The sequence below is a fragment of the Arvicanthis niloticus genome, chromosome 11 (assembly GCF_011762505.2).
Source record: "Arvicanthis niloticus isolate mArvNil1 chromosome 11, mArvNil1.pat.X, whole genome shotgun sequence".
NCBI lineage: Eukaryota > Metazoa > Chordata > Mammalia > Rodentia > Muridae > Arvicanthis > Arvicanthis niloticus.
Genome location: NC_047668.1, coordinates 59,533,827 through 59,604,976, shown reverse-complemented (window position 1 = coordinate 59,604,976; position 71,150 = coordinate 59,533,827). Strand labels below are relative to the sequence as shown.

General features: G+C 49.6%; 1 protein-coding gene across 1 annotated transcript; it reads left to right on the top strand.

Moving 5' to 3' along the window:
- The first annotated feature begins 32,001 nt into the window (after positions 1 to 32,001).
- On the top strand, positions 32,002 to 54,088 carry Fosl2 (FOS like 2, AP-1 transcription factor subunit). Its single transcript, XM_034514293.2, has 4 exons — positions 32,002 to 32,928; positions 42,787 to 43,038; positions 46,249 to 46,356; positions 48,683 to 54,088. Exons 1-4 carry the CDS (start codon positions 32,827 to 32,829, stop codon positions 49,199 to 49,201), a joined length of 981 nt encoding a protein of 326 aa, XP_034370184.1. The 5' UTR covers positions 32,002 to 32,826; the 3' UTR covers positions 49,202 to 54,088.
- The last annotated feature ends 17,062 nt before the right edge of the window (positions 54,089 to 71,150 follow it).

Sequence of the window (71,150 nt, the reverse complement as noted above, 5' to 3'; positions counted from 1 at the left end):
ACCCAGGTCCTATCCAGAGAGAGCCCTGGCTCTCCTGCATTCCATCCTTTACATATGCAGACATCTTTCTGGAAGATGCATCCTTTTGCATATTCTGAGTCCCTGGTACCTTGTGGTCAGGACCACAGGACCGGATTCCAATCCTAGTTGGGCAGCCTCTGACAGCTGAAGCTTTATTAAAGAGGCGAAATAAAGGCCAATTATTGGAGTGCTTTGAGAATGAGATGTGGGTGACTTGGTGAGTCTGGGACTGGTCACGCTGGGTTAATTCAGTAAGAAGAGCAATCAGGTACCAATGTTGACCATGGCAGTGGTCACTGCTCCTGTCATTTCTCTGAACAGATGCAGTTCTCTGTGGACTGGATACATCTCTCTGTGTGTGTCTCCAGCCCTAGACTCTCCTGGCGCCCTGTGTGAATGGCACCTGAAGAGGCCCATTTAGAAACTGGTTCACATGGAAGGAGGTAGGTACCACTGGGAAGGTGAAAGGACCCTCTCTCTCCCCAGTGGTAGACAGATCCAATGTGAGATGACCCTGTGTTGCTTTGGTTACTTGACAGATAAGAGATGCCCCCAATCTAGTCCCAACTCCAGCCTCTGGTCCCACCCTCAGCTCTGCCTCTGCCTGCTATAGGAAAATGGTAGAAAGGAGACTTAGAAGAGGAAAGCTGAGAGGTACAGTCTCCAGACTCAGGTGTCTTCCAGTCTCTTTCTGTAGGAGGTGACCAGAGGCCCAGGACCTTGCCCCGGAACCCTGAGGTGGCCAACGGTAACTTACATTCCAGGACTTCAGGTTAGGATTCTGGGTGCTGAGGCTGAACTCTCATGTTTAAAGTATCCTATGCTAACTTTCTACAAACTAGGATCTGGGCAGCCTTCCCTTCAGGCATTCCAGATCACTTGCATCTGGGCCGAGTATGAGGATTCTTTTCTGTCTCTCACAGCCTCAGATGTCTTCCCTGAACCTTCCATCCTGGGTTAGAGAAGGCATCATTTCCCCAATGCCAGCTGAAACTTTGAGCTCTTGGTCTCTTCTGGTTCATCTAGAGGAAGGGAAATGACGCCATGAGGTAAACCGCAAGACTGGGTGTCCCCGTGAGCTTTGCTTTTCAGCAAAACTCATTTTGCTGAAATACAGAAGGGACAGGGAGTCTGGGTCATTCTGGTTAGAGACAGGCAGGGATGACAACAAGATTTTTAACATGGAACTCTGAGGAGGAAGACGTTCCCAGACATGCTAGCCATAGCAGCCAGGCAGGGTGGACAAATGGCTGATGTGCAAGCCTTGGTTTTCTGTGTGGCAAGTCACCTGCCAAGCAGGGCGGCCTAATGGGCACAGTGCTTGCAAGGTCTCCGGTGGACCTCTGTAGAATTCAAGACCATGTTTGCCATGGCGTAAGAGGAGTGACAAGAATAACAAACTGGACAACACACACTGTTAATGTCTGTCACCTTCTCTCCATGACCTCCTGAGATGGGACCCATGCACCAGTGAGCAGCGGGAGGCTGGTGGCTCCCTGGTCTAGGCTTTCAACTCTCCATATAAAGCTTATTTGGCACCAGGCTGCCGGTGACAGCTTGAGTCCGGTGTGACTGGCTCTCACTCTGAGTTCCAGCTCCCATCTGCTACCTGTCCCCCTAGAGAAGTCTGCTGCCCTTGGCAAACCTGGCCGTTTTCAACCTTCAAATGCTCTGCCTCGTGGGTGTTGTTTCTTCTTAATTCTTTCCCTTATAAGACAAACAGCCCATGGGAAAAATCCTCCAGTATTAGAACATGAAGGACTGTCTAGACCCCATACCCAAGTCCTGCCCCTTACTGATAGCTTGAGCCACAGAAGGAAAGGGATGCAGCCAGGGCCATAGTTAGCAAGAGAGTGAGAAGACAGGGCTCTTCCCTTGCTGTGGGTCCTCCTTCCCCATCGCTGCAGCTAGTTCCTTGTCCATCTCCTTACTCCGTCTCCTTACTCCGTCTCCTTACTCCATCTTCTTACTCCATTGTACTAACGGCACTGGGTATGTTATAAAGAAGAAGTGAATTCAGGTTCATGCTTCTGGTCTAAGACCACAGGGCCACATCTAAGGATGGCTTTGTTGCTGGAAGAATCTTGAAGTAGCACAGGACAGGACATGGTGAGAGACCTAGGAAAAATGGCTGGTAGAAGCATACTGCAGCAGTGGTTCTCAACCTGTGGGTTGTGACCCCTTTGGAAGTCAAAATACCCTTTCACAGGGGTTGCCTAAGACTGTTGGAAACACAGACATCCACGTTACAATTCATAACTGTACCAAAATTACAATTATGGAGTAGCAATAACAATGATTTTATGGTCGGGGGTCACCACAACATGAGGAACTGTATTAAAGGGTCACAGCATTAGGAAGCCTGAGTGCCACTAATCAAGAGATAACCATTGATCACATGGATGGCTCATGAGTAGAACCCTAGTTTCCCCTTAAAGGTCCTACCTGGACCCATCTTTTACTGTCTTATAAATCAGTTTAAATTTCAACATGAGTTTGAGAAGAACAAACCACATTCAAACAGCAGCATGGAAACCATGAAGTTTCCTAAGTTACAACCAGCTCTGGGCAGAGGGCAAGCCTGGACTGAGGAGCACTGTGAGGGTTGAGATGGAGGTGGGATACCTATTGGAGAATTAGTTATAACTAACTGTGACTCCAAACCCATGGTTCCCTGGGTTAGTGCCCCCATGATGGCTTGTTGATTGTGGTCCAGGGTGGCACAAAGTCCTGAGGGAAAAACCATAGAGCCTACTGGAACAGATAGATACCCAACAACTTCTCTTCCTGAAACTTGGGATCAGGGCACACCCTTTTGCCTGGTTGCTGGGACTTTAGAAATGAACAAGGGGTCAAAGGAAGGGCTGATAGAGAGGCCAAGTTGTTATAAGGACTGGGGTTTTGTGTTCTTCTCCCAGGCTTCTGCATCCTTGGTCATAAAATGAAAAGTCAGCTGGTCTCTGGCACGTTCCCAGCTCTGAGAACCAGGCTGTGCCCCAGCTAAATTTTGGGAAGGTCAGGGCGATTTAAGGCAGGCATAGGGGTGAAGTCTGTAGCCACTCCTCACTCCAAGACCCTCTAGACTAAGCTTGGAACCTGCTTCCCTTGACTTCTGATCTATCCAGGGCTCCCTGAGGTCAGACTGACAGAAACACAGTCTGCTTTCCTTTGCTTCATCTGCAAGGAGAGGCATGGGGTGGCCGAGCTGAAAGGCCTCCCAAATCTGATTTCACTAACCGTTCCTTATATGCAGCGAGCGGGGCCAAGAGAGGACAGAGGGTTTATCTAAGGCCACGGGAGAAGAAGCCAGAGCCCAGGACTCTTCCCACCACATCAGCTGCTTCGTGTTTGTGCCTGAACAAAACACTCAGGGGAGAGTTGGGAGCAGCAGGGCTGGGATGATGTCTTCTTTACCATCTCTATCCACACTAACACCATCGTCACCACCGTCAGCCCCGCCCCTTCAGCACAAACACCGTACCGCAGGTGCGTCATTGTGTCTTCATTCATTCATTTATTCTCAGAGGCTGCTGAGACTGCCAATGAGAAGCAGGCTGCCTGGCTCTCTCGCTAACTGGTTGTATGACCTTGAGTGAGTTCCTTTTCCATCTGCTTCAGCTCCTTGGCTGTGGAAAGGATACAGGCATGTTCCTCAGGGTGCTGTTAGGAGGCTTAAGTCAGTCACTCCTATGAGGTGCTCAGAGCAGAACCTCTCACCTGCTTTGTATCCAGGCAATGCTACTGTTCACTCATCCACTCGGCTCCATCTGTTTTAAGGAAGATGTGAGAGATTTCACATTGACAGCCTATAAAAGAGCACATACCCAGGACAGAAGCAGGGGATGTTGGGCTGGACACACTGTCACGTCTTAGGCCTGAAGGTGAAGGCTGTTGGTATTAAGAGCTTCTTCTCTTGTCACAGGAGGTACGTCAGCCTCTTATGAGAAAGATGTTTCTGGTTCAGATTTTACAAATGGCCTTAGTGCAATGGCAGGAACTCCTGTTCGAATCATCTGCCACCCTTTGCAACTGATCTCTAAAAACCCCAAGGTCTCCTCCCTGCCTTCAGCCTGGGGACCCCAAGTATCACTGGTCACCATGCCATACTTCAGCTGTCCAGGAAGATGCTTGGAGAAGCCTGAGTTGACAGTTTGGGGCACTAGAGGAGAGTGGAGTGACCTGAGATACAGGACCTTCCCTCTGATGCCGAGGGAACCCCGTATCCCAGTAACCAGAGCAGTGAGCACCCAGGAGTGGGTGCTGAGAATTCCCTAAGCTGCCCGCATCCTTCCTCATGTTGGCTCCCCCTTCTCTCAAACACAGCAAATGCTGACAGGGGAATGGGGGTGCTCCATACTGGACCCCTTTAAAGGTGATGGGACCCAGTTTGGAGGGTCTTATTTCATCTACTCCAGGACCCTGGAGAGTGTCAGACCTCTGAGTATGGCCTGAAAACATCTTCGTGGACAGATGTCACCTGAGAATTGAGCCCCACATATAGACATAATATGTGTACATCCACACAAACACACACATTCCCTAAGAGTCGTGCTTCAGGCCTGGCCAAAGGACAAACCCATCCTGTAAAATTCTGTCTCCATTGCAGAAAATGTGTACAGTCCCCAGTTCTCCGGCACCTCCTAGCTCAGGGATTCCATCCTGGGATCTGATGAAGGTTGCCTTCCCACCCCACAACTCTGTCCCAGACCCTAGTTATTATTCTGGGGGTTTCTTCCCTAGAAGTCTATAGCTCTCTTCCATGAGTCTTCAAGAGTTTGAAAGTATTTTCCTGCTTGCGTTCATCAGTGTAGACAGTAGACAAAGGCATGAGGCCCTCTCCTCAGGTCACCTCCCATTGGGGCTCCAAGAACAGCTAAGCCTCTCTGCTCTCTGCTCTGCCTTCCTTATTCCCCGAGTGTGCCACTTGGGAGAGTCGGACCAGCCAGGATATGATGACTTGCCACACCAAGGTTGGCACATACATGAGTCATGAGAACATTTTGCCAAAATGTTTGGTTGGTTTGGTTCTTTTGAGACAGGATTTCTCCGTTCATCCCTGGCTGTTCTGGAACTCTGTAGACCAGGCTGGCCTCAAACTCAGAGATCCACCTCCCTCTGTCTCCCAAGTGCTGGGACTAAAGGTGTGTGCCACCACCGCCTGGTGCCAGAAGGTATTTTTGAGGGACAATATAAGCATTGATTCTCAACCTTCCTAATGCTGTGACCCTTTAAGATGGTTCCTCACATGGTGATTCCCAAACATAAAATTATTTTGTTGCTACTTCATAACTGTAATCTTGCTACTGTTACTTTCAAACTAAAGGGCTTAGGCCTCTAAGGCTCCAGGCCTGGCACTTGCTAGGAAAAGGCTGAGTTTGGGAACCAGGTGGGTAGGTTATATGAAGCTAAAATGGGCAAGGCTCTAAATGAATGCTTGAAATCTTTAGAAGAGAGAATTTTAGACAGAAAGACAAGGGAGACAGCCCTATGAAGACAGAGCAGGGATAGGCTGATACATGTGCCAGCAATTAGAAATTGCTGACCCAAGCCCTAAGGTAGTGGAGAAGCAGGATGTGGTCTTAGAGCCTCCAGAAGGAAGCAGTGTACCAAGGCCTGTGGGCAACCTGGGTTCCTGATGCTATCAACTGTGATTCCCTGGCAGCTGAAGCAAGGACTCTGCTCACCTCTTCAGTGAGTCAAGTCTACATTTCTTTAAGGGGTTTCCACCATTCAACTGGGAGAGGCTGCTTCTGGGATGATGGATATAACGTGTATTAGTCAGACCCTGCTTGGTAAGAAGCATCTCTAAGTGGCAGCCATCATTATTGATGCTGGCTTATTCCAACTCCAGAACAGCAGCCCCGTCACAGCCTGGGTTCCTCAGGGAGAAGACACTCAGAGGGAGAGGCTGAGGATAAACCTCTGTTGGCAGAGACGGGGAGAAAAGACAAGGCATGAGACAAAGGAACGCTGATCCGGGATTGTGCCCACCGGAAGTTACGCAGCTAGAATTGTTCTATCCCGTCCTGCTGTTGGTGCACCTAGATTGCCGGGCCTTTCTGTGCTCACAACCATCAGCCCTTGAGCTTGGACTCCCTGAGAAGAGGTGACATCCTAGGACAAGCTTCTCCCTGCAGCTAAGGCCATTCCTGAAGGGGCAGACCGCTGAACAGACACACCCCCATCCACTGTGGCAACTCATCCTTCAAAGGATGATCCAAGAGGATCATGGCAGCTCCTGTCACACTAAGCACCTATATAAACCTGTAGTAAGGAAAACAGTCACCATTCATTCAAAACCCAGAGTGGTTAACGGCAAAATCCAGTGACCTAGTGGTCTGAGTGAAGGGAGCCTTTCAGATGCAGTGCCCAGTGGTGGATGGGGATGGGGTCAGAGTGGACAGACACACTCAGTGGGGCTGGACAGGAGGTAGTCATGTGAGGTTCGATCAGGGGTGGTGGCTTGGCCTTACTGTGGAGGCTCCTCATTGGCTGGATGAGCCAGCAGGCAAGCAGAGTGCTGTCTGTGGCCATTTTAGTTGTTCCACCATTTGTCTTCCTCTGTTACACGGCTCTCTGTGTACATAGGGTGGAGTCTTCCAGTTAGCTAACCCTTCAGTTTCCCTGTTTTGAGAGCTTTGATTCCCAGAGCTATTATTCTTCCTCTAGGCCTGGCATCCACACATCTCAAGCTCCAATAAAGACCTCTCGTACACATGCCACACACTTCGGACTTACACATGTGCTTCCCTACCCCTGGCGGGGACAGCTGCTGACCTGGCCCTTTCTCAAAGCCGGGCCTGTCCGCCTTATCAGGTGAGAACCAAGGCTCAGAGAGAGGAAGTTGGTTGTTCAAACAACAGTAGGTGGTTGAGCCAGGAAGTGGGATGTACTCCTCACCCCACCCCCACAACGTTGGCTTTCTCTGGGCACGATGCAAACCCCCAACAAAGCCAGGCTCCTCTCTTACAGGGGCATCTGGCTTCACACACAGGGCTTCCCTCAACAGAGAGCTCCAGAGGCAAAGGCTGCCAGAGACATGGGGACTAGGAAGGTGATTAGGTACGCCACGCCACGTGGTCTTCTCTTGCCCTCCTTCTCCAATTACAGGCAATAAAAACCTGATTCCCCGAGATGATGTAGTTACAAAGGTAATTTTCCATGGGGGTCAAGCCCAGGTCATCTGTCCTGTTTTTCTATTAATTGTTTTCCCTAAGATTGCTGTGTCCCCTGAGTTCATGTGGAGCCCCCTCAGGAGCTATCTTACTATATCTGGTTTCTAAATGGTCCTCTGGCACTGGTTTTCTTACCTCAGGCATATCATACACTTCCTAAGGGCAGGTTGCCAGGATGGACTCCAGGACGAGGAGTCACTTCACTGGTGCCCTTTGGTTTCCTGTCTGCTGGTTAGGCGAGTGGCTTCCATGGAGGCCTTTCCGCTTTGGAAGTATCTGGAAAGGATGGATGTACAGAGAAGGACTTAAAGGGAAGCCATGTGTGGAAGGCAGAGCCCTGTCTGGTAACAGGAAAAGGATGGGAAGGAGGCTTAACAGGGAGGAGGGCAAGGCGTGGGGCTCTCTTGCTGTAAAAAGGTAGGAGTGGGTGGGAACGCCCCCAACAGTGCAGCAAACATGGGCATCTTAACCTCCACACACTCTGCAGTGAGGACCTCTACCCAATCTTCCTTCCAGGAAGGGGACAGAGGAGAGGCAGATGCCATCCATGCCTAGGTTATGAAATGGCCCAGAAGGTGAAAAGACAGGTGTAATGCCTGGAGGCTGAAGGCTCTTAGAATTTAACACCTCCTTCCCCCAGATCCAGGACCCTGAAGCTCCCCTGGGGGAAGATCCTGCTCACCTCTGCCTGGTGTGGTGCTCCACAGTGGGCTTGGGGGACTGGGAGAGCTAGGTAGTGTCTGGTCACACCTCATACCTCCATTTTCTGATTGCTTCCTTTTCTTACCAGTGTTCCTATATTCTACCAGGGACTCCAAGCCCCAGAAAGGGTGCTGCATGAGGCTGCCAATAGTTAGTGGTCGAGTGTTCCTGGGCCTAGTCTGCATCTTCCAAATGCAACTCTCCTTACATTACATACACCCTCTGACTCTTCCTGGCCTCATCCCAACATGTAGGGGGTGCAGGGTTCACCCAAAGACCCTCACTGATTACTTGTGGATTGTATGGGAGGTGTTGAGCAAAAAACACTGGGCTCCAGAGAACAGGGTTCCAATCCTGCTCTGACACCCACCTCCCTTACAGGTAAAGGAAGGCTAAAGACCCAGAACTTCCGTCTCCTTGCCTGTAATATGAGTGCTGAGCTGGACACAGAGAGAGTAGCAATATCACTGTCAGTATTGCTTTTCCTCTGGAGTCCTAGAAGGGCAGCTCTGCCTGGCAAACCCTTCTGCTGTGGGCAGCCCCACCCTTCCTGCTCCCCTGCCTGCCACCAACTCAGTAATATGGTGTTTTTAGGACAAGCATCTAAACTCTGTCTGGCTTCTCCCACAAGCTCTGTCCCTTGAAGAATGATGGCCCCACTCCTGAATGGGGGAGCCCCTGCAGAGACCCTGGAAAAGGCTAGTGACCAGGAGCCTTTGCAAGCAAGACTATGGCCGGAAATGGGTTGGATGGAGGCCTGTAGCAGTGGCTGGTTGCTTGGTTCCTGGTTTAAATGAGGAACTGCCTAGACTACCCACTTAACCACAGACAAGGGCCTCAGCCTTTCTGCTTACCTCTGTCTCTGAACTCCAGGGTTTGGGCTGTGTTCCTGGACCTGCTAAGATGAGTAGGAAACCCTGTTCCCAGCACCTCTCCTGCCTGTTCCTGTCTGGGCCATGAGGATCCAGTTCCCAGCTGTGTCAGCTCTCTGCCCCTTTCTGCCCCTTGAATATGTTCAGCCTGTGAGCAGTCACCAACTCTGTGGCACTTAGTGGTCCTAGACTCCAGGCACTGGTGGGGTTTGTCATGATTGTACTATTACTGACCCATTGCATAGAGAAGGCCCAGGTTTGCCCAAGGCTAGGCAGCTGATTGGTGAGCCACTGAGATATCAGCCAGGATCTGGCTGCCCTCAAGGCTGATTCAAACGACCTGGAAAGGAGAAAGGGGGAAGGAGGAAAGGGGAAAAGATACTAGGTTCTGCCCATGTGCAGAATGCAGCAATTACCGCTTAGAACTGCCCGTTAGCCCTGCTGGAGGAATATTCAATTGCTTCCTACAAATAATAACAAAATACCGTGCAGTGCTGGGCTTGTTCGATGCCAGGGACTAAGCACTTCACATCGTGAGCTAGTCACAGAGTTGGAGTCAGCAGCACTGTCTTCTCTCAGAAGTCCCAGCCATCCTGAGCACTGGCCCCTGTCATTCCTCACTGGCCTCCAATCATGGCCTCTTGCTTTGGCATTAACTCAAACATCTTCTCTTCCTCCAGCTATGGAGACTTTTGATCCCAGTTGGCTGCCCATCTAGCATCCTGACCTCCGGTTCTGTGGCTTCTACAATCTGGACTGAAATTGTCTCCCCCTCAGCAAGTGGCACCCCTGATAGGAACTTTGACCTCATCTTAGGGAGTTTCTTTCTTCAAATCCCCTCAGACTACAGTATCCCGCATCCACCTAGCCCCAATTCCTCATAGGAAATCCTCATTTTTTTTATAAAGTTCAAACAGGTATGGTAACTCACACCTAGAATTCCAACACTTGGGAGGCTAAGGCAGGGGAATTATTGTGATCTCTAGGCTAGCCTTGGGTACTACTACTTAACATGACGAAGATAAGACTTCTTATCAAAATAATAATTATCACCCCAAAAGTCCAACATATATAAAAGTTCTTACTTAAATATGTATGTGTGCACATGCGTGCGCGTGAGCACACACACACACACACACACGGTGCTAGGGAGATGGCTTAGTGAGTAAGAGTACCTACTAGGCAAACATGAAGACCTAAGGTCCAAACCCAGCACCCACGTAAAAAGCTGGGCGTGGTTGCCCACATGCCTGTAATCCCAAGGCTGTGGGAGTCTAGACAGGAAGACTGCTGGGGCTCGCTGGCTGCCAGCCAAGCTCCATTTTCAGCGAGAAGCCCTATCCAAAGAGAATAAGATGAAGCTGAGAGACCAGGACACCTGATGTCCTCCTCTGTCCACTATGTTCAGGACACACACACCACCACCACTATCTGCCACACATAGATATAAGAAGATTGAAATTGTAGGATGCTTCTTTGTCAGAATTTAAAAAACATCTATGTCATGTTGATAGCATGAGATGCTGAAGGAGTAGGACAGTGCTAAGCACAAGACGATGCTGGGGTCTTCTACTGCTACTTAATGTGACGGTGTTCTGGAACTGTTGACTAGCGACAGGTGCCAAGAGACAATGGCCCTCAAGCAAAAACAAGCCTCCAGGTGTCCAGACCACAGTTCCTATGTGCCATTCTCCACAAGGTGGGTGGTTCCTTGAAGAAGTCAGATGCCAGGGCTGGAACAGGAAATTATCAGAAAACATTAAACATCTGTTTGTGTCAGATATGGCAAGTCAAATCTATAATATCAACACTCAGGCCGCTGAGGTAGGATAATTACCATGAGTTCAAAGCTAGGTTTAACCAAATAGTGAGTTCAGGCCAGCCTTTGAGAGAGAAAGGGAGTGAAGGGAGAGAGAGGGAGAACACCTTTTTGGTACCAGACAATGAAGAAATTCTCAAAGAATTGATGTCAAAATGACACAGATCTGTCTGATGGGGTTCCCACTGGCTATATCTAGGACAATTTGGGTATCAGTATAAATAATTGTACTAATAAACTATAACATTTCTGTTAAAATAGGAATTTGTGGATCTCTGCATTTTTTATAATAGGATGCCAGCATATGCATTATGTGTATGTGTGTATGTATGTATGTATGTATGTATGTATGTATGTATGTATAGTGAATGATGGGTGTGGATGGTCTTTATTTGGTAACTATTGTGGTGTCTAGATGGATGGTTGAATGGATGGATGGATGGTTGGTTGGATGGATGGATGGTTGGTTGGATGGATGGATTGATGGAGAAGGATGGTGTGGACAGACTTCATTTGGTACCCATCATGGTGGATGATGGAGGCTGAAGTCTTCAAAGTGTGCTAAGGGTAGTGGGTGGAGACGAGGTGGGGACAGAATAGTGGTGCTGTGTTGCAGGATCTTCTCACCACACACAGTTATCAAATCCAAAACAAAATATTATAAATGTGTGATGGAGAAACCTGGCTGGTACTAACTCGACCCAGTGGCAGGATGAGCCTCGTTGTTGGGGAGAACTCTGTCTTCCTGTGAGGAGCATGGTTTCTCTGCGTAGTATTCTTGCCAAGAGTGAGCAGCCTGCGAGCAGACGTGAGCACACAGTCTAGGGAACATCAAACAAAATGGTGCCCTATGGTTTTTAATATTGTCACCAGGCGTGTGCCACATCACTGTAATCCCAGCACTTGGGAGGCAGAGGCAGGAGGATCACAGAAAGAATGAGGTCATACTGGGGCGACATGTTATGTTTCAGATTCTTCGGGGCTGCATGAGACCCTGACTCAGAAAGACAAAAGGTAAAGATGTCTGTCAGAGTGACAGTGTTAGGCGGGCTGAGATCTGAGGCGTGACAGCCAAATGAAGCTCGAAACCCCGACGTGGATCCTGAACCAGAAAGGTAAATGAAGCATTACTGGGAAAGCTGACGGCATTTACATGAGGTCTTCCAATTGGACAATTGGAGGACAAAATTAAGTTGATTTTGGTTTCCTGATTTGGAGTGTTGGATTGAGGTGATGAGAAGAAGGTGATGTCTGGGGGAAACAGGACTGGAGCAGCTAGGGCTCCGATTCTCAGCCTGTGGGTTGCAACCCCCTTGGGGGTCAAACGACCATTTCACAGGGGTTGCATATCAGATATCCTGCATATCAGATATTTAGGTTACAATTCACAACAGGAGCAAAATTACAGTTATAAAGTGGCATGAAGTATGAAATAATCTTATGGTTGGGAGTCACCATAACAAGAGGAACTGTATTGAAGGGTTGCAGCATTAGAGAGGTTGAGAGCCACTGATTTAGAGGTCATGGGGCATCATGTCTACCACACACACATACACACGCACATACTCTCTCTCTCTACACACACACACATACACCTACACACACATACACACACACATACACACACATACACACACACACATAAACACACACACACACACATACACACGCACATACTCTCTCTCTCTACACACACACACACATACACACACACACACAAACACATACACATACACACACATACACACACATACACACACACATACACATAAACACACACACACACACTCCTCATATTCCTCAATCAGGGCATACCCATCTTAAGTCCATTTTCTTTTCTTTTTCCTCAATTTTTTATTCACTTTGTATCCCAATCACAGCCCCCACTTCCTTCTCTCCTCCCAGTCCAGTTCCTACAATTCTCTCCCTCCTCCATTAACCCCTCCCCTTCTCCTCAGGGCCTTTGGTCACCACTCCACCCTTGGACATCTAGTCCCAGAAGGACTAGGCACCTCCTTTCCCATTGAAGCTTAAGTAGGCAGTCCAGCTAGGGGAAGGGGATCCAATGGCAGGTGGCAGAGTCAGAGACAGTCCCTGCTACAGTTGTTAGGAGATCACATGAAGACCAAGCTGCACATCTGCTACAGATGTGTAGGGAGCCCACATCCAGTCTGTGTATGCTCTTTGGTTGGTGGTTCAGTCTCTGTGAGATGCCCTGGGCCCAGGTTAGTTGACTCTATAGGTCTTCTTGTGGTGTCCTTGACCCTTCTGGCTTGCTGAATTCTACCCCCCACTCTCCCACAAGACTCCTCCAAGCTCTGCCCAATGATTGACTGTGGTAATGGAAATCAGGGTGTCAGGTTGCATCTCTGGATGGCCTGGGAGGGGGAAGGTTGTGGGGAGTCTATGGGTTGACCCTAGCTGAGATTCCTACCAGTTGGGGAAACGGAGCCTTCAAAGGCCATCTCCTATGGCTAGACAGGAGCTCCAGAGGAGGGTGCGTGACATCAACCCACCCACAGATCCTTCAACCCAAAATTTGTCCTGCTTACAAGATCCTCAGGGATAAAGATGGAGCAGAGACTGAGGGAACAGCCAACCAATGACTGCCCCAACTCAAGACCCATCCCATATGAGAGGGCCAACGCCTGACACTATTAATGATACTCTGCTGTGCTTGCAGAAAGAAGCCTAACACAACTGTCTCCTAAGAGGCTTCATCCAGCAGCAGATTAAAAAAAAAAACCGCAGAGACCCAAAGCCCATTTTCTTATTAAGTTGCTTTCCTCTTCTCAAAGAAACTTCCCTGGGGCTGGAGAGATGGCTCAGCGGTTAAGAGCACTGGCTGCTCTTCCAGAAGTCCCGGCTTCCATTCCCAGCACCCACATGGCAGATCACAACTGTCTGTAAGTCCAGTTCCAGGGGTCCTGACACTCTCTTTTGAGTTTCAAAGGCACTAGGCATGTATGTGGTATACAAATACACATGCAGGCAAAATACCCCACACATGTAAAATAAAATCAGAAATTTCCAAGGAAAAGAAATTACAAATCTATATAAAATAGTAGGGAAAAAACACAATCCAACTTTTCTCCATTTATTTACTGTTGGAAATATTTTGTTTTTATGGTGTCTTGAGAGAGATCAGTGCAGGGACCAAATCACCTTCTGATGGGCTTCCGGGTCTCCTCAGAGAAACAGGTCTCAGGAGATAACAGTGTTCAGGAACTACCTTAAAACATCATCGAGTTTCCAGCTTCTGGAATTTGATGAGCTGGATTAACCCATTAGTAGCTGGAAAACAATCATGGTTGAAGGACACCATGAAGAACTGCCAATCGCTGGACACCGGGAGACTGGTGTGTGTGCGCATTATTGTTGTTATTTTGAAATCCAGCTAAATAAACTCACTAGCCTCCCACTAACCATCAACCCTCTCATCCAGCGCTCTGGTTCTCAACCTTCCTGATACTGCAACCCTTTAATACAGTTCCTCATGTTGTGGTGACCCCCCAACCATAAAATTATTTCATTGTTACTTCATAACTGTAACTTTGCCACTGTTGGGGATCACAATGTACAAAGAATCGGATATGCTATCCCAAGGGGTCGCGACCCACGGGTTGAGAACCAGTGATGTAGCCCGTAGGCTGAGAGAGGGATGCTGGGAGAGGTCTAAGAAGCGGAGTCTGATAGGGGCTTGTGCTCTGAGGCTGGATCTCCTCTTGAATACCCCTGCAGCTGACAACAGTAAGACACTAAATTTACTTCATGAAGCTAGGCTTGATCTTCATTATGCAAACAAGTACAACCCATCTTCAAAAATACTAGCTCTGGAATGCTTTTTTTTCCCAAAAAGCAATCATAGTATCCACGTCATGTGTGTGTGAAGCACACAGCACTACAGAGCCAGCCACAGGCATCACAGGTCCCAATAGTCTCCAGACAGAAAAGGCTTCTCCAGAGCAGGTAGACCAGTAGATCAGGGACTTGCTCAGGTGCACAGCCTTCAATACAGGCAATGGCTTGATACCTGCCCCTCTCAATCCTGCGTTCTCATGGTTCTTCCTAGACTTGGATACCCCTGTGGAGATTGCCGGCCAGGATGGCTGTGGTTCACCAGGCTTGAATATAATCTTATGAATGGTGACCTGCGGAGTTTGAGGATGGACGAAGAAATGGAGGGTCTGCTCTCCAGTAGGCTTAGAAATGGGCCACCCTGAGCTCTCTCTGGGGAAAGCGGAAAAAGAACAGGAGGACTGGGTAAAAGGCTGTCACTCTGAGACTCTCCACAGTCCTGCAATTGTGGACCGTGGTTACCAGTCACAGAGAGATGGCTTGAGTGTAGCCCGAGGCGCCGGGGTGAAAGGGCCTAGGAACACTGGGATGTCTCTTAGCCCTTCTGCCCTCTTCTGACTTAACCTCTCTATGTGCCTTAGTTTTCCCATATGTGAAATGGAGCTAATCATCCTCAAAACACCCCTGCAAGGTACTAATTACTGTCTGTACGAGGCTTTGAGATCCTTGGATAGAATGTAACAGTACTAATAGTGGGTAATAACACTCTGTCCACCCCCCAGCCCTTTCATCCATGGATCTCAAAGCCTTTTACAAACCTTAATTAATTCTCACAACACCCAAATGCAGGAGGCTGATGGTCATTAGTCCCATTTTACTGGTGGGGAAACTGAGGGAAGCCAGGAGACTGGCTTGAGGCCACACAATAAGCTGGCATCTGATGGGGGTTAGAACTCACAGCCCCCGGCCCCTGGGAAGGACTCAGGCAACATGACTTCCACCTGCTCAGCATGGAGACTCAGGGCAAGGGGACCTGTGGTTCTGCTAAGGGGCGTATGAGCCACACTGAGCTGTAGGGAAACTCCAAAACATAGGCACTGGTCCAGGGACTAGGGGGTGGCTAGCCTGTTTGAAGAGAGAAGTAACATTTATAGGGTGTGCTGATCCCTAAGAGAGATGATTGGTTGATCTGTCTGTCCGTCTGTCTGTCTGTCTATCATTTGGTCTAATTCCCACCTGTGAAGATAAGCACATTGTCTCATTTCACAGATGTGGCACCTAGCTAGTTGAACATGTGACCACTTGGGCTTACCTGCTAGGGATTAAGACTCTAACTTGTGTCTTCAGGGCCACTAGCCATTTAGACAAGGGGAGGGGGGCATCGTCAGCCATTATTTTAAAGATAAGAAACTGATGCACACAGAAGAAAACCAGTTTGCTTGATGGTTGGCCTTGCGGACAAGCCACTGTTCTTCACTGACCTCTCCCTTCCCCAGCCCCTGCCTCCCTCCCAACCCCACACAGGCAGGTGAGGCTGAATGAGATCATGTCAGGAAGGTCTTTGAAGTGCCCAGAGGCAGCATGTCCTGGTCTTTCCCCGGGGAAGATGAAGAGACTTGTCCTGGGTTTGTGTCATCTCATGGGGAAGTTCTCAGAATACTGGAAGCAACAGGGTCATCTAGGGACAGACACACTATGCATGGGTTTGGGGGGATGTTTCCTGTGTCTTGCCTATGGGCCTGTCTAGGAGAGAGGGGTGAGTGTACCACCACCACCTTCCCCTGCCATCTGTCTTTCTGGCTGATTCCTCCTCTGTCCTGGGCCTAGTTTTCTAAGGAGGTTGACATGGGGGACTTTGGAAGTCCCTAGGAGCTCTGATGATCCTGTTTCCTCAAGGTATGGCCACAGACTGCAGCAGGTTGTTGTATCCATGATCTACCTCTGCCCCTGCAAACATAAAGGATCTGTCAGAAGGCAGATTCATCCCAGTGACAGCAACAGGACTTTGGAGACTGGGCAGGGTATCAGAGACCTGGCTGTAGGCCCTGGCTATCACTCTAGCAGACTGTGAGGTCTGGACAAGGCCCTTGCTGCTCCTTGCTTCTATTCCCCTGATAGTAAAAAAAACTGTTGTGGGAAAAGACCAGCATAGCAACCCCATGGGGTCTTTGAAACCATGGAAAGGAGTGCAGAGGTGGCAAGATCAGCTTGTCCTGGCCAGGGTAAGAGATGGGTGGACACCCGATATAGGGTGGGGATCTTTTGGAGGGATCTTTCATGAGCAGTTTTGCTTACAGCTCGCCCAACCTTGATCAAGATTTTAATATTTGTGCAGCCTTCTGGGAAAGTTAGCAAAATGTTGTCTTTCCAACATTATGTGTCTCAATTTCCCTTCACACTTGCAAGAGAGGTATACACTCCAACATCCAGATAAGGAAACTGAGGCTAGCATGTAGGGACAATGGATTCAAGGATGAACAGATTCTAAAGGGCTAACCCAGGCATCCCCCCTCAGATGTTTTCTAGAGAGTTCTGGGCTTTGGAATCCATTCTTAGGTTGGATTGCAAGCCCTCCTTGCTGGGCTCTTTACACCCTCTTGAGGGCTCAAGGGAGGTGTCCAAAGTTCCTTGGGGTGGGAGCCTGTTCCCGTAGGACTCTGGGACAGTGAGGCCAGGGTGTGGCCAGCAGTGGCTGGGTGGTGCTGAAGGCTCTTGTTGGCTGGCTGGGCAGGGAAGGACAGGGCGGGGCAGGGCACGGGAGAACAGGGTGACCTGGGCAGCCCGACCTGGAATAATTGAGCAGAGGCAAGCAGGGATGGTGGAGGAGGCCGAGGTGGGGAGGCTCCTGGGTGCTTCGGGGCCCTCAGTGAGGAGTCCAAGGTGGCTCCCTTCGCATGGCGGTTCCCAGCAGCTTCCAAAAGGCATGTTCCTTCTGTCTCACAGCAGATCATCTCTGGAGAGCTTGCTCAGACCTGCCCTCCCCACAAAGCACGGTAGCAACTCCCTGGGGCGGAAAGTGTCTCTACTGAAAGCAAGACAGGAGTTTAATTAAGCCCTAAACACGCACAGTTGAGCCTGAAATTAGGGTGGTGCAGGGAGGGGGAGAAGGCAGCTGAGGACAGGGGGGCTTCAGCCCAACCCTGCCCAGCTGAGCAAAACAACCTTACAACAAGCATCCCTGAACACAAGGGAGCCTAGTTACAAAACATTTCTGACCTACAAAGGGGGTGGGGTGAGGGAGTGCTGGGCGACCTGTTTCTCTCAACTAGGTTCTCTCAGCTAGGTTACTAGGGTTCATGAGGACTTTGGAGAGTGAGAAGGAAGAGGGAAGCCAGAAGTCCAGAGGGGTCTCCTCTGAAAGTGGCTTCCAGGGAAGCAGGAGGTCTGTGATGGATACTGGGCAGCAGCGGGGAGCCCTCCCCACCCTGAGGAAGGGGAGGTGGGAGGACTCTCTGGGATGGCTCTGGGCTCTGGATGAGCCAGTCAGACTGCACACACAGGTGTGCCAGGTTGGGACTCCTGCCCAGAGCATCCATCTTTCAGGTGGGCAAGGCCCATTCTGTGCCCCCAGGAGGAAGGTAACACCCAGCCAGGCTCCTGGCTTCAGGGACAAAGTTACAAGACTGTTTTGCCCACAGCTGCAGACATTTGGGTCATCCATAGTTTAAAGAAATCTGATGGCTTCACCCCTCTCTCTTCTGTCCCCAGGTCTCCCCAAGCTGCGGCTGAGACATTCAAACCACAGTCTCCTCCTCTGCCTGGTAATTGATCCTCCTTTGCCCTGCAACTTGGGTTTGGTCTTAATTTGCCAGGGACTAAAGGCAAGAAGAGACGGGCAGGCAGACATGTCATCGCTTGTCTCTGGGCAGAGAGGCAGTTGCGACAGAACTCCTAGGTGTGTGTAAAAGTGCACTCGTGGGGACAGGCTAGTTGTACTGTGTGTTGGGGGTGGGGGGGTAGGGAAGTTATCACTGGGATGATTTCTGTCACTGAGGCAAAGTCCCAGGATAAATTGCTGTCCCAGCCATGGTGTAGAATTCAGCAATTTCCTAGTGTCAGCTAAGATGAGGCTTCTGTCCTGGCCTACCTCCTTACCCAGTGCTAAAGGCCACCTGCCTGGCAAGCCATATAGTAGAGATAGTCCCATACCCTAAAGGCCCAAAAGTGACCTATAAGTCCTTTAAGGGACTAACTTTGAAAGTGGCCAGCTTGCCATTCCTGTCCTGTGTCTAGCACTCAGTCATAGCTTCCTCTTCCAGGGACAGATAGGAAATTCTAGTTTCCTCATTACTGCATCACCGCATTGCCGACACCGTGAGGGATACTGGCAGTGTGTGCGTGGGGAAAAGACCCCAATCATCAGAGCTGCAGCCTCTCTTCTGCACATTATACACCGCCGCCCCCCCCCCCCCATGGCACCACTAGTCCAAAACCACAGAGATGTCTTTCAGGGCTCTGGGGCCACCTTTGTCCACCGGTCCTAGTTTTGATCTTCAGAACACAGAGGGTTTTTTCCTTGCTTCTTAAGCTCCTGGGGTTGTTGCTGGCACCCTTTAGCTGTGGCTGCAGCTGTCCCCATTTCCAGATTGCTCAGGTCTCTGCATGTGTAAACTGCTCTCCGCTTCGGTCTTAAAAGGACACCCAACCTTGAATTTAGGGTCCACTCAGACAAGCACTCATCGCAAGAGCTTTTATGTCATTACGTCTACAGATATTCATTTTGCTATAACACAGTCTGGGGACTTTGATGAGGATTTCCCTTTGACCTGTCCTACCAGCTAGTGACCAGTCAACTACAGCTTGGAACCCTCTAGGGAAGGCAAGCTCGCTACCCTAACAACTGGCTACATCCACATTCAAACAGGCCTGGCTGAAGTTCTTACTTGGGAGGGATTGAACTAATTCCATTCAATGGGAGCCTCCTGGCCTTAGAACATCTATCTGTTAGTAAATCAGCTCTCAGTTTCCACATCCTTTGCCCCAATCACAATGAATCAAACAAAATCAGAAAGGTGACAAGGTAGCTCCATCTTGTTTATGGTCTTGCATGTAACCCAAGCTGGCCTCAGACTCTTAATGCTCCTATTCCTGTCTTGCGAGTGCTGGGGTTACAGGCACACATGCCATTCCCATCAGACTTAGGTTTGTGTGCGTATTTTCCCCTACACACACACACACACACACACACATACACCTGTGAAGGTCAGAGTTCAACTTTCAGGAGTGGGCTCTTTCCTTCCATCACATGGCTCTTAAAGATGGAACTCAGGTTGTCCATTTTGGTGGCAGGTGCCTTTAAATGTTGAGGCATCTTACTGTACACACTGTCTTTATCTATTATGTTTTTTTTTGTTTTGTTTTGTTTTGTTTTGTTTTTTTGCTGGTTGGGAAAGAGCACCAACCGTGGACACCCTGGTGGCTGCTCCTGAGATTCCAAGCCTCAGTTTCCACAGTACCAGAGGGCAGCTGAGTCACCATTTCACAAGATGTTTTGAGTCACACATCCCAGGGGTTGGCAAATGCCTCTGGAATCTTTAAGGCTCTGAGCAGTCTTGAGTGAAGAAACTGTATTCACACAGTATTTTCCAGACTTACTAGAAAACAAAACAAAACAAAAAACCAGAGTTCTTTTATCAGCTACCATCTTCCTTTAGCACCGGGCAAGACTTCCTCAGTGCGGTGGGAAATGCCAACCTGTAAGATTCCCAGAGGCCTTTTCCAGCTTTCTCTCCCCAGCTCCCTCCCCAGCACCAGATAGTTCAGCATCTTAGAGAGGTCAACAGAGTGAGCCGGGCTACAGCCTCCTCCAAGGCTGAGGCCTCTCACCTGCCTGCTTCTGAAATCTGCAGAGAAGAAAGAGAGAGAGGAACTCCTCCCTCCATGTGGTCCTGTCCCCAGGGATCCAGACCTCCAGCCCACCTTAGACCCAGCGCTGCCTGCCTAGCCCCTCCCCCCACCCACTGCACTGTCTCAGGCCCTAAGCTCCCTGAAAGCCTTTTAAAGCTACATCGAAGGACTTCACCTACATCCTACTTATTTTTTTTTCTGGGAGCAAAAAAAAAAAAATATCAGAAGTGGGACCTTATGAAATGGGATCTGGAAGAATAGGAAAGGCAGTGGGAGGGAGGAGAGAGAGGAGAAGGACTTGTGTTGAGGGAGAGGAGCCTGGATGACTAGGCTTACAGGTAGCTGGGGGTGGGGGCTCCAACCTGGAGCTGGAGACCTTGAAATGAGAGCTGGAAGCATTGTGACCCTAAAAACTCATCGAGTTTGTCCCCTCTGGCCCCACATACACACCTCTAAGTGAGATTACGTCTGGAACACCTGGGCTCTTACCCTCTGCTCTGTTTAGCCTCAGAGCTATTCTGGAGCACCAATGTAATCTCTGCCAAAGCAAGTTCACTTTGCTTTTAACTACGGCTGTGGCCTTGTCTTTTGAGTGTCTGCATATAGGGAACCAGGTTAGCGGGCCCCCACACACCTATCATTTAATTCTTACCACCTCTAAGGTTTTATAGAATGCAGCCGACAGTGGTATACAACATGGCACATTATTTCACCCAAGGCCCATGGGTGAACTAGCTTTCATTGTTAGTTTTCACCGCTGCATCTGGTGGTGTGGGAGCTCTCCCTAGGTCAGCTGACCTCCATCTGAGGAAAGAGAAGGGTGAATCCACCCTCCATCGCTCTGGAGAGAGATCATCTATCCTCTGGTACAGGTGGTAGCTTTCCAGCTCTTGGGGTGGGGAATGTTTGCTTTCTGTTAATGAAAAGAAATAAATGTGATAATAAATAAATGCCCCACCCAGTGCAGAAATTACTGGCCCGAACAATAAGGTTCTGTGTTTGCTCTCGGCTGTGTTATATTCTTTGGCTGTAGGCGCTTTGCGCACATGTTGATGGGCTGCGCCCCCGGGCACATGTAGAGAAGGCAGTCCAGCCTTTCTGTCTACCTGCTTCCAGGTATCCCAGCCAAAGTGAGGAAAATGTACACGGACCCTGTACTTGGAAATAGTGTCCTATACTCGGTGTCAAGACTGCTGCAGCTCTGCCCCTGCCACTCTGGGTGAACAGCAGCAAGCCTTTCTCACCCCACCATTGACCTTCAAGTCTTACAAGTATCTAATAGTGTTGAGGGGGTTGCACAAATAAACACTTGGGTTCCGTCCAGCTCTGACACTGCTGGATCTTACAGAGTCTGCTCCTTCTGAACATGCCCATACTCCCAATGCCCTCTGGGCAATAGAAGGTTCAGAGGTCCAAGAACCCAACTTTCTTGGGAGAAAACTGGGTGCCTCTTCCAGCCTCCAATTTCCTCTGTTTCTCCCACTTCCTCTAGCTGTCCTGTGTATGGAATTTCCCCATTTGTGCCATTTTTAGAAATTGTGTCCTGAGTTCCCCAGAACATTGTAAGAAGCAGGGAGCAGAATGTAACACTATGAACATCGGTCATACCAAGTCCTTCCCACAGCTTCCCAGCTCTTCCCCACAGCTACAGAGACCCTTTGGGTATTATGTTGGGTTATAAATAAATGGAGAATGATAATTTCAACAAATATATGCACACATAACCCTTGTAGTGGATCAAAGATCCTTTATTACAGGCTATTTATTTATTTGTTTGGTGTGTGTGTATGTGTGTGTGTTTGTGCGAGCACACTCGTGTGTGGGCACATATGCTCAAATAGATGTCAGAGGACAACCTGTGGAAGCTGGTTCTCTCCCACCCACTCAGTAAGAGTTGAACTCGGGTCATCAGGTTTGCTGGTAAATACCTTTACTTGCTGTGCCATTTTGCCACTCTGGTCTAAGGACTTGATATTATACTATCAGCACACAGACCACGGGAGGAGAATGAGCTGTGGCGAGGTCTGTGCCAGACTTACTTTGCTTTAGGGTAGCACAACCTGTTTGCTCTCCGGCCCGACTGTGGATCATGTACCAGGATTATCCCGGGAACTTTGACACCGCATCTGTCCATCTCCTGCACACACCAAGTCCTACTCCAGTGGTGTCGGCCAGCAGGACTCACCCACAGGACTAACTCCCAGCTCTTTCATCTAAATCACTAGCCCTCTTTACATTCTTAGGTAGACACAGACTCAGCACCCCTACACCACACACGCACCACACACACAAACACACATACAAACATATCACACACAGACACACCACTGACACACACACACATCACACCACACACACACATAACACATCACACACAGACACACATACAACAAACACAATACACACACAAACACATCACATACACACACATTCCACACTTGTATATACACACCACACACACAAACACACCACACACACACAAACACATCACACACAGACACAGACAAACACACTACACACACACACAGACACACAGACACACAAACACGTTGCAAATAAGTGGGTTGGGTGTACAACAATGGGACAACCCATCAAGTTATACAGCAGGCAACTGGCACAGTGGAACGCACACCCCAGGCTGAGCCCACAAGCCTGAGGCTATGAGCTATCAGAGCTATGGCAATAGCAGAGTCAGTGGAGCCCCTTCCATCCCTCCTTCCACCTTTGCTTCACTCTTTCCAGGGCTCTCCCTTCCTCTTTCAAGAGCTCATGTGTCCCCAACAGGAAATCACACGATGCGCACATTGGTGGAGATAACACAGTCTTGTTCCCCAGGCTCCTGGTGGGCCCCATGAGGCAGTGACCCACAGCAGCTGGTCCACACCATCTCGGGAGGGAGTGTGCTGATGATCAGAGGGAATTAGCAGGGATTCAGGCAGAACCTGCTCCCTCCTTGGGTAGCACACTTAGGCTGTCTGGCTGAGTCTAAGGAGGTCTGCACCTCACATCTGAGCCTGCCTCAGACGATTGGACAGGCCAGTGAGCGTGGACTCAGAAGCCACTTTCCTCTGATCATTTGAAGGTAGATGCTTCAGTGTTGGACTGTGTTATTGTGTTATATGTGTTCCTTGGTCCACGAAAGATAACTCACAAAATTGTTTGGAGAATGTAGGTTTCCTGCAGATTCCTATTGTGTCTTCTCCATATGCTGGCCATGGAGGATTCCTGATTGCTTCAGCCCCACCCCCACCTCCGTGTGCAAGGGTAGTTTTGGAGTACGTTTACTGAAGCATAAACCATACCAAGATCCACACATCCTGTGCATCATGACATGTTTCACAGCATACCTATACACACCTTATGCAGTCAAGAAGCAGATGGACCTAGCCAGCACAGAGCCCTCAGGATTCTCTATTTTGACCCAACCCTGATTCTGCAAGGGCTGCCACATTCTGCCGTCTGCCGTCTAGCTCACAGATCCATTTTGCCTTTAGAACAGAATTTAAGGGATGGGATGCTATGTAGTATATTGTGTCTGGGATCTTTTGCTCAGCGTTCTATTTGTTAATTAGCTACAGATCTATGTATAGAATAAAACATATGCATACGTAACATGCATTCGTATAGGAATGCATAGAAATATTTTCCTCCCCTTTCAGCTGAAGTATTTTAAAGCAAACTCATAAAAAGCAGGGGCCAGGAATGTGGTTCGGTGCTTAATGTGCACAAAACTCTATTCAACCCCTTAGCATAGAAACCCTCAAGTCTTATGCCTGTCACCCCATGCTCTTCAGTGTATCTCTCTAAATAATATTTATATAAGACAGTTCATGTTATCAACTTGTCTGATGAAACTGAGAGTAATTCTGGGCAGCATCTAATCTCCAGTCTGGGCTGACATTTTCTCAGTTGTGTACTTATAAAGGAGGTTCAGGCCCACTGTCAAAGCTCAGCAGGTAGTGTAGCAGGCTCAGCGGGAGCCTTCCATCCCTCTCCCACTACCCCTCCCCTGAGTTGACCTCTTCCAGAGGAAGCTGCTAGCCTTGCCTTTCCTTTTTAGGTAGGGTGCTCACCAGCCTTCTGAGGGACAGCTGACTTAGACCCCTTGCCATGCTACCTCAGCCCCCTTTTGAACATTTGCCCCAAACTTCCAGTGGTTTTCAGGCCAGCACTCATTCTAGCCTAGCCTTGCCATCGAAGTCATTCCAAACAAGCCTGGCTGTTCTAGAACATTCCAGGAGACACCTCAGAACCATTTTCTCCCTTCTCTGCCCACTCCAGACTATACATGTGAGACCATTCTTCTGGTATCCATTAATCCATCAGTTTGTTCTCACCCCTGGACCCAGGTTTCCCTGGATCTAGACCCTTCCAAGTGCTGTCTGTCCTATAACCTCCCCAACCTTTAACTGTTTCCTATCAGATTCCTGAGGCGAAGTTCACAGCTGCATCTTCTACAATAACCAGAGAACACCCTGTGATTTTGATTCTGCTGGTGTTTTTTAAAAGCTGAGACTGTTTCTCATCCATGTGCCAAATTCTCCAAAGAGTGACACAAGCTTACCTATCTCTTTTTCTAGAAATGTCTGGTGAGCAGTAGGTGCTCCCAGTGGGTGCTCCCAGTGAGTGCTCTTTGTATGTTCACAGTGAAGCATCCAGGGCCCTTTTAGTTGCTAGTGATACTCCCCTCAAAATGATTTGAGCAGAAAAGGGAAGGTCTTGTCATAGGCTTGCAAGTTCAGGGGGACACTACTGTTAGCAGAACAACCTAACCCTCAGCTCTGCCTCCCTCTGCCTAGGCTTCATCCCTGCTAGCCTCTCCCAGAGAAGTAGAAGACAGTGCTAATTTTAGAGGGAGTTTTGCCAAAGTCTCAGGTCTGACTGTCACGCAGCAATCTAGGGTCTTAAGTCATCTCTATAACTCTCACTCAGTAACTGCCGCCTGGGACAGTCTGTCAGCCAGGCCTGTGTCATGTGCACATACGTTCACCCTACAGCCCAAGGGTCAGCACATGAAGCAGGGAGCTGGACGTTTCCTAAAAGAAGATCAGCAGAGTCACCACAGGAAGGAGAGGGATGGTGGGCCAGGCAAAGGGGACAGGCTCAAGACAGCTGGACAGAGTCCTGACATCGGCTATGGAGGCTCCTAACGTTCCTCTGAGTGATTCTTATCTTCCCACGGTTGACCCTGAATTTGTGGCTTGCTTTACCTGAACCTCAGCATGTTTGTGCAAATGTGTGTGGGTGCCACAGTTCACATGTGTGGAGGTCAGAGGACAACTTGCGGAAGTTGCCTCTCTCCTGCCATGTGGGTCCCTGAGATCAAACTCAGGGTGTCGAGCTGGGTGGCAAGGAAGGACTTTTACCTACTGAACCATCTACATGACCCCTGAACTTCAGTTTCTTTATCTAGAAAATGGGTTGTTGGTTAGTTTTTGTCAACCCGACACAAACGATAGTCACCTGTGAGAAGGGACAGATGGATTACCTCCATCAGATTGGCCTGTGGGCTTGTCTGTGGGCATCTCCCTAACTAATGAGCTGGCAGAGTTGGACAGCTGAGGGCAAAGCGCATCCTGTATCCATAATCGTTGCATGGATCTGAGACTAGGAGAAGGGGTGGGGAAGTTGGTCTTTTCCTCCTTGGATCTTTTCCTCCTTGGGAGCTGACAAACATTCCATTCCTGCCAGGGGTGACTTCTGTTCTGACTCAGCGAGATTTCAGAATGAGAGCACCGCATCTGTCACCATCTCTGGAATGTATGGGACTTTAGCACGAATACATGTGGCAGGGAGGTTCTCTTTCCTGAATACCGAGTAGCATCCTACCCTCTAGGGTCTGTGGGAGGGATGGGGGAGGGGGCAGAAGGGCGTTATTTGTACACAATTTCCAAAATTTTAACGTGTAGTCATGTACTATCTTACAATGGCAACACTTTCTAGGAGATGCGTCACTAGACACCTTTGTCACAGTGTGAACATTGCAGAATACTCTGACCCAAAGTCAGAGATGGTCCTGATGTCCTCTGGAAGTTGTTGACCAAAGCATTGTTACTTGGTGTAGAACTATCTCCATATGTGGGTTGAGGCTACCGACAGCTTGGTTTATTACTGTTTGTTTTTATTGAGGGTTATACAATTCGCCGGAGTATATAGAATTCTGCAACCAGAAGGGTTGGTGCATGCACACACAGGCACCTCTAACGTCCACCATTTTATTTATTAATTCGTGGGGATGGGAGTTTTGCCTCATCTCTGTGTGTGCACTACGAGTATGCAGTGCCCCAGAGGAGGAGGGGGCAGAAGGGGATGTTGGATCCGGTGGGATTAGAGTTGCAGATAGCTGTGGGCGGCCCTGGGGCTGGAGAGGTGACTCAGTGGTTAAGAGCAGTGGCTACTTTTCCAGAGGACCAGCTTGGTCCTCAGAACTCATATGGTGGAACATCTATTTCACCTAAATATAACTTGTCTCTTTCTTTCTTTCTTTCTTTCTTTCTTTCTTTCTTTCTTTCTTTCTTTCTTTTTTTCTCTTCAAGACAGGGTTTCTCTGTGTAGCCCTGGTTAGCCCTGGCCGTCCTCAAACTCACTCTGTAGACCAGGCTGGCCTCAACTCACAGTGATCCACCTGCCTGTGCCTCCTGAGTGCTGGGATTAAAGGTGTGTGTCACCATGCCTGGCTTTTGTTGTCATTGTTGTTGAGAGGGTCTCATGCAGCCCAGGCTAGTCTTCAATTCACTATGTATCAGAGGATGACCTTGAACTGCTGATCGTCCTGCCTTCACCTAAATACCTAGACTATAGGCGTGTGCCGAAGTGCTTGCTTTTCCTCTTCATGGCTAGGTCACTGTAGATCTCCAGTGTATGTCGGGGGAAACCTGTGTCACATCTCAGAGTACATCTGCTGCAAGTGCCCTTTGGGTCCTCAAGCAGGTGCTAGAAGGCCATGGGGGTTGTCTTGTTCACTCAAAACCCCATATTCCCACACCTTGTGGGCCCCTTAGGAGAAGCAGCAGTTCCCAGCCTTTCCTGGACCCTCACACCTGACAGACACAAACACACCCCTCAGAATCAGTGGCTCTCAATAGCCCCCTACAAGTCTTGTGGTGGTCTGTTTCCAGCTGTTGCCAGACAATAACTATATTAAATTCCCTGTTTCTCCAACCCTCTCCCAAAGGACCCTCCCCAAAGAGGTCACCACAAAGACCTTGTCCTTTGAACCATTTGCGCTGAAATCTGCTTGCTGATGGCCTCTTGACAAATTTATAGGCCCTCAGAAGACTCAAACATTTCTGTATTAAACAGGCTGTCCTATTGTTTGTTTGGCTTTGTGTGGGGGTAGGGGGTGGACAAATTTATAGGCCCTCAGAAGACTCAAACATTTCTGTATTAAACAGGCTGTCCTATTGTTTGTTTGGCTTTGTGTGGGGGTAGGGGGTGGGTGGGCAACTCTGCACAAATTAAAGAGTTATCTGAGAAGAGCAACCCCCTTTGAGAATCTGCCTCTATCAGATTGCCTGGAGGCAAGTCTCTAATGCATCCTTCTGATTTAAGATTGGGGTGGGTAGGCCCAGCTCACTGGGGGCACACGGCCAGGCTGGGCTCTCTCTCTGTGTGTGTGTGTGTGTGTGTGTGTGTGTCCTGGACCATATTGGTAAACAGACTGAGTAAGTCATGGGGAACAAACCAGTCACAACACTCCTCCACGGCCTCTGCTTCAGCTCCTGCTTCCAGGTTCCTGCCTTGAGTTCCTGCCCTCACTTCCTGTGATGTGAAGAGTAAGCCAGACAAACCCTTTCTTCCCCAAGCTGCTTGTGGTCATGGTGTTTTATCACAGCAGTAGAAACCTTAACCAAGACTCCGGCTTCAAACATAAATGCTTTCAGGAATAAGAACGGATTATCTGATGTGTTGTTTACTGTAATGTTATGACGGCAGATCCCCACAGCAGTGTGGGACGGTAAGGGTATCACTAAGGAGTAGAGTCTGGACACTGTCAAGGTTGGCAGAACACTGGGTTTACGGTCACGGGAGATGGCTTTGTGTTCAGCTGCAGACAGATATCCATAGGCTGAGGAGGAGGCTGCTTTGTCACTTCATTCTTTTTCAGGCTTTGCTTCGGCAGTCTGAGTCTGGTCCACAACGAGGCTGTTGTAAGACAAGTGAAGCCGCATGTATGAAAGGTCTTCACGAAATGCTCCACGCTCTGATGGGTGGGCCAGTGGGAGGGACAATCATTCTAAGATCCAAGGTGTCTCTCAAGGGCAACCTGAACTGGATGGAATAACAAGGAAACTGGCAGGGGTGGAACAGGAGGGTCCAGACACCCAGAGAAACGATGAAGAATCAGCCCAGACTACCTTTTTTCCCCTTCCCTTCCTTCAGTCTACCTGTTTACTCAGAAGAGAAAGAAGGGGCATCTTTTAAGTGTCAGTTAAAACCACGAACAAATGAAGTCCAAGCTTAGAAAGTCAGAAAGGCATTCTGGTAGGATGCAGGTATTGCGGGGGGGGGGGGGGGGGGGGGGGACGGGGGGAGTGTACTCAGAATCAGTCAGAGGCGGCTGTACTCCCAACAGTGTTATTAAACACTGGCCACTTCCCTAGGACAAGTTACTTGGCATTACTTGCTTGAACTGACACTTGGGAATGAGAGCCACCTCAAATGTTTGTTGTGGGAATTACAAACGACAGTATCTGTTTTCCTTAAGATTCGAGACACTGGGGCTTAATACCTGTTCTGAACGTCTTACTCCAGCCCCTTCTTAACCCCGTGCCCCCAGGGATGTCTTCCCACGTAGGCGCCGCTGAACTGGGTTTAGATAGGGCAAACTTCAAGCAGCCACTGAACCAAGGGAGGCCAGTTGCCCGGGCAGCTCTGCCTCTGGTGCCACAGGACTGAAAGGTGGCCTAGGCTGTGGAACGTAGGTCTCCTCTCCAGGCAGGCACGGGAAACCAGCTCACGTTCCGGAGCAGGGCCAGGCAGGGATCAAAGCGCTCTCAGGCGGGCCGGGGCGCACCAAAGGGAGGCCGGCGACTTGCATCAGCACAGATTCCGTGATGCTCTGCAGACGTCTGGGGGCTGCTGGGCTTTACGGGAAGCCACAAGAAAGGAAAGGACCGGGGAAGCGGGTCCGGGCGGGGGCGGGCGAGGGCGCGAGGTTGCGCTGGCCCGAAGGCGCGCTCCCGGCGGCGCCTGCTAGTGGCTGGGCGCGCCCGGGATGGCGGAGGCCTTGGAGGAAGCTCCTGTTCCCCTTCCCCCTCCCCCCCCCTTCCCGCCCCGCGTTACTGGAAGGACTGTGTGGGAGAGACCCAGAAGCTCACGATTATTGAATGCGGGCTGGGGGAGGGCCGGACAGCCCGTGAGGCTCGAAGGAAAACCAAAAGTGCGTCTATTCGTGCTGCCACGACACGCTGTTCCTCGGGGAGGCCCTTGCGCACCCCAGCCGCGCCCCCAGTTGCTCACCCCCAACCCTCCAAGATTTCTCCAGGGCGATCGAGGACCCGCGCTGCACAGGGCGAGGCGAGTGGGAAAGTGTCACGATTTTTTTCTATGCCCTGCCCCCGTCCCCACCTCCAGTTTTCTGGGTTTTGCTGCTTCTGCTGGGGAAGGGCTGATCCGTTTTGCGTCAAAGGGCTGCATTTACTCAGTCCTGCTGAGAGAGGCGCGTAAACACCCAGGCAGGCCTGGACGCAGGGATGAAGGAGGGGGGTAATGGGCCAGGCACCCACGGCTGGTGCGTGCGTGTACGCCTGCCCCACACCCCGTTCGCCAGCCTGCAGAGCTGCACATTCTGCTGGGAGGGCAGCTGTAGAAACGCGAGGAGTCTGGCCACCTCGGCTCACCACGCGCACAAGTCCTTGGGGATGGAGCTCAGGACAGAATGTGTTTTATAACTGTAAACAATGACCCCGAGTATTGTTTGGGATTACCGTATCTTGGGGCCCTTGGGGCAGCCAGATGCCGCCAGCCGTCCCGGAAACGCCAGCGCTTTATATAGAGCCCCGGGAAAGCTTCGAGTTCCCGGCTCTTATTTTTCTTTCCTAGTAACACCCCCACTTCACAGATAAGGAAACTGAGGACCCCAGATGTGGTATGGGAGATGCATAGCGCTTCCTCACGGAATCCCAACAACCTATCTTCCCATTCACTCCTCAAAAGCTTAAGGGAACAGATGCACTGCTTAAGGATGGCTAAAAACAGCGTTGTTTCCCCGCTTGTAATCCCGGCTCTTGGGGGGTAGAGGCTTATCTTTGACATATAGCGAATTTTAGGACAACCTGTGCTACCTGAGACCCTGCCTCAAAAGAAAGAGTTCTTCAACTCCTGGTACAGCGCTTATCTGTACACATTGTACTTTCTCTGGGGATGGTTGGCTATCCAGAGCAGGCGAAAGCTTTAGAAGGTCGTCCTGCTCCAAACCTTTCATTACATAGAGAAACTGAGAATCTAGACTCGCCCAAAATCTCACAGCTCGTAAATAGCATAGCCAGGCGTTCATACTCCAAGGCCTGCGCTCTTTACCCTGAGTGCCACCCCACCCAGCAAGGCGGGAAGAGCCAGGAGTCCGGCCACGCGCGCCCTGAACTTTGCTCCAAAACAGTTCAAGGCAACTTGGGGCACACCTCTCGGACCCCAGTTTTTTTTTTTTTTTTTTTTTTTTAACAACCCGATTTGCTTTTAAGGCCTGGTTACTGCTATTACATGTGTCCTAATTGTCTAGCACAGAGAACTCCCGAAATGTTTCGCTAGCTAATTTCATCTTCAATACTACTTCTAGCAAATTAATTGGAAGGCCAAAACTAACTAAATAATAATAATAAAAAGAAAAAGCGAAGCACGCGCGCGCGCGCGCACACACACACACACACACACACACACACACACACAAAGGGGAAGCAGTGGGCAGCCAGGCTCCGAGTAAGAACTGGGCAGGCCAGCCCCGCCTGGCGGCGCCGTGCCGCACCCCTCCAAGACCCGGCCGCAGGGTGGCGCGGGTGCCCGGTGCGCCCAGGACGCCCGCTGCACCGGGCGGCGCCGCTGAGGGTGCGGACGACTGCGCACGGCCGCGCCCTCCCCGCGAGCGGCTCTGCGCGCCGGTCTCTCGGCCTCGCGGTGGCGCCGCACTGAGCCGCCCGTCTCGTCTTCAGGCTGCGATTTTTTTTTTTTTTCCAGAACCCGTAGCTCAGGCCTACGCGGCCGCTTTCGGAGCCCCGCCCCAAGCCCCTTCCTTTTGGGGTGGGGATGGGGGGAGGAGGTAGGGAGGCCAGGGCGCACTTGGGAGCAGGCGAGGGAATCCCTCTCCCTCCACGTCACCCGAATGCGAGGAAACCCGCACTCGCGTCCTCTAACGCAAATGACCATCTTTGGCAACGTGCGCCAATGGAACAGACCAAGGGCGCTGCGCCCCAGGGGGGTGGAGGAGATCAGCAAGAACGCGGGTGGCCTCGGCGCCCCCATAGTGCGAGGGCCGCGGGCTCCCATCCTCCCCGCCGCCCGCCTTCCTCGCGCGGGGTGTGCGGCTGGCGTCAGCGCGACCGCGAGCGGGGCCGGGAGGGGAGCGCCGCGCCCGCCTCCTCCCCTCCCCTCCCGCGCCTCTTCCTCCTCCTCCTCGTCCCGGCCTCCTCCCCCGCCGCCTCGAGCGCTCCTCCCAGCAAGGTGGAGTCTAGTGTTGACGTGAGTGGATCCACTCCACATGGTGCGGGGCTGGAGAATAAAGAGTGTGGAGTTGAACTCGTGCCATTGTAGTGACTCATCTCGGGCAGAGCGCAGGGGCTCGGAGCGAGACAGCGAGCGGCGCTCGGCAGGGACAGAGAGAGAGAGAGAGAGAGCGCAAGAAAGAGGGGGAGAGAGAGGGGAGGGCGAAGCGAGGCGAGACGCGCGACGCTGGCTTGTCCCGGAGCCCGCACGGGGTGCAGGTCACTGCGACGCGGAGCCACGTCCCTCTCAGCACCGCTCAGCCTGGAACCCCACGGGCGCTGTCCCACCGGCGCGATCCGGGCCGCTGAACCGGCGCTCACCGCCTTGTCCTAAGTCAAGTGTCCAAGTCGCCGGGAAACTCAGGCGGCGAGTTGGCCACAGGAAGTTTATTCTCGGGCTCCTTCTCTAAAAGGAGGAAACAGAAGTTTCTCCCAACCGGCGGCTTTTCTTTTTCGCCCTTTTGGCGCCCTGGGAGACCGGGGAGGGAGTCCTCCAGAGCTGCCAAGCGACATTCGCGGGGCTCCTAGTCTTTTCGCGTTGCCCATTTTTCTCCAGCCCGTGTGTCCCGGCAGAGCTCCGGCTGCGCGCGGGGGCGGAAGGGCGCGCGCAGGGGAGGGACTGAGGGACGCGCCGACTTTTTAGAGGGAGGGACCCTGTGGACAACCGGTTCCGCGGAGCTTGCGGAGCAGAAACGAAGTGCGGTGCGCGGCGATCGGGGGGTCATTTCCCGAGTGTCGCTGCCTCCTGTCGCCTGGGTTGGGGGACAGCCCGGGAGCGAAAAGCCCAGCCGGCCGCCGGGCCGGTGGACCAGCGAGCGCGCAGCAGACTGTGCGCGGCCGCGGCGAGGGCGGGGAAGAAAACCACCCTGTTTCCTCTCCGGCCCCCACCGCGGATCATGTACCAGGATTATCCCGGGAACTTTGACACCTCGTCCCGGGGCAGCAGTGGCTCTCCTGCGCACGCCGAGTCCTACTCCAGCGGTGGCGGCGGCCAGCAGGTACGTGCGGGCCGGGGTGCACCTGGCGGCGCGGGCAGACTCCTACCCTCTTTTCGCTCCCACGGCCTCCACCCCCAACCTCCGTCTTTTCCCTTTCCTGGCCAGGCTAGAAAAATACTTAGGGGTCACCGCTGTAAGTTGTGGGGTTTTGTTCTGTTCCGCCCCACCCATCCTTCCACTTTTTTCTTTTAAACAAGCAGAGAGTGGGCTTTAAGAGCCAAGGACACCCTCTCCCCCTTTTCTTACTTAATTTTCCAGAAAAGCTCCTGAAATTACAGGTCCCCTCCTGGAAGCCTGTTGCTGCCTTCCGAGCCGCCCTCCCTCCCTTTTCACCTTCCTCTTTCTAGGTAGTGGATAGGCAAGAAATCTTTGCGCCCCCCTAAGCCCCTCCCAACCGTCAAGGACCCTACGGGGGAACGCTTTTTAACCCTTCCTTCTTCTGTTATTCTTCGGTCTTAGTTGTTTTCTGAAAGGGATTGGGGACTCAGAAACAAGGCTAGGCTCTTTCAAGTGATTGAGAGTGAGGACGAGGGTTGCCTCTGGGAATTAGGTGCGAAGGTCAGGAAGGAAGAAGCTGGTTTTGATTGGTTCTTGACACCTTCTGTGACACCCCCCCCCCAGCTTCCGGTAAGAGTTGGACAGGAGTCTGTACTCCCCCCACCCCCACCCCCCGCCCCCCCGCCGCCGCAGAACCTTGAGGGGCTTGGGGGTACCTGGAGCAAAGAAGCTGTCAGAGAGAAGTGGGAGAGAGAGAGAGAGAGAGACATCACTTGGGCTCCTGAATGGTTTTAGAAGTAGAAAAACATCTCTTTCTAAAGCAGCCAGACTGGTTTGCACTGAGGGATTGTGCCTGTAATCTATGTCTCTGTAGGTACCAAACAGGTATTGGTGGTGCGGTGGGGGTGGGGGAGATACCTGACTTGTGTCGCAGGACCACATACACGATCTTGTGAGGGAATTGCATGAACTCACAAGGTCCCTTGCCACCTGAAGCCCACCTCAGTCATGATCTGGGAGTTCCTAACCAAGCTGGCTGCAGCAGGAGTTACTCCATAGGCCTTGTCTTTGACCTCTAGAAGTCAAGCAGATAGGAGGTCAGGGGTCTTCCAGGGAGGGGTGGACTGAGCTGGGAAACATAATAAAAATATGGCTTTCTTTGTAATCTGACAAGAGGGCCATCTCTCAAAGTAATGTCCCGTGAATGGCGAGTCCTTCCAAATGGCTTTTCTGTGTATTCTCTGTTGCTCCTCCAACCCCCATACCTACTAAGCACCCACTGTAGATAGCCTGGTCTGAGTATTGTGGGTGCAGTCAGTGGACCCTTACTACTGAACACCAAAATCCTATCTGAAAAGAAGTTGGTTATGTATGCATCCCAGTATAGTTGGTGGAACATCATTCACCAATGGGTTTAGAGTCTATATCTGTTGTCCCCTATTTTCAAATTCAATAACCCAACCCCCCATGTACCTCTCCTTCCCAATCAACACAGGGGCTTTGCATTTGTTTCTGTTTCTTCCACTAATGAGACCAAAACAGTGGGCAGTGACATAGTACAATCTCCCTGCCTGGCTTCACTCAGACTCCGGGGCCTGGATGGGAAGTCAGACCGGACATCGGTGCCCCAACTGGGTAATCTGTGTCACTAGGGCTTTGAGCCCAGGATGTGAGCGGAGGCAATTCCCTGTTTTGGAAGCAAATCAGACAGGAAACCGATGCTCGGATGAAGGAAGAGAACTCCGTCCAGCAGTGTGTAATGGGGCCTCATTACCCAAGCAAAAAGCAGCTGCTGGCTAATTCCTAGCATGCTGTAACACATGAGGATTTTGCAATTAGCAACAACCAGTGCATGGGATTCTCGGTCCGGGCTGCCCATTCTGCTTAGCAGCATGAGCAAGAAGTCTTTCAAACCGGAGGGGTTGGCAAGGTAATGCCACTTAAGCCAACTCTCAGCCTGGCCTCTCCACTCCGTGCTGGTGGGGGTGGGTGGGAGATGAGGAACAGTGGGGGAGGGCTTTCCACAAAACTGTTCTGTGGTCCCAATGATAGGCCTCTGCTTTTGTTACTTCCCAAGTCTGTGCTGTGTTCCGACCCACCCTGATCTGGGCTCAAGGTAACTTTATTACACGGCAGATAAAGTCTGTAATCAGCTCTGCTCCCAACCTTCTTCATGGGGAAGCCTTCCTGGCAGCTAGTGACCGCCTTCCTCCTTTATGGCAGCACAGTGGACCAATCACTGTGAGATGTTCCTGGTTTTCCCTTGAGCAAGTGGATACTATTTGTCCCTGTTCTCCTTGTTTGTGGGGTCCTGTATCCCCCATAAATTTGCTGTCTGCCACTTTCCCCCCTCTGTCTAGCTTCATAAGGTCTTAGTACTGAGTCCCGCTGACCTGTGGGGTGGGCGGCAGACAGCTCTTTGTTAAACCTCTGCTTGTGTATATGGCAGGAACTGGAAACACGAAAAATATTTCCTGTTGTAGCTATAATCTCAATCTCAAAGGTTAATCACTGGCAATTTAATTTTCTTGGAAATAGTTGGATGTACCTCCCCCTTGTGATTTTCTTTTTCCTGGGACAACACCTCCACATATATGCTATGCCTTGCTCCTTGGCTGTTACGGTTTCAGGGCCCTGGCATTACGCAATCCAGCCAGTTACACAAACATAGGTCATTTCATAACTTGTTTTCTTCAGCCAGGCCCCCTTCAAATGAAAAACAAAACAAAACAAAACACGGAACTTTTCCAAGGCAGCTATCTGTTCTGTGACTTGTGAGAGTAAGTCAAGGACATTTCCTTCTGGATTAGGGAACATCAGACCAACTTTTTTCCTCCTGCCACATTTTGTGAGAGCGCACGCACACACGCACACGCACATGCACACGAACACACACACACACACACACACACAAAATTCCCCCAGAGTGAACTTTTGCCAACTGTACCAGGCTGGGACATTCCTTGCATCAAACAACTTTTACCAGAAATGACTGTGATTTCCCAAGTCAGCCTCAACCATACCCCTCTAGTGCCCCCTACAGGACATTTTTGGAAGAACTATCCTGAGAATGTATTTTTCCAGTCTCAAGAGTGTTAAACTTGGTTAGTTTTCCAAATTCTTAGAATTTTTCTTCTTATTTAAGCCAAACGAATACCATATATTGAACAATAACTAACTACAAATGCCATGAATCAAAAGTGAGTTTCTTTTTAAGAAAAAAAAATCTATTTTTGTTTAAATAAAGCCTGGTTGAAATAAAAGGATACCGTTTCTCTTGTTCACCCCCCCCCCCCCATGGTGTTTTCAAATACCCAAGGGTTGTTTTCTCTATGTGCTTGTGTGGGGGATGCTGGGAAGGGGGAGATGCAAATTAGGGGTCTGGTGCTTTTTCTTCTTTTGTTTTTCCTTGATCTTACAGATGTTCTAGATTAGGATCACACAGTGTTATCCCAGGAATGTACCTGTCCTGTGGATTCCTGGTGGTGGAAGCGCCCTTCAGTTTCTCATCACCACGGGGGGGGGGGGAGGTGGTGGGGGTGGGGAGTGGGGGTGCGGGTGAAATAGCAGTCATAAACTGTCTGAGTGGCAGTTGAATTTTCCTTTCCAAAACCCTGAGTGCATTTCCTTTATTGTATTTCGGCCTGTCGTATTATTCACACTGAATATAAAATTTGAGGGCTTGAGGTGTTTTGTTTTTTTCTTTTTTTTTTCTTACTACAAACACACCTAAATCACACATCTCAACATATCATTATCATCATCACCACCACCACCACCATCATCACAATCATCATCTCCTCCACCTTTACTGGACTATATGCCAGTTGAGTGCTGTGGCTGCCAGACTCAAAGGCTTTGCAGGACCGGGTTTTTTGTTTCTTATTGTTTTCAGTGCATTTAGAAAATTCTCCCTGCCAACAAATCTTCCCCTTGAATGGTGGATTTAATATTTGAAAATTACCAAAAGGGTCTTTGGAATTAAGTCTGACACACCAAGTCTGAATGGACAGACTTGGGGTCCAGTATAAAATGAGACCCCAAGTCTTGTTGGTCTCAGTCTCTAGAGTCCACTTGGAACGGTGTCCTCCCTCCCATTCCAAGCCCACAACATGGTCCCTTGCTGATAGCATTTTTGCATTGCTGCCTTGGGCACTTTTTCCTTTGTTATACAGAAACAAATATTCTGGTCCTATGTGTTGAAAGGGAAAAAAAAATTAGCCTCACTGCTGGGTGGGCATGGCTGTCTTTGTTGTATGTGGTGAGTTGTAACTTCAGCATGTCAACATAACGTCAGCTGCTCTGATTGAGGTCAATATGTCTGTCCCAATGCCCACTTGGTAACTTGACCCTCCTGAGCAAACTGAGCCAGTAGCAGCTGAATCAGCCTTGTCAAGTGACCAGCAGGCTACTGGGTCCGCAGATTCATGCCTTGTATGATTGGGGCCCTGGCAAGAGTCAAGAAAGACATGGGAAAAGGTGTGGGCAACCCTGGTCTGATTGACTACAGAACTCAGAGGGTGGGTAAGAGGAGAATTCTCTGATTCAGGATTAGGACTCTTGCCAGAAAGAGCAGAGGATCCAGGAGACCTGGGGATAACACTGGGGGGGGGGTGTCTCTGCCCCTCATTTCTTCCTGCTTCTTACTTTCCTTCTTCCTGGCAGTGAAGTACCATGGGCTAGCCTGGTTCTTTTAAATGAAGCCGGGACGGAGAAGAGGCTGATGGGGGACAGGTCCACTGCAATACATTTGTATAGTGTAAAAGTTCAGAAGTTGTGAGCTAACAGCAATTTTCATTGTGACATAAATGGTATTTCCTTAGACAAGAAAAGCCAGAGGTCAAGGTGACGGCCAGTGTAATGCCATTCCAGAGGCTCTGGAAGGCACCCGGGTTCAGTGAACACACACTTGCCTGATGTTGATGTTGGTCCTCAGAAGTGTGAAAGAACGTGTCTTTTACCCCAACTCTCTCCCCAGCTAGTCCGCAGGGATGTTGGGTTTCCCTAGTGGAGGAGATTGCCGGTCTGCCCGCCTGTTGGAGCAGGTTATAGTGTCCACAGGTTCATGTCTTACATGATTGGGGTCCCAGAAGGATCTGGCCAAGAGGACCAAGCTTGACTTCTATTTAAACTCCGCCTGCTTAGCTCAGGACCCCAGTAGGGCCTCCATCTAAGCCATAGGGGATGGCGGTCTAAACTCTTGTTCTGCGACTGTTCAGGAAGACTACTAGTATGACTCCTTCTGAACCCAAGATCCCATTGTTGAGTCCCAAAAGGCTATTTTCCAAGTTGGCAGCTTCTGGGCTGTGAGACTTCTCTGGCCTGCTGAGTTGGTCTCTGATGGACAGCAAACTCACCGAACGAACACCACATTGTACCTCCAGCACAGAATGCTACTGGTTAACATTGAAGTCCCCAAATCCCCCAAAGACCAGCAAAAAAAGTTGTAAGGATTTGAACTTTTGCTCAGGGTGTGGAGATCTAAGTTGGTGAGTGACTTCCATCCCCTTGGCTTCCTGGGTTAGAAGGGTATCTCTCTTTTTGTTTGTTTGTCTGTTTGTCTGTTTGTTTTCTTCCTTCCTCTCTTTTGGTTCCCTCCTACCTGAGCCTAGGAGACCAAACTACATTTGTAAGTGAAGTTTAGCGGGCCCAGGGTTACCCACTTGCCCGTGTATTGCCTACTGATGCTCCCAGCTGCGATGGTGGAGCAGAGATAACATTGATGACATGGCCTAGAAAGCTGACAACCGTCTGATCTGGCTTCTTAGCAGAGCTCATCAGATTCGGCTCAGGAGGTCTGCCCGCTGTTTGTGCCTTTATAGACATTTACCCACAAGTTGACAGGGAGACACAATGTTCCTGAGTACTTAGAAGCTCCGCCAAGCTGGAAGGCCCTGTAGTCCTCAGCATTTCAGTCCTTTCCCCAAAGGAGGAGCTTTCCAGGGGCTTATACCTCAAGAAAACCTGGTTCCTGGTTACCTCTTGCATTCCCCCCACCCCCCACCCCATCGGTGCTGTCACAACATTGCCCTGTGGCTGGAAAGCTGTCTGGGTTTCTTTCTCTTCAGTGTGAACTCCTTTTTGGGAATCATGACTCCGTGCCCCCTTTATGGGACATTTGGGTCATTCTTCGTCTGTGGGCGTAAGAGGGTGTCAGGCTCACTTCTGAGACCACAGACTCTTAGCCTTATCTCCTCTCTCCTGTCCCAATGCCACTCTCTGAATAACATGTTTGGAGTTGAGACAAGACCCATCTGCCAGATCTAATTGAAACTTTTGTGCCCTCTCTCCAAGAGGCTCCTCTGGAGACAAAAGCCTTCTTTATCAGGGCTCAGTCCCCTCTGGGGACAGGACATTGTTTTTCTTGCAGTTTGGAGCCGGCCGTGTTATCCAGATGGCTTACCCTCTGTCTGAAACAAGGTGTACATGCGATTCAGAGGCAGTCATTACCTCCCGCCTTGTTTTTATTGCCGCTTTGTTTTGTCTAGACCAAGCCATCGCTGCAAGGAATCTGGCTGGTGTCTATCGGGAAACAGTGCTTGTGCATGTGCACTGAGGAACTGAGAGGAGCTGGGAGGCACCTGCCCATCCCCTAGGAATCTTAGTTTTCCAGCTCGCTTTGAGTTTTCCACTTCCTTCCCCAAGCCTAAAACTGGCATACTGTTGTTCTTTGGAATGGGCAGACTCTTAGATGCTTTCCCAAAAGGAGAGCTGGTGGCTGGCCCCAAGGAGGAGATAGTCACATGAGGCCATTGCCCTGGGTGTCCCTCCTATCTGAGGACCTGTCTTGGGGGAAAGCAATAGAATACAAAGTTGGGTGCTTCCAAAAGTAGAAAGCTGGCAACTCTCCCAAGAGCTAGCCTGTGCAGTATACATAGACTGGGGTGACGTGGTGTTGCTGATGGTGGCAGCGGTGGTAATGGTGACGATTTGTGGTGCCTTCCATTTGTTTGGGGCGATGTTTTCCTGCCCTGGTTGCATGTTATAATAGAATCTCCTTGGAGTCTGAAAAGGTACCTGTGATAGAACTCCGCCCCTGAACAATTATTTCAGACTCTAATGACGATGTTCCGACATCTGTGAGTTTTACGAGCTCCCCAGAACACTCTTAGCCAGGTTGAGAACCACTTATGGCTTTGCAGCCCGTGATTTCAGTAGCTGTAGCTTTCATCCCTGAAACAATGCAGGAAGTTCAGAATCAATATGCTCTCTTTTGTCCCAGAATTGAGCCCTTGGTGATTGGCTGGGGCAGAGCAAGGCCCTCATGCCTCCAGAGAAACACACAGCCGATTCACACAAAAGCTGCCCCCTTCCCTCTCCCCTTCCTTCTCTTCCTCCCTCTCAGTACTAAAGACTGAACCTAGGACCTTGTGTATGTTAAGTGAGTAGTCTAGTCTGTTTTATATTTTGAGACAGAGTCACAGAGTTGTCCAGGCTGGCCTTGAACTCACTTGGCAGCTCAGAAAGGCCTTGGATTTTTTTTTCTTATTCTTCTGCTTCAGCCTCCTTGGATAGCTATAATCTTCAACCACCAAGTCTGGCATAGCTGTTTCTTTTCAGTCAGCTCTTCTGAAACAAAATCAATAAAACCAACCTTCCTTAGCCTTCAGTGGTATAATTGAACTGGCTAGACTGACCACAAGCTGTACTGGGCAACCTCCCTGATAAAATCCCAGAATCCATTGCACTGGGCAGCTTTCCTGCACTGGGGCAATCTGGGAAGTGAGGCAGTCATGTTCTTCCACACAAACTGGAGTTGTCAGGTGGTAGTAGGATGGTATGTGAGGACGGGTCTGTCAGCTCTGTCAGGTACTGTGTGTGTGCGAGCATGTGTGTGTGTGTGAATGCTTCACTTTACTTCACACCAGGACCTATGGCGTTATCAGCCGGAATAGATACTGCAAAAGTGATCACTTCAATTCTTTTAGTTTTGGTTGACTAGACGAGGCGGAGGCTACTATAGTTCCTGGACTTCCTTTTGGGTGGAACCAGTCTATGGGACCTCCTTGGTTAGAGGAAAGGCCTGAAGGAATCCTTAGCAGGGCCGTGAACTCTAGCACTTGGGGTTGGGTTTTGAGGAAGAAAGAATGCTAGAGAACTCTGTGGCGCCATGTTGAGAGGCTCCTGTCTTGGCCATGCTGAACTGTGTTTGAATTCTGATTTTACTGCTTTGCAGCAGTAAGACCTTGGGTAAGTGGCTTGACCTCTCTCCAACTGTTGCAGCCTTTAAGATGAAGGTAATGTGGCACTTACCTCAGAGGGAGAGTTAATGAGGCCATCTAGGCAAGACCTTAACACGGTGTCTGTCATTCTGGAAGTGCCAGCTATCATGACTGTCATTTTACCCATGAGATTAGGGAGCAGAGCTGCAAGATGCTCTTGTGGGCACAGACCGTCTGAGTATGGGTTTTTGACTGGGACCATAGAGCGTCTTCTCCTGAACTTCTGGAAATGGAAGGGGCTCCCCTTTTGCCTCTCTCACTTTCCAGGAGCTGTCCTGGAGAAGAGTGAAAGCCAGCTGCCGCCATCCTGGCAGGAGGGAATAAATTCTAAAGGGAGACACTTGTGCTCCTCCATTTGGGTGTCAGGCCACTAAAACGGTGGCCCCCAAGAAACTGGATTTGTCCCAGGAATTTCACACTGAGAGAAGGAAGGAGTCTTCACACAGTAGGGCAACCTGTCAGAGCACCTTGCAGGATAGACTGGAGAGAGTGGTGATGGGCAGGACCCCATCCTGACTGGGACTACTGAGCTATGTATCTCTTTGCCTTCTACTTAAACATCAACCTATGTCCTGATCCTGAAGACGGACTGGGGGAGAGAGGGTTACTGGGCCTCTTTGTTTCTTTCCTTAATATGGTCACGTAGGTCGAATCTCCCTCTCCACTTTCCTCTTTTACTGTTTAATTGGCCTACTGGGGATGGGTGTGGAGCCTACCTAGTTAGGGCTACTGGGTCCCAGGCTCTGACCTGACAGCTCCAGCGATGGAGTAGCTGAGGAGCTGATCTTGTTGGATTTTAAATATAAGGCCTCCCATAGCTCACAGAGCATTGCAACATGGTCCTGAGGTAAATTAAGAGACAAAGGAAAGCCTCTGAGATGCCGGCACCAAAGTGTTCTGTTAGACACATCTGTGAGCCCAGGAAGATAGATGTGTCCATGGCAGAGACAGACAGCGCATCTGCCCCAAGCAAGATGTCAGTGAAGGGGAAGGGGCCGGGTCAAGGGCAGCAATAGGAAGTCTGGCTGCAAAGCCAGACTCACAGGCCACAGTCCTGTCCACTGGTAGTAGGCTTGACAATAAATAGAGGTGAGGATTCCGCCTTCTCAACTTGACCTTGATCTCATAGGCTTTAAGACGCATCATGAACTTCCTTGGAAAGCGACAAGGGACACAGTATACGTAGTGATCTCTCTTGATTTACCGGTGTGCAAATCTCCAAGAAATGTGTCCTGAGCTGGTACCCTGGGGAATAATTGGTAGATGACTCAGAGGCCCAGGAGGCCACGTTGAAACATCCTGCAGATATGTACCCTGGAGAGCTGCAGGGTGAATGTGAGCCACTCAGCCTCGCAAGTGTCCTGGAAGTCTCTTGGGATATGGATGCATCCTCCCCGAGTCCCTGAGAATGGAGTCTTCAGGACTCCAGGCAGGGAACAGATCTGACACATAGCCCAGGGATGGATGAGATCTGCTTGATGTTTGGCTATGTGGGACTTTTCCAGAGAAGTCCACCTGGGACCTCACCCTGCTATCAAGCCTTAACCTCAAAGGCTACAGTGTTTGGCCTTAGCTCTGGCTGTACTCATCCTGTTCTGCCATTTCTTGGCTCAATGTCATGTCTTTCTCCTTGTTTCAGAAGTTCCGGGTAGATATGCCTGGCTCGGGCAGTGCCTTCATCCCTACAATCAACGCCATCACCACCAGCCAGGACCTGCAGTGGATGGTACAGCCTACAGTGATCACCTCCATGTCCAATCCTTATCCACGCTCACATCCCTACAGTCCCCTGCCAGGCCTGGCTTCAGTCCCTGGGCACATGGCTCTCCCCAGACCTGGAGTGATCAAGACCATTGGTACCACCGTGGGCCGCAGAAGGAGAGATGAGCAGGTATGTCTCTAGCTAGTGGAGAGGAACTATGTTGGTAGCTGGGGGAGGGAGGGACTCACCAACATAGGATGTTCTGTTGGTGTTTGAGGGAGATCTTGAATGGGGAGGAGATCACCTTGTAAGTGTGAAGTATCAGTGAATGGAAACTGTTATGGCTTCCTACAGTAGTAGTACCTGTCCTGGGCCTTGGGGGTGGGGGTGGGGATACTGGGGGAGTGCCATAGGACAGAGCCATGAGCACCCATGTGACTTCACATTCTTCTTCAGTGTCTCAGGCCTTTAGATCAAAGCTGTAGCCCTCTTCCGGTTTCTAGAATGTATGCTCCAGAAATATAGTGGACCGGGAGCCTGTGGAGTCTATTCAGCTCTGGGGAGTGGGGAAGGGTTAGAGGTCACACATGAGGACTCACTTGGTTTTCTTCCTCAAGCTCAGCTTTGAGAGAGAGCTGAGTTGAAAAGAAGGATATAGGCCTTCAAAGATCTCATCCATCTCTTACCACTGAGACCCAGACCATCTTGTCTGGACTCCATGCTCAGTCCTCCTCCCACAAGGCCATGCCACAGTGAGCCCAGAGACGGGAACCCTTTAGCAGTGCATTCTCCTGTTCAAATGTGAACAGGTGAAACTTTCCTGTTAATTGTAAAAGCCTTCATCCTGTCTCCCGTCTGTTTCCACTCCATGGCCCCAGTATCCACTATATCCTCGTACCAGTACCAATAAACATGTCTCCCTGTGCATAGTGAGGGACCCAGTACCAGCAGACCCAAGGATGCCCAGAGTTACAGGGCTTACCTCTCCACTCCAAGGGGCTGGAAGCTTCCTCCTCAGCAGCCTCTTCCTGAAGACAAAGTAGGACTTCATGGCCAATCCATGCTGGCTTGGGGCCCCAGTGAAGGGTCTCCAGGGCTATAGGTAGTAGACACTGTAGTACAGTTACATGGGTGTGGGAAGCTACAGGCCCCTTCTGGGGGCTTCCCATAGTCACAGTTGCAGGTGCTGTACAGAGACAGTACTGTCCTTGGAAATTCTGCTTCCCAAGCTGAAGCCGTGACCATTAGATCTAACCATCGTAACCACTGACAGGCTGATTGTTCCTGGATATAAATGATGCCAGGCTCCTGTGGGCTGGCAAGACATTCTTTCTCTGCTGGGTCTGCCTCACACTACATTCAGACGCTTACACCCGGAAGGGGCTTGAGGACCTGCACCTCGGAATTTCCCCCCTGAATCCAGCTCATAGATAAATCTGCTGAGACCTAGAGAGAAGGGTCTAGGGACCCTTCGTAGCAGAGCGGGGTATTCACCACTTTGACCTTCAGTTGGATGTCTGTGATGCCACATCACCTTAGGTGTGCTTCAGGACCAGCCGTCTGCAGACATCCTTCCTCTTGTGGCAGGGAGGGAGAGAGCCAGTCAGAGGACCACTAACCACATTGGAGTCTCCCATGGCAGCCACATTCTAGAGCTGTGACTCTTAGGTTCCTGACCCTAGGGTCTTGTCTGTGGCTTGTTCCCACTCCCACCCTCACCCCACACCCACTCCCCACCCCTGTTTCTACCCTAAGGCTTGTCCCAAGAGTCAGCTTGGTGCCTCATGACCTCCTCCAGAGCCTGCCCAGGAGGCTCCTCTGAGCCCAGGGTGGGGACTGAGAAGAAGGGAGGGGAGGGCGTGTGTGGCTTGTGGGTGGGTCCCTGGTGATGTTAACAACACTGAGGCTGTAACCACGTTGATCTCACCACCCCAGAACATTTCCTATGTTGACAGTACCCACAGTTGCCCCACACCTCCCCAGACAGGGAGAGACATCTAACTGAGGTGGGAGGAAGGCCTGCTGTGGACCAAGCATAGTGGCTTTTATTTTATTTTAGGTTTTTTTTTTTTTTTTATCCTTCAGCAGTAAAGGCTGTGGTGGAGGAGAGAGTTGTGGGGGAGGGGGCCTGTGAAGAGACCTCAACCCAAGACTACCACAGGGCCATAGGCTTTCTTGGTAACTAACTCTGTAAGCATTGGACCAAGACAGATTTGGGGACAACAAGTGATCTGGTGATCTCCTGTGGAGTCATCTCTGTGTAGATGAAATGGCCTTGGCCTCTTTCATGCTTTCCTTTGCCAGTCATGATGTCACAGCCACCCAGGGTGGCAGGAAGCATCCTAGGGGGTCCTGATCTGGGCCCAGCTAGCAGAAATGGCTTGTTCCTCGTGGTGTGGTCTTTAGCTAGCTAACTTCCTTCTATGGGATGGCTTGAACTTTTTTCTCCACGGATCCCTTGAAGACAGGACTCAGGTCCTGTCATACTTAAAAAAAAAATCTTTTAGGCCCCTAGCAGAGCATAGGCACACAGTAGGTATGCATCAGTGTCTGGTAGCTGACAGGAAGGTCTTCCCTTTATCCTACCTTATGCTTTGGCCCATGGCCTTCTCCTTGGTACTGTGTGACCAAGTCTCTGATGAGTTCTGGGGAAGGAGCCAGTTCCTGATCTCTCTGCAGGGGGTCTTCCTGTAGTGCACAGATCAGCCTCAACTCCTGGACTCTTACTGATGTCACATAGAAGGTCACTATCAAGTAAACAGAAAAGGTGCACAGTGAGACTTTTATGCCTAGGCTGCTTTTTCCTCTTGCCCAGCCTGGCACTGTTGATAGGCTCCTAGGGAGTCCTCAGGGAGACCTTTGAGAAACTGGCACTCGGGTTGCCAGAGAGAATTGGGGATAGAGTGGTGGCCCTCCCGCTGGTGACAGGACATCAGAACATGCATCCTCCATGGGTGCATCTTACCTGTGCAGAGACTCTACATAATCAAAGGTGGACAATGGGGCTTGTGGAGCAGCTGAATGAGGAGAAGGAGGGTAGTTAGCTAGCTCTGAAGGAAGCTGCTACAGCAAATGAGTCCAGGCCTGGTTTGCTGAAGGGGTCTTCCCTAGGTGAGGCTCTGAATCAGAGCTGACAGACAAATACTGTCCTGGTGCAGGGCCCTGAATCCCTCATCCACTATTACTTGCTATCCTTTTAAACACACAGCGTGGCTTTCCATGGCAGATCCAGCGACAAGCTCCCTCCAGGCAGCCGCACAGTAGTGGCCTCATGCCCGGGGACCTCCTCTTTCCTCTCGTCCCCAGTTCTAAAAGAGCAGGTTGCATTCCTTAAAGCACATTTTAAAAAATGCCTCGATCCATTCGTGCCATTCTGACCATGACCTTGGCCCTCTATAGCTGTCTCCCGAAGAGGAGGAAAAGCGTCGGATCCGGAGGGAGAGAAACAAGCTGGCTGCAGCCAAGTGTCGGAACCGTCGCCGTGAGCTGACTGAGAAGCTGCAGGCGGTGAGGAGCTGTGTGTGTCGTGGGAGCACTTTGGGTGGGCCGAGGGCTGGAGGAGTCCTGCTCTTCCAGTCCTGTCCTTACGAGTGACGAGTGACATGTGACATACTTAGGATGAGTTGGGAGAGATGGAACATTCTTTCTTTTCTTTTAAGGACATGGGTAGACATTATGCTAAATGAGAGGGTGGTGATGGGAGAGAATGGGTAGATGGGTGAATGAGAGTTGGCTTTGGCCATCAGTGTGGGCCTGGAGAGGAGAAGACCACACTTCTGGGTCAGTACAGTACCTGAGCGCACTCTGTCCTCAGACCCACTGGGGCTTCTGGTTAAGAGTTGACAGTTCTGGTGGGCTAGGGCAGGCACATCAGCGTTTGCCTCCCCGTGTGTTTTCTTGGGGTTCCAGTTGCCCCCATGCCCAAGGTGGGCTAGCATGGCTGAAGAACCCTGGTTGAGTTGGGTGGGAGCAAGTGTCCTCATGCAGATGGATCACATGTTAGTTGAGTTGCATTTTCTTGGAGCCCTTGCCTGCCCTTCACTGGCAGGAAGGTTTCCCATCTTTACGGTGAGGAGTGAGCTTCATTCTGTCTTTGTGAGTCACAATCCCATGCTCCCTAATTGCCCAGATCCAGGGGCCCATATTCCTGTTCCTCCTTCTAAGCTGTACCTGACCAATGTCACGTAACTACCTTCTGTGTCTGGCTAAGGGAAGGGCTGAGCATCTGGTAGGGGAAGTCCCAAGCCAGTGCTGACTCCTGGGATAGAATACTTTCAAAAAAGGAGATGAGCCAGGAGATTGTCATCTGTAGTAGAGAGATTTAGAATGTATTATTCAATCCTTCCACATACAGCTTATCTTCGTTAAACTGTTTCCTTCATTCCCCCTGTACCAGCTTTTGGGCACACTCAGTAGAATATGTACTTGGTGAATCCCATGATCCCTGTAGTCATGGCCTATGGGGCTGTGAGAGTGGGGACAGGGGTGGGGTTGGAATTCTTCCTCCCAGATGAGGCAGATGAGGGAGTGATCAGTCCACCATGGGAGGCTCCCTTAGCAGGCAGGCCCTCCACAGCTAACCATTCTCTCATACTTCAAGGAGCTGGGCCTTACTGTGACTCCCTGAGGGCATTCCTCACCAGCAGCCCAGAACAGCTCCTCCTCTGAGTCCTCCCTACTGTCCTCCTCTCTTCCCAGAAGTCTCACACCCCACCTCTCCACCTCCCCCACGTCCTGACCCAGCTACCCAGGCCCCTGAACCACATCCTCCACAGGAAGCCTCTGACGTTGTTCATCAGACCCTTGAGACAGATGGAAACTTTTTATTTTTTTCACTCCGGAATAAACCATAGTGTGCTTAATGAAGCTCTTGCCTGTATCTCTGCATTTGTGAATGGGAATCTGTGTTAGAAAAAGTGAGAAGGAGGCTGGTGACCGCCCCCCTCCCATTCCAGTCTGCAGGCACTGACGGCTGCTCTGGCTTTGTATTAAGGCCTTGTATTAAGGAGGGAAGTTGAGGCCCCCACTGGTGACCTTGGCATCCCCACAGACTCACAGTCTCTCACCTCTCTATTGGGCACGTAGTGGAAATGTGTTCCTTGGAGACTTTGGTTGAGGGAGCTTCAGAAACTAAAGTAAGAGAGGGAAGATCTGTCAGGAATTGGCTGGGCGTTTATTACAAGCCAGGCACTGTCCATTCCAGTCTGGGAGGGAAGTGGGGGGAATAGAGGGTTGTCATGAGGGTCTGCTTTCCTGCAGAGCTCTGCTCTGTGTGCGCTGGTGAGCAGAGATGGTAGAGAAGAGTTGAATAGGATCCCAGTCTGACCTCCTGGGAGACCCAAAGCTAGTACTGGCACCACAAGGATCAAAATTGGTAGCATGCAAACTCTGGAGTCATGTGCTCTGGCATTTGTGTCTGTGTAACTCTCTGCTAGCTCCATAACTTTGAGCCAATGACCAAAGTTCTCTGAAGCTTGGTCTCCTCCTCCTTAAGATGGGTGGATGATAACATCTGCTTTGAGAAACTTCTTGAGGGTTGAATGAGAGTGTCTGTGACATATGAGCCGTAGTGACAGGCATGAAGTGAGTGTTCAATTACAGCCGCTCCAGATGTTAACTCACCTGCCCCACAAGCCAACTTTGCTCCTTCAGAAGTAAAGAACTGTGAGCCACCATGTGACTCACACCCAGTTAACTCTCTGGCCAGGTGTGTGAGACGCTTGTGCTAGGTCACCCGAGGACACCACAGATATCCCTTTCATGCCCGGACTGGGACCATCCCTCAGGTCAGCCTGTAGGCTTCTGTCCCTCACACCCTTCTTTCCCCTTGCAGGAGACAGAAGAGCTGGAGGAGGAGAAGTCTGGTCTGCAGAAAGAAATCGCTGAGCTGCAGAAGGAGAAGGAGAAGCTGGAGTTCATGCTGGTGGCCCATGGTCCTGTGTGCAAAATCAGCCCCGAGGAGCGCCGATCGCCCCCCACCTCCGGGCTGCAGTCCTTACGCGGTACGGGCAGTACAGTTGGCCCCGTAGTGGTGAAGCAGGAGCCTCCGGAAGAGGACAGCCCCTCTTCCTCAGCAGGGATGGACAAGAGCCAGCGCTCTGTCATCAAACCCATCAGCATCGCCGGGGGTGGTTTCTACGGGGAAGAGCCTCTGCACACCCCCATCGTGGTGACCTCCACGCCTGCCATCACTCCGGGCACTTCAAACCTTGTCTTCACCTACCCCAGTGTCCTGGAGCAGGAGTCTCCTGCGTCGCCCTCAGAATCCTGCTCCAAGGCCCACCGCAGAAGCAGCAGCAGTGGGGACCAGTCGTCAGACTCCTTGAACTCCCCCACCCTGCTGGCCCTGTAACCCTGCGCTCCTCTGGCCAGCTCTCCATCATTGCCACACTCTTCCCAAGGACCAGCACCTTTAAGCACTCCGGGGCCATGAGGGCAAATGTGGCTCCCTGACTCTGGGGAACCTACCCGATAGGACTTAGTGGTGAGACATTGGTTGATCTCTTAGAAGCCCTGGGATCCCCCCTTTACCCCCTCCCCTCATCTTGCAAGCGTACCCTCTTGAGAAGCCGCAGAGAACTTGGTTTGTGAACTCAGACGTGTCTCCCGCTTCTGAAGCCCCGCCCCCCGGAGCTGGCCCGGATGGTTCCAATCCTTCCCTTTGTTATTCGTTGTCTCTGGAGTGACAGTGTCCTTTCCTGCCCTACCAAGCATGCTCAGTGCCTTTTGGTTTCCCCTCCTTCCCCTGGTATCAGTTTGGCTCCCTCTGGGTTTTTATGAGATTTGCCATGACATTTCATCTGGGTGGTCCAGATATTAAAGCGCTTTTGTTTCTGGAGCTGAGGAAGCAGATGACTCTTCCACTGGGGCGGACGTGTCCCGAAGGGGCAGTCAAAGTGCAATATTATTGAACCTTCCCTCCCTACACACCCAGTGTGCTGTTTTTACAGACCGTGGGCTCCCTGAGTTCTGCCAGCGATCACTGGGATGGATGCGCCAAGGACCTTTCCTCCCCAGTCTCTGAGATTGCACATCTCTTTGAGGATCGGCTTGGCCGGAAGACAGGGTGTGAGTGCGACAACCGGGGCGCAGGTTGGGTTTGCCAAACGTCTAATTACCAAGCCAGGATTTGTGCCAACAAAGCCACATGGCTGTTCTAGTGAGCTTCCCTTCACCTGGTGTCTTGAGCTGGGCTTCTCTTGTAATTACTGCCTCGCTGCCGCCGCTGCTGTTCTGCCCCTGGACCTCCTCTCCAGACTTGGGAAGCACTCCTTCCTAGGAGCCACACATCACTCCAAGGTCCTGCTGGGCTCTGCTCATCCCCAACTCTTATGGTGACACCACCTGTGGATATTTAATGAGTGTGGGATGTGGGGGGCTGTGGTAGAGACGGTTTTTGGCAGCGTCAGCCTCAGCTACCTAGCCTCCCCTGGCCGCTCTCCTATCAGTGAGGTGCAGGAGACCCCCTCTGCTCTCAGTGGTCTCTGCTACTGATGAATCCAGTGGTTTTCCTTTCATACTCCCCTGGCCCACTCTGGAGTGACCCCTTGACCCAGCAGGCCAACAGGGAGTCGTTGGTCTCCGCCAGTCTTGCTAAGGCTTTGAGTGTCTATGCTGTTCCTATCAAAGCTAGTGTGTGTTTCTTTCCACTGCAGAAGAACCAGCATTCTCCTGGGTGTCCCTGCCTCCAGCAAGGGCACAGCCCTGCCCCCTGCCTTTCTCTCCCTTTGTCCCCACTGCTTGTTGACACAATTATAGAAGTGGAGTCTGGTCAGAACTGGTTTCTTTTTTCTTTTCTTTTCTCTTTTCTTTTCTTTTCTTTTCTTTTCTTTTCTTTTCTTTTCTTTTCTTTTCTTTTCTTTTCTTTTCTTTTCTGAGACAGTGTTTCTCTGTGTAGCCCTGGCTGTCCTGGAACTCACTCTGTAGACCAGGCTGGCCTCGAACTCAGAAATCCGCTTGTCTCTGCCTCCCAGAGAACTGGTTTCTAATGTTAATGTTCTGACCTGCTCCAGATCACTGTCCACCCATCTAAAGCCTTGTTATTCGAGTCAAGCTTAATGGTGAAATCTGACTTTTGAGAGAGAAGGGACACCTTTACAGACAGATGCCCTTCTCACCCCAAGTTCACATGTTCCCATAAACACTTACATGCATGCAGAACACACAGGACATGGGAGCCATGTGTGAAGCACATGCAGCCTGGAAGAGCTGAAAGGAGCAGGCTTGGCTAGGTAGAGAGGGAGAAGAAGAGAGATAATTTTGATATGCTCTTTCCCGTATGCCTTGGCTCTAATTTTGCCATTCTGGTCTCCCAGAGCCTCTGGGGGCGGGGATGTGCTTCTGAGGAAATGGAACAGGTGGTTTGCTAGCCTCAGGGCCCTAGAAGCAGAAGACAGCCAAGTCGGGACTGGAGGAGTTGAGTGAATACCCTGGGCAATCTCAGTTGAGAAACGTTATCATCTCAAGCCAAGTGAGGCTCCCTCCCTTTATGCCTGTTGGTATTTCTGAAATGAAGCTGCTTCCTGTTCTTTCCCAAACCTCCTCTCTGCCCCTAGCATGGATCCTAACCCTGGTCACAGGCCTGTGACTTGGTTGGACACTCCTGAGACTCCAAGTCTGGCTTTCAGTTCAGATTTCGTCTGTGTTGACATCGGTGCCAGAAAGCACAGCCAGCTTAACTAGGCCTCAGAGGCCTCTGAGGTCACCTTCTCTTCTGACCTGCTTGCTTCATCCTACAAGACTTCTTGGCTTTTCCAAAGACAGGTTTCTGGGGGTGGGGGGGAAGCTGAATATTTCTACCTAAACTGTGGGTGTAACTTCAGTTTGCTTCCTTCTGGCTCACTGTCCAAGTTGGGTCACATACATGTCACTCATGCATGCCTGCTCTCCACAGTCAGGTGCCTGGCTTGCCTCCTTCCCTGCCTCCAGGTCAGGGAGCAGCTGCAGTGGGGGTTGGGGGAGGTGGGTGCCTTGTGCTCATAGATCCACATGCTCCAAATGTGTCCTCAGCTGTCATGGACTTGGGCTGGACTGTGAGCAGCTCTGGGTTAGTACAGGGCAGGCACTCCTTAATCAGCTAGCATGAAACACAGTCCTGTCATGGCTGCCAAGCTTCTGTGGGAACAGTTCTCTGGCTGGCTAGCTAGGGACAGCTATGGCACCAGAAAGAGTAGAGCCCAGGTGAGGCTTAGGAGGTTTCAGGAGCTAACACCAAGCAGCCGGTTCCCTGGGGGAGGTTTTGGGGAACTCAGACTGCCACTTTCATAGGCTAAGTGTGCCCGTGGTGGCCAGTCATAGGAGCAGTTCAAAGCCAACAGTAAGCAAAGCCTGGAGCTTTCTCTGGCTTTGGGGAGAGAGAACCCTATCTGCTTCCACTTAACTCCCAGTGGAAGAGGGGTAGGCACATCTGAAGCATCTGGATTCATTTTTCCCCCTCTTTCCTGAGAGACCAAAAGTGTTCCTTGAGATGTCACCAGTTTATCTTTCACAGTGACTTCCTTCCCGGAGCAGACATTCATGTGGCCTCATTGGGGAGGAAAAGAGTAAGCACCTACTGTGTGCCAGGCACTATGAGGCACTTTTATATTTATCCTCTTTTAAGATGGGACTAAGGGTTCATCTCCTTCTAGAAGGCCCCAAGTAATGGCTAAGCAAACACTAGGGATGAGAGGGCTTTCTTCAGAGACTCCCAGGGGAGTGCCTCTAGTCTGGTGGTCCTCAAAGACTCACCCTCAGCAGCTTCTGCCCATCCCAGGCTCCTCCCCCTTAGGCTCCTCCTACCTGGCTTGTGCTCCTCAGGTGGCTAAAGGGGCCACCTTAGTTCTCATAGAATTTGTGGACCAATAGGATATGTGTTGTGTATGACTTTCTTTTTTAAACTATAAGTAAAGGGGTCTTGCAGCATTGTGCTTGTATTATCTTGGCATTTATCTTCAAGCCAGCATCTCACTATTTATTGACAGGGGCGTGTGTGTGTGTGTGTGTGTGTGTGTGTGCATGCATTCATGCATGTGCATATTTGCACATGTATGTTCATGCGTGTGCACACATGTGTTCATGCGTGTGCATGCTTGTGTTCTCCTGCAGCTTTTTTTTTTTTTTTTTTAAGAATCATCCTACTGCTAAGTCTGTGTCTCCTCTTGCTTCTAGTGTTTTGGTCACACCTCACCAAATGTCTATAATGACCCAGTACTCACAACATGTTCAGGAGGAGCTGGGTCAGGTTTTGACAGAGGGTATGGGAAGGGAAAGGGGAGAAGAAATTGACATTTATTTTATTATTTATTTTAAATGTTTACATTTCTTTGTGTTGTTCCAAGCCTGAATAGAAACAGATAGCATTAAAGTACTCAGTTCCCGCCCCTTCTCTGGCTCTCTCTCCCCCCACTTTTTCTAACTTAGGATAACAATCTCTATTTTGTTTCTAAAGTGATTTGTGGACTTGTGCTGTATAAACTGTATTAAAAAATGTTCTGTTTTTAAAGATCGATTGTCATTCCTGTGGGGACAGTGGTTACTGAGAAATCTACATTGTAAGAGAAGACAATGAAAGACCCTGGCCCTGTCTCTCAAAACTTAACTTTCTCTGTATGATTTAAAAAAAAAAAAATCCATGTATTTTACTTTGTGGTTACTTGATTTTGAGGAAGAAAATATTCAACTTTGTATAAAGACTAGGTATCAGGGTTTCTTTTGCAGTGGGAGGTGTATATATCGTATTTTGGTATATAGTAGAAACTCAAGCTTTATGCATCTGTATTTGGGATATGTCGATGACGTGGAGTGAAATTTGCTATTAGACCCTGGATGCAAATGAGTTGTACAAGGTTTTATGACTCTGTGGGGGAATTTTAATTTCCTTTCTGGGCACCTTTGTCCCCTATTTTTAAAGCAACAGTGAAATGGCCCTGGGAGGGTCGTTCTAGTCGAACACTCCAGGCAGGACCGTATGCTCAAAAATCTTTGTATAGTTTTAAATTTTTGAGGAGTATCTCTGCTCGGAAGCATCTGTGGTGGTGTGTGTTGTGTCGTTCTGTGTACTGTATGTGACACAAGCCTACAGTATTTGCACTAAGAAAAGCTTGTTAGGAGCTTGCTGCTATGGAGGAAAGAACATATTAAAACTTATTTTCCCTCGGGGTTTGTTCTTGTTTTATGTTGTTGTCGTTGTTGTTGTTTCATTAGCTTTCTTACTTTCCATGGAGTAGCATTTTGTAGAATAAAATGAATTAAGATCAAAGAGCTTGTGATGGTTCCTTCCCCCGTTGCCACCCCCTCCACTCTGCCCTGTTATTTCTGTTTCTCCTGTTCCTTTCTGCCTTTTCACCTTGTGGGTGCAGTTGGGGAGTGGGGGTGGGGTGGGGGTGGGGGCTCATCTCAACCTTGGGCTGCAGGGAGAGCTCCTCATGTCCTTCTCATCTTTGCTTTCTGATCTTAGCCTCACCCCTCCCCATCCAGTGTCAGGACAGAGTCCGAATCCTTAGCCAGCTGCCAACCACTGCCAAAGTGTGATCAAGTCAAAGTAAAGGGTGTTTTGTTGGGACAGGTTAACTCTGGAAGCCCAGAAATCTTCAAAGGACCCATTAAATGTATTGGAAGGTTGTGGTCAGACAGATCGAAGGCAGAAAGGAGCCCTGATCACAAGACATGCAAATACACAGACTCTTTGGAAAGCTCAGCAGTGGCAGGGCAGCCCCATTGTTTGTAGACTAGGAGACCCAAGTGACTGAGGAGCATCTGCCAGTGTGTTCCTTCCTCTCCATCTTAGTAGTCCCAGAGGCAAAGCCATCGTTAGTTAATGCCCACAGTTCGTGACAGTAGGTTATTTACTATTTATTAGTAAAATAGCCCTAAAAACAATACCATTTGTGCTGCTTAGTATGCAGCTGTCCTTTGGAGCTCTGATCTGGGAGTTAGAAGCACCCCAAGTCTTATACCTGCCTCTAATAACTGATGGAGAAACCCTCAGGTTTCTTCCCCGTGTAGGCGGGGGAGGGGCAATGACAGTAGGGAAGAGATACCTATGGAGGAGGGGCTAGTCCCTCTACTTCCTTGGCAGTGGGCCCATGGTGTAGAGGAATAAGGCTGGGCCTCACTGTGACCTCTTCTGCCTGAATGGACAGAAAAACAAATTCAGACAGAGCCTGAGGTATTTCCATGATACCTGTACTGTCTCCAGTAAGTCATGTTTCCTTGGGTAAATCTGAAGGAGGCGGCTGCCTAGACTGTTCTCCAGAGCTGCTCTAGGCTCTGAGTATGACTCAGGGAGACATGTGACAATGTTTCAGTGCCTCCCTCTCATGCCTGGGTACCTCCATATATTCTCCATCTTCCAGTAACACCTCACAATCCCTACCTCTTTACCCATATGGCAATTAGAGATGTTGATGATTGACAGGCACTTATTATGTGGAGTCATATGCTTGTTTGTACGGCTGTAAATGTTTTAACATCCAAATAGCCAGTTAGGCTTTTATTAGGAAAGAAGAAAGAAGGAAGGAAGGAAGGAAGGAAGGAAGGAAGGAAGGAAGGAAGGACAGAGGGAAAGAGGGAGGGAGGAAGAAAGAAAGAAAGAAAGAAAGAAAGAAAGAAAGAAAGAAAGAAAGAAAGAAAGCGAGGTAGCTAGGGGTGGCCCCACTAGGCTCTCAAATCTAAGGGGGTCGGCTAGGGGAATTTTGGAGTTACCTGTATGTGCATTGAATTGGCTCAAATCACTCTCATAATTGGGAGTGGGTGATCTGTTGATTCTATTTCCAACACACTTTTAAACTGAGAGCTAGACAGCATTTAGATGCACAAGGAATTCAGCAGGAGCCATCTTAAGAAAAGATGCTTTTGTCAGGAGACAATCCTTTGTGCCAGAACTAGGGTTCCACTGATGAATACAGTTTTGATTCTAGGCTTTGTTGAGTAGAGTCTGTGTGTCAGGAGTAAACTATCTCCTGGAATAGAGAAGATTCCAACCCTTTGAGTGATGAGACCACATACATGAAGGCCTTTGAAAAGGTAAGAAGCTAGGACCAGGAAGAAACTCAAGTCATTAAATCCCACAGACTTTGGTTATAAAGTCAGTTGATGCAACTTGATTACAGTACAGCCATTGGCCCTGGGCCTGACTGCCATGTCTGGATTGAAGGGTGTGTTTTTCCATGAGGCAGTTTGTGTTTAAATCATGGATAAGATTCTTGTCTGTGGATAGCTCCATCTCTCCCGTTCATAGGGGTCCCACCAGACTTCTATCTAGACAGTCCTACTACCAAGGAGAACTGATGGCCTTCTGTGCACACGGAGGAGATGACTTCTTGAATCTGCACTTGCCTTTGCAGAGAGACAATTCTGTTCCTTCCTGGGGAAGCAAGAAAAGACCATGTCACCAGGAGTGATGAGCCTCAGGTGCTAATCTACACAGTTTTCTTTGTAATCAGACCTGCCTGGAGGCTTCAGAAATTGCACTGGGACTCTGCCCAGTAGGCAGGATGGTTGTTTTTCTCTCCTGAAGAGCCCTGGTGGACAGAGGCCACAGTGAAGCTTATCACAGTCTGTGAGTTGTTGTCTCTGGAAAATTCTACTCATTTGAAGGAGAAAAAAATGCTTTAGGCTCCACCTCTAGAACAAGAAGACCGTTAACCAAATTAAACATCTTAAAAGTCCTTGTGGGAGCCAGAGGAGGAAACTGAAGCTATGCTGTCTGGAAATAGTGTTCAGTCTGGTGAACACTGTGCACACAAGGCCTCCGTTCCCTTTGCTAGGGCAGAGTACATATCACGGGAGAAACTGTAGATCTTGTGCACGCCTGGAACAGTCTAGCCTTGTCTATTTGGAATGTGTTATTAAGTGCTAAGTACTTTTTGTTAAGTTTCAACTCACTTAACATAAAATTACCCATTTTAAAGTGAACGGTTCCATGGCATTTGTGTCTGTACAATATGGGGCAACCACTGCCCTTATCTTGTTCCAGAACATTCTTGTCACCATGAAAGAAACCTTGTGTATTAAGCAGTCCACCTCCCTTCCTTGTCCCTGACAACCGTCAGCCTGCTGTCTGTCTCTGGTTTATTTTTAGGTAACATTTCTGAGGATTCCAACAATTCCATTTTCCAAACTGGAAGAAAACATTAGCACATTGCAAATAAACTAAAATAACTATTGGTTTATTATTTATAGATATGGCACCTCCTTCCTTTAGCCTCATACCTTTCCATATACCTCTGCATACACCGTCTCATTCACCCCAGGAGACAAATGTTGCTGGATGTGTTGGAAAATACCAGCTCCAGAAGAATTCCTTTGCCCTTACGCAGCAGTCTGTCTGGCACTCTGGCAAATACAATCACTGCCTTCATCCAGCGTGCAAGGCAAACATTCGTTTCCCAAATAAAGATGGAACAAACCCCGTAATGACACGGACTTTGTTCATTGATGGGGACAGATACTTCTTCATGGAAACCTAAGAGAACCACATCTTAAAAATTAGTATTCCAACAAGTGGGTTTGCATCTTATTCAGAAAGTTATGAGGGAGAAAGGCCCCCCACTCACTCAAAAAGTATTCTTATGTCCCTGCTAAGTGACAAGAGGTAGCACAAAATGCATACTTTGAAGCACAGATAGGGCACTGTTTGTACGTGTGTTATATAGAGTGTCTGTTTCTGTAGTTAAGTGTTTTCACAGGAAGACTAGAAGTTACCCTCAAGCAAGTTATGGTGGGACAGGGATCATGACCCATGACAGGTAGGGGAGGGCAAGGGAAGAAACCACAGAGGAAAGGCTGGGGCAAAGGTAAAAGTGGTGATCATGGAGGATGGAGAGGAAAGCACGTGCGCAGCAGCCAATAACGGTTGAGCAAAGACGTGGAGGAAAAAGGCCAGGATGACTGAGTGTCATGAGCATTTGCTGATTTGAGGGAAGATAGAACTTTAAGCTATGGTCTTGAGGGCTTGAATGACAGGTCTGTCATGTAGTGAGTGTCTGCTTGTATCACGTAACTGTTGCTTCAGGAAGTAGAGTGGCTCAGAGACTCCAAGTCCCCATCCTCTACCTGTGCCTTCACGGGATGGGGGTACGAGAAATCGTAAGTTCACTAGAAAAGAGAAAAGACACAGGGTGCCATGGGTACAGGTAGCATTTGGGATTTTCCTAAATCTGGAGGAGGGGTGGGACCATGTCCCAGAACCAATGTTATTTGACCCCCAAAACCCCAAAGTAGGTGGAAATTAGAGTTAATTTCTCGGTGTTTAGCTTTGAAGGTGAATGTGTTGATTAGGTTTGTGTCAATTTGACACAAACTAGAGTCACTCAGGAAGGGCAGGCACTTCAATTAAAGAAGTGTCCCCATCTGCCTGGCCTATTGGCATGTCTGTGTGGCATTTTCTTGATTGTTGATGGAGAGGGGGGAGGGTTGAGCTCACTGTGGGTGGGGCTGCCCCTGGGCAGGTGGTCCTAGGTTATAAAAGAAAGCAAACTGAACAAGCTAAGGAAAGAAAGCTAGTAAGTGGCGCTCACCCATGCTGTCTGCTTCAGTCCCCGCCTTGGGTTCCTGCCTTGGCTTTCTCCAAGGATGGACTGTGAGATGCAAGCATAAGCGGAAACAAACCCCTTCCTTTCCAAGTTGTATTTGGTCACGACAGTTATCACAACGACAGAAACCAAACTGGAATAAAGGAGCTGAAACAGTCACACATAGAAGACAAAGGAACCTGAGAGTGGGGCAAGTGGGGAAGGAACGGAAGATGCAGGAAGCCCTGGCAACAGCCTGAAGAGTTGTCGCCAGTGGCAGTGTGTTGGGGGGCGGGGGAGGTGTTTCCAGGAACAGACACTGAAAGGCAATAGGAGCAGGAGGAGGCCACGGCTCCATGTTTGGTTTTAGACATGTTCATTTGAAGCACTGAATGATTTGCAGACCCTGCCCCCTTAGATCACAACAGCACAAAGAAAGGTAACCATGAAGCTCAGATGAGGTCCTGCCTTCTAGGAAAAAGCGTGTGACCTCAGTCGACCTCACAGCTCCCTTGTTACCATCAGCTCACCCCCATGGTACCCTAGACCTCACCCCTGGTGCTTTCCTGGCTATGTCTCTTCTCATTCCCCAGAAGAGCGTCTCAACGTTGTCTCCTCCCTCCTCAGACTGTCCCCAGCCTCCTCGCTTTCTACGCATGAGGTCATTTCCCATTTCCCAGGAATGCAGGGAATGTCTTCAATTTCCCCTCATGAAGTCCATAAATGTATTGGCTTCCCTCCCTTCCGGCCCCTCTGCCTCCCTCTTTGCCAGCGCCGGGACCCCCATGCTGCTGATTCTCAGGGACCCTCTTCAGTGAGTTTCCTGTCCTTATTCTCTTACTGACTTCTGCTTTTCCAAAGGCCTTTCCCCAGTAGTAGTAAAGAAGATAGTGTCACTCCATCTTCCTCAACCCAGCCAGAACATGTCTCAGTTCAGGTTTACAGCCAAGCCATAAGAATTGTCTTCACTTCAATGCCCGCTTCTCACCCCCCATGCCTCTCCACTCACACATGTCTGACTTCTACCTCCATTGCCGACTGGACTTTCCTGTAGTGGAATACTACAGATGCATCTGACCTTGAGCAATCTTGACCAGGGCACAGCTTGCTGTTCCCAGCTATTCCTATGTGCACAGCACTTCTGGTGTCAATGGATCCCGACACCACACCCTGTCTGCTTTAAATAGAGATGACTTATCTAGCTATATTGTCACCTCCCCAGCATGAGCTCTGTCATCTCTGTCTGTGCTACAGTCTTCTCCAGTCCCCATTTCCACAGCCTGTCCCCACCCCACAGCCAGGCCCAGGCACAAATGATAATGGGGCCTTATGGTCTGTTTCCTGGGCTGACAAGTTCCAGGACCTTAAACCTAAACTATTGATGTAAGGCTCTTGCTCGAAGCCTATTGTGGAGAGCCACATCTAGGATTAGAGACAGCTGTGCCTGACACAGTACCCAAATAAGCAGACACTTGACCATATATGGTTTTATTCTCTTAATAGTCTAAAGCCTGAGGTGAGAGACAGAAAGCCCTCAGAAGGGGCTCTGGTTCATTTTATGGTGTCGGTGGACTTTTCCTTCTGGAGAGTCTTCCTGATCCACCGTCTCCCACAGCCACCACGAAAACTGGTTTTGGTAAATGGCTTCCCTGGGGACATCGGAGTGTTCAGGATCTACCTCCTGTTACAGGATCTTGGCTAAAGGATTATTAAGACTTTGGCAAATCACAGACAATGGCTGTCTTGGTATTTTAGTTCCTTCAATACACAGTTTTAAAAGGCTGTTCTACTTAGGGTTGCTATTGTGGTGATGAAACACCAGGACCAAAGCAACTTGGAGAGAAAAGGTTTATTTGGGTTATATTTCCATATCACTGTTCATCCTTGAAGAAAGCCTGGGCAAGAACTCAAAACAGGGCAGGAACCTGGAGGCAGGAGCTGATGGAGGCCACGGAAGAGTGCTGCCTCCTGGCTTGCTCCTTGTGGCTTGCTTGGCCTGCTTTCTTATAGACCTGAGGACCACCAGCCCAGGGTTGGAATGACTCGCAATGGGCTGGCTCCTCCCTATCAGTCACTAATTGAGAAAACGCCATACAGGCCTGCCTCCAACCTTATCTTATGAAGGCATCTTCTTAATTGGGTTCCCTCCTGTCTGATAACTCCGGCTTTTGTCAAGATGACAGAAAACCAGGCAGGACAAAGGCTTAGCCAGGGTTTTCACTGTCTGCTGAGGTCACCTTCTCATGCAAAAACCTTAGCTAAAGATCTAGCTAGGATCTGAGTTCAGGGCCATGCAGAGAAACTCTGTCTCAGAAAACCAACAAAACAAAAACAGGAACCCAGTATGGCTTGGGAAGGTTCAATTTAAAACTCTTCTCTCGTGGCCCAGTGACACCAATTCACCGACATGAAACTTTAATATGAAACTTTGGAATGGGTATTCCTGGACGGCTCCTCCCAGGCCCTAGAACCACTGCCCCTCCCTCATCTAACGAACCTTGGATGTTTGGTACTTACCGGAAGATAAGCAGGGATGATACACATCTGACTTCCTCTGTGCTTCTGCTGTGTCCTTCTCCCAGCATCCTTTGGACTAAGGTCCGGGGTTTTCCTCTGTTAATTTTTTAAAAAGGGGACTATAAATCCATAGTTTTATTGATACAAAAACTGACAGTAAGGCATACATACTATTTACGTGCAAAGAAAAATTCCAAAGACACCCAACGTGTATCTGAAAAGATTTTACAAGGCTGCTAAAATGGCTCAGTCAATAGAGGCCTTATGACCTGTGCCTGATCCCCTGATCCTGTAAGTTGGTAAGATAGAACTAACGTCTGAGAGTTGTCCTCTGACTTCCATATGCATTTGTGGCATGAACACACACACACACACACACACACACACACACCCCACACCACACAGGCACGCATGCGCACACACACACCTTATAACTCTCAGTCCATTAAGTGCTTCTTGTACATATGTGGTTTAGGGCTGGCCACTTGGTATGACATAATCCACGGAGGGGGGTCTCGCCTCTGGAGAACTATTTCTTCCCCTCAGCATTTCTTGGTCACCTCAGTTCTCAGTCTGCTGTTGGGCCATGTAAATTCCCCCCTTTCTTGTTAGGATGTCTACTGGTTCTGTGCTTCTTCAGGTCTTGTGTAGACAGCCATGTTGCTCAGGTACCATGGGCGAGGCTTCTCTGTCGTTTCTAGGAGACGCAGTCTCACATGGTCCTCTGCTCCTGCCCTCTTCCTGCCTCTTCCGTGGTGTTTCCTGAGCCTTAGGTGCAGGGGCTGAGGTATAGGTGTATCAGTTGGAGCCAGGGGCCCCGTCCTCACTTGCCCTCTGCATTTTGATTGGTTGTGGTTTTCTGTAGTGGTCTCCCTCTGTTGCAATGAGAAGTTTCACTGATGATGGGGCGAGTGCTGAGCTTATCTGTGGGCATAAGGTTAAGTATTCAGGATCAGTTAGGCGTTATTCTGGCTTAGTAAATGGTAGGCTCCCCTCTGTGATCCAGTGACCTCACCAGCCCCAGGCAGTCCCTCTATTCTTTTATTAAAGGGTCGGGACCAAGCTTGACTTTCGATTTCTTAGGAGGGGGTTAAAGACATTCATCACATGGTTTTAAAGGTATTATTTATTTCTTTTTAATTAGATTAAATTTTATTTACTAGTACATGTGTATGTGTCTATGCGTAGGATGTATGTGTGTGAGGGTGCGTGTGCTACAGTGTGCAATGGAGGTTAGCAGACAATGTTTGAGACAGTTCTCCCCCACCCCCTGCCTACGGGCAAGTGCTTTACCCTCTGAGCCATTCCCAGTCCCTACAATCTTTTTTAAAAAAAAAAATAGGAAAAATGGTTTGTTGAGATTACTGCTAGAGGGCTGGCTATAGTGGAGCGGCCTGTGGCTTCGCAACCCTTTCCTCGCTTCAAGACAGTTGTGGGGCTGAGAAGTCCCATGCTGGATGTCACAAGCTAAGTGTTTTTACCTTCTTGGCATCTTTTCCTTTGTTAATCCTTATTCTGTTTCTCAGACAGTGAATATCTGAGCTGACCAGGGGAAGGCTACACGTACTGAACCCAAAAGAGAAATGCAGTTAATTCCATTTTTCAAAACAGGATCCTGTTTACATAATGGAGGACTTCCTATTTTGCTGAGGGTAAGTCCAGAGTGTGTAAGAGGGTCCGTCTGTCTGTCCTGCCCCACCGCAGGTCTCACTGGGCTCAAATGATCCGACTCCTGGCCTCACACTTTTTACAATGGCCACACTTGACGTCCTCGGTTCCTTCAAGAACGTTGCATAACACTCTCCTAGATGCTGGAGTGTCATCTGGAAACATCATCATCATCATCATCACCATCACCATCATCACCACCATCACCATCATCATCATTTAAGACAAAGTTAGGCTATGTAGCTCAGCATAGCCTCAAACTCATGACCCTCTGGAGATCCTCCTGTCTCAGCATCCCAAGTACTGGGATTAAAAAGATGTTAAATGGGTGGGTATATGTGTGTGGTATGTATACCTTTGAGCATGTGTGCTCAAAGTGAGCATGTAGTGTTACTTCACCCGCATCTACTGGTAGTGTCACTGTTTAGGCACCCATGCTGCTGAGAGCTCATGGTGCAGCTCGCTGTCCTATCAGGAGACACTAGTTAGCAGCAGGCATCATGGTCCTCTGGTTCTTACATCTTTCCACCTCTTCCTCCTCAATCCACCAATAACCCCTTCCTACCCAGATTTCACTCCTTGGAAGGATTTCCTGGGCCCTGGCAACCACTGAACCCTCTGTACCCTTTGTGATGACTGACTTAATTATTATCGTTGTTGTTATGCTTATTTGTTTGTTTGGTTTTTGAGACAGGGTTTCTCTGTGTAGCCCTGGCTACCCTAGAACTCACTCTGTAGAGCAAGCTGACCTTGGAACTCAACTATTAATCTGCGGCCCCCCCCCCCGTCCCCACCCCCACCCCTACCCCCGCCTCCGCCTCCGCCTTCGCCCCCACCCCCACCGGGATTAAAGGCACACTCCACCACCACCCAGCTGATTTATTATTCTGTGGCAGTAGTGGCAGTACTAAGACCTCCTGTGGGAACTTCAGCCAGGGGAGGGCAGCTCTGTGCTCCGGGAAGCCATTGTAATCTCCAACCTGAAAGGGAAGTTGCATTTCTACAGGTCTTCTCGAACCATCCTGGTTCCTTTTTCTACTCCAGTTAAAGTCTGGTCCCCTTGTATAACTTCCAAGGTCCCATCTTCTCTCCCTGCCACCTCCCATCTTTATCTAGGTGAAACCATCTCTCAGACTCTGAAGGGACTGAACCTTTTGCTTACAGGTCTCTAGTCATAGCATCTGACTTCCCAGGATAGACCTTCTTGAGCCTCCAGCCTTCAGCTGGAAGATGAATTGTTTGAATGGCTGGCCTGTTTGTACTTATCCATCCTGACTGTCAGGAACTGTGCAGAGGTCTGAGTGCTGAGGCAACAGTTGGTCGATAAGACACCCCTGATCTTTCCCTGACTATTTGCGTTCCCAGAAAGGCTTGTCCTCTGGAGCCCGCTGGCTTCCCTAGTCATCATGCAGGGAATTGAACCTAGAGTCTCACGTCAGCTGGCTGGTGCTTTACCACAGAACCATGTTTCCTTAGCCTCTTCTTATTTTCTGTTTTAAGACAGGGTCTTACTACAATGCCTAGGTTGGCCATGAACTTGATCTGTTTGTAGCCCAGGCGAGCCTTGAATTTGAGCTCCTCCTACCACAGCCTTCAGAGTAGCTGTGTTTAAAGGCTTGTGTCACTAGCCCCATGTCTCACCAACAATTTGTTGATCGAATCTACGAGCTTTTAAAGTATTGTGCTAGAGACCAGAAGAAATGGGGAATAAAGTAGCTGTGTGATCCAGCTCACATCGCTATAGGTTGCAGAGGAGGGTGCCTGGGACAGGGAGGAGGGCAAAGGTCAAAGGTCAAAGGTCCCTGACCTTTCCCCTTCCTCAGGGATTCAAGGACAACACTTGGATGCATAAAGGAGTGTATGTTATAAGATTCCACTTAATCTATAGTCAGACTAGGTAAACTCAGAGACAGAAGATAGACCGGCAGTTGCCAGGGCCTGGGAGGAGGGGAGGGAACCCTGTAGTGGCTGTGGGATTCTCTTCGGGGATGAGGAAAGTGTTTACAGCTAGACAAGTGATGTTTGCACAACATTATGAATGTGCCAAACTGCTGACGAATTATTCACTCAAAAATGGTTTATCTGAATTCCACAGCATACAGAGGGAGAGGGACAGAACAGGAAGAAAGAAGGGAGGGCAGAGGGTGTGAGGAAGGAAGAGGAAGAAAGGAGAAAAGATGGCAGGGGTGGGAGGAAGAGTGGAAGGAGGGAAGGAGGAAGGGAGGGAGGAGGGAGAAGGAGAACCAGGAGGTCTGCTGTCTCCTGCTGGCCCTGACTGACCTGGTCCTAATGACTCCTTGGAGCCTGGAATGCCTGGGGCTACTGAAGGAGACAGGGCCTTCAGGAGGCCCCTGGGTACAGCGAGGCTTGAACACCTGGATTCGGGTCAGTGTGGGTCAGGGCACAGGCCAGGTGCTGCCAGAACACACCCAAGGAGGCCGTGGGTGTTGTTTACATTGCTGGGTTTTGGTCTAGGTCTTCTCTGATTGTCAGTGTGCCCTGGTTCTTCTTCCTTTGGATAAGAAAAAAAAAATTCAGCTTATTTTGGATTTTTAAAATAAGGTTTATTTATTTAGGTATTTTATGTATACGAGTGCTCTGTTTTCATGTACATCTGCACACCAGAAGAGGGTACTGGATCTTCTTACAGATGGTTGTGAGCTACCATGTGTTGCTGGGAATCAAACTGAGGACCTCTAGAAAAGCAGCCAGTGCTCTTATCTGCTAAGCCATCTCTCCAGCCCCTATTTTGGATTTTTAAGGAAGCCCACAGTTAAGAGACTTAGGGATTTTTTTTTTTTTAAAGAGAAACTTGAACTTTTAAAGCGTTGAAACTTTGTAAAGATGGTGTGATTTTTTTCAAGGTTGGACTATGTGTTTGTGTGTCAAGTTGACAACTGATATTACAAGGCTACTGAGCAGTTTTAGTTGTCAGCTTGACACAGCTGAGAAGAGAGAGCCTCAGCTGAGGACTGCTTCCAGCAGACTCCCCTGTGGGCATGTTTGCCTGAAATTGTCTTAATTGTTGATGTAGGAGGACCCAGTGCACTGTGGGTAATGCTGCTCCTGGACAGGTGGGCCCGGGAAGCATAATTAGGGGAGCTGAATGTGAGCTCACAGTGCATCAGGAAGCAGTTCCTCCGTGGTCTCTGCTTCAGTTCCTGCCTTGGCTTCCCTCAGTGATACACTGTAAGCTGTAGTCCAAACCCTGCCCTCCCTGGGGTTCATTTGGTCATGGTGTCTATCATAGCAACAGAAAGCAAACTAGAACATGTGGCAAGAGAGGGACCTGGGTAAGCTGCCCCAGGACTTAACTCTCACACCCGAGGTAAGTGGGAATGTTGAGGAGGCCTGAGCTCGGTATGAGAGGCAAATGTGGTCAAGCACCAGCTACTTTTAAGTCCACAAATGGAACAGTGGTAGGCAGTTCTTGCCTTAGCAAAGAATGGTCCTCATTAAATCGTATTTTACCCTTCCTGCTGGCAAGGATGGGAATGGTACTGCCCCTGCATCTTTAGACACAGTGGTGGTTTTCTATGACAGGAACCATACTCTTACTGAATGATTCAGCAGTCGTATTTCTTGTATTTACTCCAAGGCAATCGGAAGTTGAGAGTCACACGAAAACACGCCCCCACAGTTTTTGTTTTGTTTTGTTTTGAGACAGGGTTTTTCTCTACACAGCTCTGGCTATCCAGAAACTCCGTATGTAGACCAGACTGACCTTGAACTCACAGAGATCTGCTTGCTTCTGCCTCAAGGATGCTGGGATCAAAGGCGTAAGTATACCTCAGTGCCTAGCTTGTACCAATGTTTCATAGAAGCTTTTAATTCATTCATTAGTGCCCAAACTTTGAAAGATGCCTTCCTATCTTTAGAAAATACAGAGGTGGTATTTATCCATCTACCATGATGGATAATAAATTGTGGCCCATCCAGGCAATGGAATAGTACTTACTGCTCACAAGATATCAACCACCAAGCCACGAAAGGCCATAGAAGAGCCCTAAATGCATATTTCTAAATGGAAGGAGTACCATGATTGGAATGTGAAATGTCCCCATGATTCATGGGTTTAAATGCTTGGTCCCAGGTTGGTGTCAATTTTAGGTTGTATCCTGAACAGTTGTAGCCTGATGGGGTTCCAGCCTGAGCTTTCTGCTCCTTCATTGTTAGTATGTAAAGCAGCTGGTATATACTACCTTTGCGTGTGTGTGTGTGTGTGTGTGTGTGTGTGTGGTATATATGTGTGTGTATGTGTGTATATGTGTGTGTGTGTTCATGTGGGTGTGTGTTGTGTGTGTGGTATGTATGTGTGTATATGTGTGTGTGTGGTGTGGTGTGTGTGTGTGTGTTTGTGTGGTATGTATGTGTTGTATGTGGTATGTGTGTGTGTTGTGCGTGTGTGTATGATGTGTGTGTGTATGTGTTGGTGGTGGTGTGTATGTGTGTGTGTGTATACTCTGCTTCCTTGGAACCAGTGCTCCCTGCATCCCTTGAAGTGATGGGCCAAATAACCTTAATTTGTTTTGCTGGCTATTCTATCACAATGAAGAGGAAGGTCTGAAAGGGATATACACACTGTGATTGCAACTACATAATATTCTGGAAAAGGTGAAAGTTATGAAAATAGTCAAAAGATCAGTGTTTTCCAGAGGCTGAGGAGACAGATGGAGGGTCATGGAGGATTTTCAGGGCAAGGAAACTATTCTACATGATCCACTGGCGAATTAGTCAGTTGTCAAATCCCTTGGGACTACAACTCCAAAAGGGAGCCCTAATGTAAACTCTGGGCTATACATGACAACGAGGATCAATCTGGACTTGTAGACGGAGCGACTGGCCATTCTTGCTCAGGAGTTGACAGTGGAGACCCTGTGTATATAAGGCAAGGACTCTATACTTTGCACTTGTTTGTTTTGTAAAACTTAAAACCGCTTTTAAAAGTTAAGTCTCTTGGGCCAGGGAAGATGGTAAACCACCCACCGCACAGTGTGAGTGTCAAGGTCTGGATGTCCAGCACACATAAAAAGCTAGCACTGCACCCATCTATAACCCAGCACTTGGAAGGTGGAGGCAGGAGGATTCTGAGAATCTCTTGGTCAGCCAGCCTAGCCAAACTGATAAGCTCTAGGTTCAGGAAGAGACCCTGTTCCCAAAAGTAAGGTAGGAAGACACACAGTGCCTGCTTTTCGGTCTCCATATGCATGGACATGTATGTCCACACACATGCACAAACCTACCTGACCTTGTCATCCCCTAACCCATGGTTGGCCATGTGTGCCTATGAGAGAGGAAGACCAGACATCAAGCAGAGGACAGAGGGAAGGCAAAGGGGTTGAGAAAGAATGATCATCCTATTCACCCATTGAGTCTAGCCCTGGAGGCGGTCTCAAGAAAAGTAGATTTGGTCCACTGTCATGTTGCCCAGTATGGCTCTGTCCCATGGACAGATGTTGGGATATTACTGTCAAAATTTTCCCAAATACCAGATTCTGAACTTCAGGTGCTCACATGCCTGGTACTCAGAGCTATTCCCAACAACCACTGAGCATATGATAGACATCTCTGCGTACACTAAGTCATCTCTGACCCCCTAACCCTGGGCATTTAGGGCCAGCAAGGGTGCCTAGGTGTCTGTACCCTAGGCAGATCTTCCTGATAGGAAGTCTACTACTCTGAAGCACAGGCTTCTGCCTGGCCCTGCCTTTTCTGGCCATCATCTGGCCACAGTTACCATCATGTAGAGCTACCAACTCCATCACCACCACTTCATGACATCACCCCTGTGCTACATACCATGCCATGTCCCTGGAGTAAGTGAGAGCAGGTGATTGGATGAGGGAGACCTAAGATGACCTTGCCAGCCAGGCCCAGCTGGGAGACCTATTGAGGATCTATAAGGAATAGCCACCAGAATCTCCATGGTTGTACTGTATCCCAATATGTCACATGCAGCAACCTACATCACTGACCCAGTGAGGGACAGGGAAACTGAGACTACATAGCTTGTCCAAAGTCACATAGCTTGTCACTGGCAAACAGGGACTTGAGTCCGTTTTCTGGACCATCATGCCATTGAACAGCTGTCCTTCGGTCAGGCCTGCAGCTACACCCTCAGGGCATAACCTCTCTGCTAAGCAGGAGCACAGGAAGCGGAGGGCTATAAATTGAACCTCCACACCTGCTCCCCTGCATCAGACCCTGCCCACTCTGGCTTGTGTAACCTTAAAGAGTATTGCCAGGATGTTCTGGGCTAGGTCTGTGGCCAGCTTCCTGGTTCACCACTTGGAGATGCCTTGTCTGTCCTGAGGCACCAGGCCTGGGGTCAAGCCAGTGGGGCAGCTCTCTAGAACCCAAACCCCAGTAGGTTGCCTAAAATCCTGCCACTTGGATCTGTAGGAAAGCCGAAGCAGGAAATGGGGGCATGAGAGGCCCAGAGGTGTGTGTCTGGTTAGGGAGGGTGTGTCCTTCCCAGCCTTGAAACTTTGTCTTGGCTTCATGCTTCTCTTGCCTCTCCATCCTTGTTTCATTTCCAGCCTCCCTTTCAGGTGACCCCAGTTTGTCCATGGCTGCAAGGGGCTACAGCAGGGGGTTATAGGGTGTTGTCACCAGCTTTGGCCCTCCTCCTCCACATTCGCAGGACAACCCAGGAGCAGTCCCTACCTTACCTCCTCAGACACCTTCTAGTATCCTTTCTCACCCAGTCAAGCCCTTTCTTTCTTACCCCTCCTCCCCATTTCACTTATAAATAAGAAGAAATTACCTATACACCACTGGGCACAGGACCTGACAGGTGGCCTCTCACCAGGTACTTGCTGCTCTTTCTTTTGTGCTGACCTCTGACTGGGGCTGGTACAGTCTCTCCACAACTCCCACCTCCAACCTTTCCTCCAGAGCGCCCACATGGGGATACGAAGGACCGCAGGACTGCGCTGGCCTGCCGGGGTCACTGGCATTGATCTTCTCCTCGTCAATCTTCTTTATTAGTAAGAATTGTACAGAGTTGCCACCTCCTCAAGGCCTTCTGGGATTCCTCGGGTAGTGAGTCCCCTGACCATCCCCCACAGAGTTCTGCCCACACTTGTAGAATGCTTCCTCAGAGCTTCTGGTGCTGTGGATTCCTGTACATCCCTAGCCTAAGAGTACCTGGAAGAGATTGGCACTGCCCTCTTTTTAAAAAAATGGATATTTTTAACTTTAAAAACTATATACTTTGAAATCCATGAATATAAAAATAAGTTTTAAAAATGAATAAAGATTAGGTATGGTACATACACCTGTAATCCTAGCACTTAGAAAGTGAAGGCAGGATGTTCAGGAGTTCAAAGCCATCCTTGGCTACATAGTGAGTTCAAGGCCAGCCTGGGAAATGTGAGACGAAGAGAGAAAAAAATTTTAAAAGAAGAAGAAGAAGAAGAAGAAGAAGAAGAAGAAGAAGAAGAAGAAGAAGAAGAAGAAGAAGAAGAAGAAGAAGAAGAATTACTTAAGTCCTGAACCTCTCCCCAAAATACTAGGGTGTAGTTTTGTATTTTTCTAACAACTTTTTGTTGATAGTTTCATATCTGAGTACTGTAGTTCTATCACTTCCACCCTTCTCCCCCTTTCTCAAATTCATATCCTCTTTTTATTTATTATTATTACACGCACACACATGCACACACATACAGCCTCATGGGCATGAATGCACGCGCGCACACAGTCTGCTGAGTCTATCTGGTGTTCCTTTGCACGTATACATGTCTAGGCTGACCCTTGGCACTGGTTCATTTAGCAGGGAGCTCCTGCCTAGAGCTCTCTCAGCAGCAATGAACTGCCTTTAGGTTTACCTGGGGCGTGGGGTGGGGCCTCGTGAGATTTACTCCAGCCACAATGGCATGTCAGCTGCCGATGTCATTGTGTAGGTGACTGTAATTCTTTGAGATTTCATGGGTACACTATTTCACAGCAGATATCCTGGGTGGATTGAGTACCCCCAAGATTTTCATTAGCTGCAAAAGAAGCTTCTTTGATGAGGTTAGGACTCCCCCCCACACAACACACACACACACACACACACACACACACACACACACACGGATCTGTGAGTCTAAGGATACAGAAGTAAAATGCAGTTAGATATTAAATTGAGTTTGGAGGTGACAAGGGTAGATTCTCCTTTGGTCCATGACCTTACCAGGCACGAGCAGTTGGCTGGCTTCGTGATACCAGGAACACATTCCTTCCTATTGAATGGGCCTTAAATCCATGGAGACAGCGTTGGCTATAAGTGCCACTGACACATCCTTGAGATGTCATGTGGGGCTGCTCGTAGCTGTGGTTTGTGGACATTATAGTTGGGTAGGACTATTGATCGCTCTCTCCCTTGGCAGCTTACACAGCATCCGTGGATGGCATGAGAGCTGGTCCATGGGGATAAAGGAGGCTTCCAGGCCAGCTGGAGTGCGATGCTGTGTCCAACGTATGTAGTATCTTCAGCGATAGTCTCGCCTTCCAGTTCTGGAAGGCAGCCGAGGGCAGCAGCAGTAGCTTATGTTGTTGTGGGAATCTCTTCGACTGGCTCGACCAGCAACTGGAGGAGAGATTTCACATGCCCGACACTGAGGTGTCTCTCAGTCTGTC

What these genes read in the sequence shown, in the direction of transcription:
- Fosl2 (XM_034514293.2), top strand. Translation starts at nt 32,827, where the DNA reads ATGTACCAGGATTATCCCGGGAACTTTGACACCTCGTCCCGGGGCAGC. An exon ending in GCGGTGGCGGCGGCCAGCAG is followed by an intron (nt 32,929 to 42,786) that starts GTACGTGCGGGC and finishes TCCTTGTTTCAG; the next exon opens with AAGTTCCGGGTAGATATGCC. An exon ending in GCAGAAGGAGAGATGAGCAG is followed by an intron (nt 43,039 to 46,248) that starts GTATGTCTCTAG and finishes GGCCCTCTATAG; the next exon opens with CTGTCTCCCGAAGAGGAGGA.